A 55,242-nucleotide genomic window follows, 5' to 3' on the forward strand; every position below is an offset into this window, starting at 1 on the left:
GAATTATGTAAAAAACGGATATGATGTATACAATGTAATAAACCATTTTTAAGTTTAGTGAACCCTGAAGGATTAGGAAGTATAAAGGGCTGGCCCTCTGACACCCCTTGTATGTGTCTGTAAAACAGGAGTTCTGGCAGCACAGACAGTGAGGAGAGCACAGACTCTGAGGAGGAAGATGTTAAGAGGGATCCTTTTGAAGTCCCCGGCCTCAGCACTGATGACAGAATGGATGTGGATACAGGTAAATGATACTCATTGCTTACTTATGACATAATCTATATCGATGGGGGGGTATTGTACGTGACTTATTTTTAATTGATTTGTCTTGCCACATAACAAATGAATTAAAGAATTCTAATGGATGTGAGTTTTTCTTATTGTTAGCACTGCTTCATATAGTAGGTCTGAATAACAATATATATACGTTTCATGTGTCACTTAAACAAAAATGTAGCGTGACTCATAGCTAGGGGCCTGGGTGCCATGCATTGCTAATTTCCTTATTTTCTGGCCAAAAAATGGCACCTTTTTGGGCCAACACCAGTTTTACCCCTGCATATGAGAGTTTTGAACAATGCTGCCACCTTAAGTCCGTTCCTGTAAAAGTTGGACCATTTACCTTGTCTATCCGACTCGGACCAATTTAGAATGTGGCACTGAACCAGCATTGCAATTTTTTTAATGTATTTGGTAGTTTGTGTGCATCGATTCCAAGAGTTGAGTCTACGTTTTTCAGGACCTGTGTGGACAGCCAACTTTGAAGACATCCCCATGGACACTGGCAACTCCACTGCACCCGCCCCGAGCCCCAACAGCACCCCTGCATCCCCCCCCTCTGCCTCCGTACCAGTGGTCCCCGGTGCAGCCTGGAGCAGCCCCCCTACCCCTTCCAACTCAGAGACGAGCTGGGCAGACTTCTCCAACTTCCCCCATCTCAGGTGGGCACCTGATTACTACTCTATTTCTAACCTTTTTTTTTTCATCTATTTTTTTCTAAGGCTGTTGATAAATATCAAAGAAATAGCTGAAACTGAACATAAAAGATGAACTTAGTTTCTGCCAAGTTCAAGGCACATTTGCACAATGATCTGGTCTCAGCATATACCTTGACTCTTTTGGTTGTTATGTCATATTTGGAAGCTCAATCTGTAAATTTTTCCCCAAAAAATCTCACCAGAAGTAACCATTTAAAGGGTTATTTTTTAATTTTTCTTCCGGGGGGGGGGGCATGCCCCCAGACCCTCCTAGTGTTGCTAGGTTACCAACTCACAGCGCCACTGCTACAAAAAAAATCTAGGGGAAACACTGCTTAATACAATGGGATAAATATATAATGCATATAAATCAGGTGATTAACCAATAACATTGTTACATTGTAATTAGTAACTTAATTATGTAACTAATTGGTGTGTTTTTCTATTTAAAGTCCTAAAGACCCTCTGAGGTGCAACTCTCCTGTGGCCATGGAAACCAGCGTGGAGACAATGGACCCGCTGGGAGTCAATGCACCCATGCAACCCGAAGGTGAACCATCAACCCAACACTACCTTCAAATCACAGGGCCAGCAGCAAACAGGCCTAATTTGAATGTCAATCCACCACGTCAAGGCGTACATTACATACATTCAATACTAAACGCTATTACCTGTTTTACCAGAAATGTCCTTGCTGTTCGATTACTTTTTGAATCTTATTCAAAAAGAGTTATACAAACATTTGAAGGGTGATTGAATCCTCTTCTCTGCCATTGCTACATCTGGATCATCAGTTCATGTGAACCTGTGGATCGTCTTTTTCCCAGCAGAGTGTGATGGGTGGTCCGCGGTGGACCAGAGCCCGCTGTCGTCCCCCGCCCAAAGGCTCAGCAGCACCGAGGCCGAGGAGGAGGCGGCCAGCGAACAGCGTAGCGTAACCGAGACGGTGATCAACGGCTCCATGAAGGAAACGCTCAGCCTCACGGTGGATGCAAAGACTGAGACGGCAGTCTTCAAGAGGTTAGACCAGTGCCCTCACGTGCACTAAAAGGCATTTCAAGGTCTTGGAGTTGCATTCACACACAGGTGGATTCATGTGGATTAAAAGGCCATAAAACTTCCAGATAACCTTAAATCTGTGCGTTTTGATATAAACTAGGTTAATGAGAGTCGTCTTGGTAGTTAGTATGCATGGTCAGATGTGTATTGGTTAATAAACAAAATAGCATTTTTTTGTACTCAGTATCTTTATGTAAACGGGAGGGATTATTATCTATTAATCGAATACCTATTAATCATCAATTAATATTATTGATTTCCATACTGTAGCTTTATCTTTCGAGCAGTAAAGGTGATTGTTTTAAAGAAAATATCTAAGGCTTGATCTGTCAGATCTGGAATTGCAGATTCCTGGGATATCCCGTAAAGAAATGTGACCAGCCTTTCAGTGTTAATATGCAGATTAAGTGTGTTTTGCTAATTTATCACAGTTGCATCTTGAGGGATAAAGCTGCATTCCTTCTATGTCTTGTTCATCAATTAACCTTTTTACTTAGGTCATATTATGCGAGAGAGATGCAATTCTAAAAGCTATTCAACATGGTGTAAGACTATCTAAAATATTTTCTCATGACTCTTCTGCAATACATCGAACTTGCAGTGGCTTAAGTACATTGTGATGTTAAAATGCAGTCTGACTATCCAGCAAGAGGTAATGGTCCTAATCACCATACAATATTTCTGTGCCATCATTTCCAGTCCTGTTGGAATGCAACTAGATAGTCATGAACGTATTGTTGCGTGTTGATGGATTTTACTTGGACTCCATACACAAGCATTTCAGACACACTTGTCAGTCAGAGAGGCAGAGGCAGAGACAGTGATGCAGAGTTGAAAGGTGATGGAGGCGTCAAACCGGACCTTTGGCAGCCTTTCTGTAGATGTATGATGAGTTTGGTAGTGGAGGGGGAGACGGGCTCAACAAAATGGTATTCCAAGTCATTTGCCATATAACCTGTCGCAAGTGACTTCAACTGTAACTAAATCAAGCAATAAATCAGAAAATACAAAACCTGTGTTTCATCAAGAGGGGCTGTCCCTGCACTGAGAATTCTCCATTTTGACATTCTTCAGTTTGGTCTAAATATAGGTACAGCTATATGCAGAAGTGTTTAACAAAACTAAATTCATAAATAGTAAACTTGACAATCCAAGTAGGAAACAGTGACTTTCCTCACACAACATTCATAGAGAAAAGGATACCAATCAAGATGCCACCATTGGGGGAGCTGCACATTTGAATCAGCTTCATGTGACTTGTCTGTTTTTGTCATTTCCATTGAGTGTCTTTAACCTGAATTCCAATTCAACAAAGATCACTCTAGAAACCATAACCCTCCGCATCCCCCCCTCTCCCCTCCCCAAGTTGCCGATGCCGTGTCCAAGTTATGTGTGAGCCATTAACAACTTCTGTCGTAAGACCTGGATGCTTGACTGTTGACTGACATTTACAAGCAGAGCTTCCTCTCCTCTTTTTCTTTCTATCCCTTTCTCTCTGTCTTGCTGTGCGTTGTGGGTGTGCTCTTCCTCAGGGTGTTGAAATCGTATCGGTATGTACAGCCACTCTGACCCCAACCTGCAGCTGTGGTGTCTTGTTGTAACATCTTCATCCAACCCCCTCCCCATCGTTTTGATTTTCTGCTCTCATCTTTCCCTCCATACTGCATGTCTTTCTACCAGGTGTGTCTTTTTCACCTTGCATGGGATGTGAGAATCGTATTGTTCCCCTACAGGATCATATAAAAAATCGGAGTTAATTGGAGGAAAATCAATGAATGGGAATCCCTATTCTAAAGCGTAATACTACAGGAATATATCGATGCTTAAACAATTTTTATGGGTTAAGCTTTTGTTAACCCATAAAGTTTTTGGTTGACCTTGAACACTGAAAAGTGTTCTGATTTTGAACAAGTTTGAAAGTATTTCAAATGTTATTAAGTAATATGAACTGGTTTAATCTGGCTCAAATTGGGAATATCATTTGATAATGCTCCTGTTTCATCTTGTGCAGATGCATGTTTTGTCCATTATGGCGAATGCTCTTCATCATGACGGTCAATTGAGTGAACACTTGTTTATTTAATCACCCAGGGCTAAAGAGGCAGATATGACAGAAATGTCAAGTAAGGTCTGAATACCTATACATGAACAAAGTTTTCATTCTGGCATCACTATAGCTTTTCTTGATTTTCACAAATTAAAGGCAGTTCACGACTTGCAATTCTTCCTCGCTCTGTGCCCCTGGTGTTAAGTCCCAGGAGGTTTTGAATCTCATCTTAAAATGTAGAAATCGTCAAATTCCACCAAATAACCGAACATTAAAACCACCCCCCCCAGGGACGGCATCATCGCTGGTGAAACACGGTTAATGCAGGCGTTGTTTCTTATTGGTTGGTTTAAATTGGGGCAATGTATCATGAGATTAGCAAGTGAAACAACCACTATAGAGAGTTGATTGAGGGTATTTTGGTGCTTTAACCAGTTTAGAGGTAGTGCTGTTTATAAAAAGCAAGACTGGATGGCTGGCACTGTGAAATGTTGGACAAATCAAAAAATTACTAAAAAAGGGCAAAGCCTAGACAACTCCATGTTTTTTATTTGCTGAACATTTGGATGTTTGCGCTCTGCACCTTCCTTGTTTCGTGGTCAAGCTTCCATTGTCAACACCTCCATTGTTCACATCTTGTTTTACACTTATGCAATCCACTGTTCCATCCAGCATGCGTCTTCACTCACCATCTCCGGTTTGCGTGTTCATTGGGTCTTTTTTTTGTACAAGTCCTACGTGTGTTTGCATCTGTGTGTGCTGAAGGGTTTCATGGTCAAGGTTACCTCCAAACCACTGTACTAACATGTTGCTGATGCCCATTGCAGTGATGAAGAGAAAGCCGTTTGTTCCGAGGAGAAGTACACTGTAGCGGCGGATAGTGACCCAGAGAGGACCGGCCCCAGCCCCAACACCACGTCATCCCCCTGTCCCAAAACCAGGTGGGTCCACACGCTCTTGCCCAAAAAACAACTCAACATGGTGGATTCTGGCCAGCACGGCAACACTACAGGGACCATGTGTTGTTTCATTGACTGTTCACTGGAGGGCAGTACTGTTCACCCATTCTGAATGTGGCTCGTTTCATTCAGTCATGGCCGCCTGCCATGTTTGTCTCCTCTCTGATCGTTGCCTTTTTTTTCCCGTCTTGTCTGATCCGTCAGCGGGGACAGGAGTTGGGCCCCTGCTGAGGTTCCCAACGGCCCCTCGGAGACGGCAGCTGTAGAGGAGCCAAAGTAAGTCCAAGACTACAGACCGATTCCCTCCTTGGAGATTTAAGTATAATAATAATTATACATGGTGGTGAAAGTATTCAGTATATTCAGTATCAGCTGATGACAAAAAACATGTCTATCACATTGTACTGAGACAAAGTACTTTGGGAATTTTCTTACTTTTCAGATTTTCTTACAGCATAGGAGCAAGAGCCACCTGCACAGAAAATCTATGCTTTAGATTATATTTGAAAGGAGACCAAAACCGAAAGTTCAAAATCCCATTTAGCCTTTTCTTTAACACAAAGTATATAATATGTATATAATGAGCAGCAGATCATTGTTGTTATATTTTCCCTATATAGAATTAGTGCATAATTTGTGTATAACAAATTGTGCATTTCTGTTCCTCCACACGTGGGTCTGAAGGCCGGATGTTAGCGCGGTGTCCACGGAAGTAGATGTTAAGGGACCAGCATGAGGACGCGTGTCCCGAGAGCAGCCCTGTTCCTGCTAACCTGGCCAATCGGACGTCTGCTCCCAGATCACACAAACCAAGAGACATCACCAGGACCAGCAATACTTCCATAGGCTCAGCCAACACAACACATACACCCCCCCCATACACCCCCCCACAGACCCCCCCCACACACACACACACACACACACACACACACACACACACACACACACACACACACACACACACACACACACACACACACACACACACACACACACACACACACACACACACACACACTCTGTTATAACATGAACTGAGAAGAAGAAAAAAAAGACAAACTCGAAAGGATTTTTCTTTTCATTTGTTTATATACTATTGTTGTTATGAGGTGATGATGTGTGACTGATCTCTTGCCACTCAAAAAAGTAATACGATGTTGCTATAGTTAATGAAATGATTGTATGAATAAAAATATTTTATAAAAAAAGAAAAGAAATGGTATACAGTAATGGGAAGATAAATAACTATGGAATGGAAATCTAGATGATTTTTAATATTCTCATGTACTGTCACCAAGCCCCGCATGAGCTGATGGATGAACAGACGTTGACAGGCTGCCACGGTCAAAAGTCACCCAGTTGCTGTCAGCGAAAGAGTCCTCTGAGATTACAATTGAAACAAACTTACAAAAACAATTTACTTAAAGGTTTATTTTGCCACAGGTATTATTTGTAAATGTTTTTTTTTCTCTTGTATTCTATTGCATTAAGTCATACTTGACCAGCCATTTTGGTATAGTTTTTAACTTATTTTATTATGGAAGTTACATGATGGTAATGTTGTGATACTAATGAGGCATCCACAGGTTATCGTTTATGCATGTCACATTCACAGCAGAGTGTGGGGAACGTGGCCAGTGTCGAACTGCAGCCTTTAGAATGGGAGTGGGCCCGGTAGCTGATGTTGCTCCCACCCCCTCACCGACTTGTACAGCACTCCAAACGAGCCCCCTCCCCGTGTGTCTGAAAACTCTACAATTCCAAATTGCTCCTGTTTCCACGTAGACTTGCTACACTTGGTCGATTTACGATGCAGGGTCCAGAAGCTTGACAATTTATGGTAAATGTGAATTCAGACCTTTCCGTATTTTTATTTTTTTTTTTTTTTTACTGTTGGCATCCCTTAGATACATTCAGCAGGTGTTAATAGAAGAAATGTCCGCACTTAAGTTTTAAATGTAAAAAAAAAATTCAAGTTCCACGGAGTTTATCTATGGGATTGTGCCTTCGTATGGGCACTACGATTAAGACTAGTTTATGGGGACAAGTGATTCAAAGCAAAATACAAGTCCACAACTTGTAACTAAAATAAATATCTTGTGAAATAAATCATTCTTTTACTTCTGCTGTTGTGCTTTTTTTCCTCATCAAGTTAAATGTGTTTCTTAAATCACTAAAGCGATTATCTCCCAGGCATGCAAACTAGTCACCAGATCCAAAAAAAAAGATGTGTGCACAGGTCAATTTTTTTTAATTTATTTATTTTTTTATAATTTTTTTTTAATTTATAATATATATATATATATATATTTTTTTTTTAATATAATTTTTTAAAATATTTTTTTAATATATATATTTTTATAGAATTTTTTTTATAATTTTTTTTTATTATAGAATTTTTTTTAAAATATTTTTTATTTTTATTTTTTATTTTTAACTCCCCGGAGTATAACCCTGGAACCCCCGAGTGGGTCTGTGTTTTCCTTGGCTCACGCATCATTCTCACCTTTTTCACCCCAAACCAGTTTGCATGCCTGATCTCCTGTAAAGACCACCTAATCTAAAGGGCAGCCATTTGTGAACACCATTGCATTTTGCAATGACTGCAGATGCTTGAGTGGGGCGTAAAGCATTCTTTCACATTTGGGATCCAGTGCTTCTGATATCAAACTATTGAGCGATGATTAGCTGTACCAGTGAGCACTGACGGGAGGGCAGCATTTACTGCTGCTGTGGTTAATCCTGAGACCCAGGGAGGGTTTTTGTACTTTTTATGACGTCCTGTCCATGATGCATGCATCTTGAAGCATGGCTGTATATAGTTTCTTTACCATTTCTTATTTGTTTACTTTTCATCTAGATAATGTCAACATCGGAGCATAAATCCGCTTATTTTCTCCAACAGAAGGAATTTTGTTCTGAATAATTGTTCTATAATAAGTGCTTCCCATCAAAAGTATTTTTATAACAAAGGTATTTGTTTATTGTGAATGATAATGATAACATAAGCTCTATATATATATACACACACAAAATATAGGCATCAATGGAATGAGGCAGACAGTCTCACACCTACGCGATTACTACTACTAATGAGGCCTATACTAAGGTAGTATAGGCCTCATAAGCATACTGGTAAAATGTTTTAGTAGATGTGTAGAAAATATGGCAATATTGCATTGTCAAAACGCCTTAGCTTACATCAGATGATCAACTCGTAGGCTACACCATTTAAAGTAGAAGCTTGTTCTTAATCAGCCTATTATTTTTGACATGACAAGCTAGGGTTGGCCTATTAAACACCTGCTCGTAGACCATGAGTCATTGGTTTGCAGGGGATATGGTAGGCTATACATGGGAAGAAGCTGTTTTGTTTGTTTGTAATGAGGTATTTGACCAAACACATGACAAGCAGGCTCTTGTTCTATGTAACATGTATGACGAATACCAATATAACACTAGGCACTTAACCCATGGCTGTGTGTCAAGTGAAGGCATATACTGTATTTGCATCGATTTATAAAGTCAATGATCTACCTTGGTAAAACTAGCTTTAAGTCAGTTTAGAATAATATATTGTAAAATATGGGCTATGGAAAAGTGCAACTAAAGACTACTCAAAGGATATGTGGATTTAAAATATAAAAACCCAACAGAAAGAGTAAGGTATACTTATAACAAGCCAACCAAATAGGATAAATACATGGAAAAAAATGTTTCCCCTTTTTGAAAAGTCAAATTGACTACCGTCATCTTCATGTTTGTCCACGCATGCTTGAGTCACCTAAGGACTTATGCTATTATAAAAAGAGTAGAAATAGGGGATTCGTACTGATTACCCACAACAAAGAACTCCCAATGAAGCATACGGATCAGCCTATGTAAGCAAATATGAAAGACATCTCAAACATACAAGAGTAGCGATTGGTCCTCCGACATAATCATTCTCCCCTCCATTGTGAATATTGTTGGCATGTTGCTGCTTTTACTCGTTGGTTTTTTGAGATAACCACACACACACATGCACAGACACACACGTGTTTGTTATGTGTTTTATCTCATTGAATCTGCCTCCAAAAAATACAGGATGCAGGAAGCCGTTTCCTGTAGAAGGCAGAAGAAGAGAATCACAGCATCTAGCAGTAGAGATCATAAAAACCAAATAGGGAGAAGAGTAGAAGGGGCCATTATGGCGTTCTCTTGCCAAATAGCCCATAATTACCATGTCACGATGTAATGTGTTCAGACGGCTTGCAGGGGTCTTTATTTGATGTGACCTGAATGACGAGTGATTAGGTGTAATTTGCACATATTAATAATAACAGAACACTGGGTTAAATGTAAATGGTTAGATAATTAGCGCTAGGCCTCAAGTAACATGTTTTGCTTTATAAGGATGTATATATAATATATATATAGAACATATATATGTGTGTGTATGTATGAGTGTAAAATATATGTATATACTGTACATATATGTATATATATACACATATACACTCATACATACACATACGCACACACACACACACACACACACACACACACACACACACACACACACACACACACACACACACACACACACATACAGACGTTTAGGCCTGTTTTGACTGTACAGACTGGGAGGGGCGAACCTGGGGTGGGGCTCCAGTGTGGAGGAGGCTGACCACTGGTAGTAACCCCAAAAACAGTTCAAACATTTTCAAACAACACTGGAAGGGATCTTAAAAAGAGCTTAAAGTAGCACTTAATGAAAATATGATAGCATTCATCTCAGGTATCAAACCGACAGACACACGGTGCCAGGAAGCCAAAGCAAGGGACGCCTGGCAAGTGGTCAAAAAGAAAAAACCCTCCTGTGACAATGACTACTGCCCTGTAGTGTTAACCTCTCTGGTGATAAGAGGCTTGTTCATCCCCAGCTACAAAATGAGGTTTGTGGACAAACAGACCAACATCAGTTTGCCTACAAGCAGCTTAAAGGCGTTAACGATGCTCCAAACAGCTTAAAGGCGTGAACGATGCTCCACTGGAGAAGCCTAAGGCTTATATGCGGATGGTGTTTGTGGACTTCTGATTGGCCATACCTGATTTGATGCCATTGACAGTAAACTGACCATCCGACCCAGCAGTGAAACAGTCTTCTCAAAATGTCAACAGCGCCTCTTCTTCCTGAGGAAATCTGTACACTCCATGTCCACCAATCCATCATACTGGCATTCTATAGCTGTTTCATTTAGTCCATCATCACATTCAAATATATATATATATATATATATATATATATAGTAAACAGATGAAACTGACCTAACATAGACAGATACAGATTCAACTGATTTTCCATATTTGTTCATTGGTGGCACACACACACACACACACACACACACACACACACACACACACACACACACACACACACACACACACACACACACACACACACACACACACACACACACACACACACACACACACAAACATGCATACATACAGATATAAAAATACAAACATACATACATGATCTGATCAAGGGGAGCAGCTGTGAACCCCCTGTGTGCTTTTATAATCTCCCATTTTTTTATTACGCCTTGGCTGAATGAGGGAAAGGTAGAACACAACACAATACCACGTTGAACAATGGCTGGTCCTCAGATGCCCGGGATTACAACCCAGCAGTGTCCCTAACAGAGAAAAGCTCTGCTCTGCTCTTCTCCCATGTGGTTCATGCACATTTGTATATTAAAGTAATACTTTTCAAGTGTAAATATATATTCATATGTGTGTATCTGTGTTTGTGTGTGTTTGTGCACATGCATGGGAGTCTGAAAGAGGCCGACTAAATGCTAATGTGTGAGCGAGTGAGTGTGTGAGTGTGTGTGTGTGTGTGTGTGTGAGTGTGTGAGAGTGTTTGCGCGTGGCTCTGAGGCTGGGGGACGGCAGGGGATCACAGAGGAGTGTAATATCACCCAGAGCTGCTGAATCCACCTCGGTACATGGCAACAACACACACACACACACACACACACACACACACACCCTTAAATTGTTTACTTCACATTCGTCTAAGGATTATTGCCTTATTCACACTCTCCAATACAGTGTGGTTACCCATATTAGAAAAAAAATATTATTAATAAAACAGGAAATCCTAAATTCAATGAAATGTTAACTACAAACTAAATATTGAATGAAATGCAAAATGAATGGCAAAGTGCAGTGTAAAATAAGGGAAAATAACTGAAAGTTGTGCCTTGAAATAAGAAAGTCTGAAATCCTCAGATTCATATTACTTACTATCGACGTTGACCCCAGATGTGCAGATGACATTACTATGAGGCAAACCAGGGCCCACACAGATCCATACCGTTTGGGTGAGGGGGGAACGTGATGGAAGACATTATCGGCATGATCTCATTACCTGACCTACCTTTACACCAGACCAACGGTGAGGCTGGCTTAACTTCATTGGAGAGAGAAATCCCATCTGTCCTGAGTCTGGTGTTTAAGGATTGCGTTTTGTTGGTTGGGATGGTTGTGTAATAGTCTGTGTGTGTATAGACGTGTGTGTGTGTGAGATGCCATGGCCGTGTGTGCCATGGAACCATGGCATCTAATGGTGTTAACAACACTGGTTGAACTGCTTTACTATGGGCTTCTAGCTCGAAGGATTTAAGTATATTGTTATGGAGAATGCTGACAAGATGATGAAGTATTGAAAATGCTTTTTGGGTGTTAATGTACAGTGCATGTTTTAGTGCTGCCATTATTAGCTTGTGAAACATTTCATTGATCCGTTGTTTTGGGGGACCTCCCATGGATGTGATGAAAAACACCATGATGTGGACTTAACATCAGCCTTTTACTTGCTTCACTACCCTCTGGCTTCCTGTTCACTTTAGATTCTACTTTAAAATCATTTTCTTCACTGAGGTAGTGCCCCCCCCCCCCATACATATTAGACACACTAGGGCCCTAGATGTCTCTCTTGATGGCCCTCAGCTCGAGGCTGGCTCACTGCTCCAAGGCGGGTCGGTGGGTTTGGGGGCAGCAGCTCCTAGCCTTTGGACCGCTCCCGGAATTACCTGCAGTGGACTCTGTGGACACCTCAAAAACATCCCACTTTAATTGAGTGCTGTGTACAAGATTTGTATTGTAACCCTGTCAAACACTCTGTCTGGGACTTCTTGTATGTGGAAGGTGCTGTATATTTGACTTACTTACTTTATTAGGAACCTATGAAGGAACTTGTGTTATCTTAGCTATATATGCAATATCTGAGATAGTGAGGTCTGCAACTAAGGAAACAGCCATTTTCTCCTTTAAATTTCTCATTTAAACTGCAACAACAAAACATCAATGGTGTTTTGGTTTAATTTGACAAGATGGCAAATAGTGCTAATTGCTAAGGTCATGAAAAGCCTGTTGGCCAGGTGGGTGTGTGGAAGTGGAGCCGGTTTAAGAACATTAGAGAGATTAATACATGCAAGTGCTAATTGCAACAGGTTGGCTGAAATTATATGACAAAATGATAGTAATAATGCAAATGTGATGTTCTGCACCTGTGTATTTAGTGCTCACTGGTGTCTTTGCTATCTGGTCTGCATATGCCAACAACCAATGAACTACCAACAGCACTCATGGAGTATGCAACCCTGAAAGCAGAAATAACAACAAAAAAACAAGAATTGTATTCATAATGTTAATATTATTAGAATGAATAAAGCTTATCTATTGCAATCCAAATGTAGTATAATATAGAAATGTGTCATTTTGGGAACTTCAATGAATGCAAAATGAAATTATACGACATGTAATTTCTATCCACCCTAGCAGATGGATAACTATAAGCGGCTAGTGTGTGCAAAATGATGTTATGACGCATTCAGGGTCAATAGCCATATGCATGGATTCTGCATGATGTATTTTTTCTAACCCAATCAGACCAAAACCACTGTTGTATTGACAGCTGGGAAATGCAACTGAAGCAAAACAGAAAACAGATTTTCAACATACTAGTTCTACATTGATTTTTATTCGTAATCTTTTACTGAGAAACACATGAGCGAAAATGAAATTCATATTGATTTGTTTGAAATTTGTTTGAAATATTGGTTCATCAAATGATTTCATTGTGTGTGTTTCTTGAACACAACTTTAAGAGGGTTGAGATGAACTAATAAAAATGTTTTTTTAATCTAAATTAAAATCCAACCACTGACAGTAAATTCTAAGTTTTCGTAATTGTTCAACATCGGCTATTTCCAGCTATTTCCAGTAAAACTGGTGCCCAAAAGTTAAGGTAACATTGCAAACCCCAAATGCTTTTTGTTTTTGACATGCAAGTGTGCTTTCTTATTATTGAAACTATAATGAATAGAAAGGTATTTCATTAAAAAAATGGAAACAGAATTAGCTAAGAAAAGTAAGAATGAGCCAGTTTAACAAATTTTAAATGTAAGGCAATATATTACTTATATTCCTTGATAAAGGAAATATGCTGAATGGATAAATTAGATTCTTTGGCAAAGAAAATACGACACAATACTTAAAATATCAAATAAAGCCTCATAGCCTGTACTGCCGCATACACCCTGGTCATTACAGGGCAACGGAACAACCTTTTGTGGGACAGAATAAGAGTAAATCCTGTGAATCAACACATGAGAGTGGCATCCATTACACATCTCCCATCCGGGAACAGCTGCATCCCCATACCGGCGGCCATGAGCATGCTGAGTTCAGCATAAAGGGTTTACCGCCACCCCCATTACAACAATGACCATCCAGAAAGAGCTTCCACCAGGCAGGAAGATTGAGGCGAGGTGCACCAGTGCTCGGACTGAGAGATAAGTGAGAGGACCCCCCCCCCCCCCCCCCCGCCCCCGTCAGGCTACGGAGGACAATGAAAAGGATGAGGTGCAGGAACAGAGCAGCAGGACAAGGCCATTTGTGGAGGGATCTGCTGCTGTGTTTAGCAGCTGTGGTCTGCTGTGTTGGGGGGGCCCCGGCTATGAGACCATCCCTCCCTGACTGGCACATCAGCACCAACACCCCTCCCCATTTCCTTCAATGGTAACACCTTGAGGGTTATGCTGATCTACCACCAGTATGAAGGCACAAGAAGAAGAGATGAAGGACTCTTATCAAAGTGCGATTCATTAATTTATTGTGGGATACCTTTTGATTGTTTAGGAGAATTTAATTATGTATGCATCTACGTTTCAACATGTTTTCCACATATTTAACAGAGTTTGTGGCGGGAATGGATCAGTAGGTAATTCTACGTTTTTTTTCTAAACACAAACATATAGGTTATGTTCACATTTGAATTATGTTTTTTCAGGATATAATAATAACGGTTGTCTGTTGACCGTTAATTAGTATATGCTACATGTGAACAGAATGTGTCCAGGATTTTATAAGAATTATCATTAGCATTATTACCATGTTGTAAATCATGTTCAATCATGACTTACAAATCAAGTTTGTAAATCATTAACTTACCCTTATAGATCCTCATTGTATCAATAATATATTAATTACTTATACTAATCAGTATTGATGCAGAATCAAGGCTTTATATTGACAAATTCCCTATTTACTTAACTCATGCTTCAAAGTTGCAGTTATTCTCAGGTTCTTCCCATGAGCCTCAATGAAAACTATGTGATAATAGACGCCCAAGAGCGTGTCTTCCGTCTGTTGAAAACGAGGCTGTAATTGTTCATGCTTTATCCTGCCCTCTTCTTGACCTCTAGTGGGCCAGGGGCTGAGGGGGGGTCTGGTGACGTCAAATCCTAACCAGGTACGCCTTTTGAGCACACTTTCTTTTCTTTATTTTTTTTGTTGACAGAAATGATGATTAAGATGACAGGAAGAGCACTTTCATCTGACCCATCGGGAGGCGTTCCTTTAAAAGCATCGCTGGGCTCCTCAACTAGACACCGACGGCAAAGCAGCGACAGACCACAACATCCACTCACACAGGCTCCTAGCAGATAGCCTACAACAGAAGATCAAGGTGAGTTTGGATCGCCGTTGCTTGTGAAGTAGTAGACTATAATCCTGTTTGTGTCTTGCTTTACTCAGATTGTATGGTTTTCTTTAGATGCAGCGGTGCTTTGGGTTGTTTTGCGTGTCACTCGTCCTCTGTGCAACTCTTTCCGAGACCATCGGGCTGGTCATTGCGGTGAGTTTCTTAATTGTCTGTACATTATAGTCCCATCTAGAGGAATGCAACGGAATGCAAAAAGCATCCGTCCTCTGAAGAGAAACATCTACCTCCGCCTTTCGTAGTGTTGATACCATTAAGCAAACAATTTAAATTGAAAACCCCAGTAACTTTCTCAACGAAAAAGTTCTGTCTTCATTTCCTAACGGTGTGTTTGTGTGTATGCCTGTGTGCGTGCGTGTGTGTGTGCGTTCGGGCGTGCTTGCGTGCGTTCGTGTGTGTGTGTGTGTGTGTGTGTGTGTGTGTGTGTGTGTGTGTGTGTGTGTGTGTGTGTGTGTGTGTGTGTGTGTGTGTGTCAGGCTAAAGAGAAGCGGGGCTGGACCCTCAACAGCGCGGGCTACCTCCTGGGTCCCCGTAAGTACTGGTCTGCTCCTCTTCTCTCCCACGGTGTCTCGCTCGTTCATTTGGGGTTCATGGAAGCGATCTTTCTGTCGAAAACAAAACTGCTTGCGATTGTAGTTTTTCCGCGCCGTGAATGTTGCTGAACCGCCGTCCGGTGTCGGATAGTGCTGATACCTATCTGAGACCTTCATATACATCGTAAAAAAATGCCAAAACATACAACAACTACGAAATATGTAAATAACTGATGATAGTTTCTTCGAACCTATAGTGAGAACCTTTCAGAAGGCAGTAGCCTAGATGCTAAGATACTAAGATATTGCCTATACTAAGATACTACTAAGATATCGCCTATTCTTGAGATATATAGATAGAGATATGTTTTCTGTGGGAACCTGTTTAATATTGGGGTTCCAAACGTCACCATACGATCAACAGCCAACCATGAAGAGCTAGTGTGTGTGTATGTGTGTGTGTATGTGTGTGTGTGTGTGTGTGTGTGTGTGTGTGTGTGTGTGTGTGTGTGTGTGTGTGTGTACAGTCAGTGGCATCGTTGTGTGTGTGTGTGTGTGTGTGTGTGTGTGTGTGTGGTATTGTGTGGGAGTTTGTGTGTGTACACAGTAAGTGGTATAGTAGTGTGCGTGTGTGTATATTTGTGTGTGTGTGTGTGTGTTTATATGTGTGTGTGTGTGTGTGTGTATATGTACGTACACAGTAAGTGGTATAGTAGTGTGTGGGTGTGTGTGTATATATATGTGTGTGTGTGTGTGTATATGTACATACACAGTAAGTGGTATAGTAGTGTGTGTACGGTTTTGTGTGCAAGTGAAGCCCAGGGTAAAGGTTGCTCCTGCCTCATCCTGTGTTCCAGGTCGTATTGATCACCTAATTCAGATAAAGGATGGCAGTGCGAGAGGCAGAGACGAGCTGGGCACCCAATGTAAGATAGAAACACATACGGCCGCTGCAAGGCTCTGGCGTCAGGAATTGCTCCGTTGTGAAACATCTTGCCATTTTTTACTATCCTTTTGTTACCCTTTCTTTGGATTGTGTCAGGGACATGGTGCGGCCCAAATAGCACAATGGTGTCGTCATAGCTACCGGGAAAGACGTGTTCATTAAACTTTCAGTCAGGTGCAGCAACTGATTCTATGTATCTATATAGAATCAAACATATTCTATGTCTATAACTATTCTATGTAACCGATTCTGATTTCTTCTGAACTAAACCCATCAGATTAAGCACAACACATGTGGGCGGGCGTGGGTGACAAGATCAAGTAGAAAAAAGTAGATTGAACACTAGTCACAACACTATCAAGATCAAGTGCATTCTGGTCGAGGGGGATTGACATTAGAGGGCTGCAATTACAAAAGAGGGAAATATAATGAGCCTTCAGACACAGGTCACACCTCAAGCACTACTTTATTTGAGTGTTTTATTCCCAGAATGAGTCAAGCATAAAGCCAATCCCCAGGGTGCCTCTTCATCTCTGTGCTGCGGGCCCTATAGTGGAAGGAGCTCAGGGCTAAATTGCAGGTGCTGCCAACAAGCTACAATCAGAACCAACCAACGTGCCAGAAATGCAGTATATTTGTAAACTAAATGAATGAATTCGTGTTAACAGTATTTTATACTCACTCAAATGTAATTTATCCTCCCTATTGAGCTGGGCATGATCTTCTTCTGAAGGTAATGCTGAAGGAGTATATTAAAGAAGAAGTATAATTGTGCTCCTATTATAGGAGTACTATTATACTCCTATAAGTCATTAAATGCCTTCAGTGGCAACCTGGATGTCCTGTTTTAAAGGCACCATCTTGTAAAACAAAGAACATTCTTCTTAAGACATTGTAATTGAGTCGAATGGTCGGTATTATAGTTAAAATTTGACAAATCAGATTTTCACATTCTGTCGTAATGGAATCATATGAAAGACTCAATCTGAAATTATCGACCGCAGTCCACCAGAGATGAGGCTGTGCCTGAGGTCTGAATTAGTTAGTTACGCTTTATCAAAACAAACACATACAAATGACAAAACTCTGACTAAATACAACATGGAAAATTTGAATGGACAAAGATTTACTAAAAATATATGTCTATATATAGCTTCATTTTATTATAATCATTTTATTTTCATGCTTGTAAGCTTTCGTTTGGAGAATAGTTAAGGCTTAACTATTCATTATGCCTTTCAGTTTTTGTGTTATTATTTCAATCGATTTACATGATCTTTAATATTGATATAATTTGGTGTTCATCTGTTCACCCAATTTTTCTGTGTTTTTTGTTCAAACCTATATGTCCCGCTTCAGTTGTGTCATTTTTTTTGGATGCAACGCAGAAATCTCTTATTTTCTAAAGCAATTCCAAAAGCCAAGCCCTGCAGGTGGTCTGTAGAAGGAAACGGGAAACAAACCCTTTAAACATGCAAACAGTATCTAATAAAATACCACCAGTGTCCTTCAGGTGTTTTGACCATCAGGACTCCTCGTGGAGTGTCTGCATAGACTGGGTGTGTGTTTGTGAGAGTGTGTGAGCAAGGCAATGCATCCAATACAGAGAAGCAGAAAGAAAGTTGCGTTTTTCATATAATGTTTTATTTTTTATTTGAATTGAATGGTTTATTTTTGTAACATGAACAATCTATATTATATCTACAATTCAGTTTATTTGATAAATAAAATGTTCTGCAAGTGCAAAAGTGTACACATCAGTGAGAATGAATATCAACACTTGTTGACTACACTTCAAATTTTAAAAATTTTCAAATTTTGACATTTTCATTTAAAAGTGGTTTAATATCAACTCATATCATCTTATAATTGTACAGATGGCATTGATGGACACAGGTCACTGGGAGACAAGTCTGGTTTGGCTGGCAAGAGGGAAATGCCCCAGGATGAAGAGTTCAGAACAGGTACACACACAGACACAGACACACACACACACACACACACACACACACACACACACACACACACACACACACACACACACACACACACACACACACACACACACACACACATATGGCTGATGTCAAGATCAATTACACATGCCGTATTGGCTCAGTATTACTGGCTGTATTACTGCCTTGTAGACCAATCTTAAAGGAAAACTTCAGGATTTTTCACATATAGGAGAGAGAGTCTAGTTGTTGCAGGAAGAGAAAGGTGGAAATTTAATTGAGAGCTGGAGAGAGGAGAGTTTGTTGTGTTGGACTACAGAAAGCATTGCTAAGTGTTATCAAAATGATTTGGGAGTAGGAGAGTTGAAATTGTGATGACAACAACATAACAACAAGACTTCTCCTTGAGCGAGACTTTGTGATGTATGTCTAAACATAAAAAAGTAAATTACTTTATTGGACACAATCAAAAATAATCAAGCCAAAGGTAAAGTAGTATTTCTGTAAGGGATACGTTACATTATGTAAGAATATAATCTGAGCATATCAGTGGCAAAAACAAGCAATTTGAGAGGATTGGCAGGGATGTATTGCCCAAATGGATGAGATCCTAGCCCATTTTCGCAGATTACAGCTGCAGTGTTCTCGCACAATACTGGGCCAATTTAAAAAATTGTTGTCCGCATTAGTCCTGTAGACCTGTCGGGTCCAGTTGGCAAAATCCAGAGGTTTTCCTTTAAGGTAAACTTTGTATTTATTTTATACACACTCATGCATTCCATGCACTATTTACATTTGTACCTCTCTGATCATATGGTTTATCTCCACAGGTGCTCTGAGAATACCAGATGAAGATATTGTACACACCATCATTGACTTTTTATCATACCTCAAGCTGAAAGGTTAGGTATTTCCTTCATGGTTTCTTACCATGGTAATACTTCTTAATACACGTAATAATGTGCCTATTGTATTCTACTTCATAATCCATTGCTTGCTGACTGGAAAAATGGTTTTGAGCTTGTAGTCACTTTACAACGTTGTCTCTTCATTGTGCACATTGTGTGTGCTTGTTCTATTTGTGATAGCAGAGATCGGAGCATTTGAAAACCTTCCTTCCTCTCTGACGTCAGAAGAGCTCGCCGAACGCTGATCCTCTGCCTCACTGTGCTTCAACCACCTATTCAGCCACACATCATAACTTCAATCCTTCTCTGATCCCATGTTACCCAAACAACTCAAACAAATCAATGTTGAAGCTAACAATGTTAGCTCTTTTGGCAATTTAACAACAGATTTGAAATATCTACCCTTGAGGCTATAGATCTGTATTTATTGATGACATGTTTGGCTTTATTGTGATTGTTAAAAAGATAAATAAACTTCTCTATTATTGTCTGAAAAGAAAAGTCCCTGTAATGTCCCCTGGAGGCTGATATGGGAGACAGATGACGTCCAAAAGCTGTATGATTTGAATGTGCTTTGATTCGCAGAAAACTATTCATAACCTAATGCTGTGTTACTTGGTAATGTACCATTATCTGATGTTCAATAAAGGATAAAAAAAAAAAACATTGCCGTGTACTTAATAACAAAGACGAAAATGTGTGTTCGTACCAAGTGAATGACAGCTATAAGGATTATATGGGCCCTTCAGCACACCCAGCTATTGGTTGGATCAAAGTTGTTGTTGCTAATCATCTTTTTTTCACCCTCGTTTTCTTGTGCATTTGGGGAAACCTAGTTCTCGAGATTATCTCTTCCAGGCTCAAGTTGGCCTGATAAACAACACTAGTTTTGCAATCTTTAACATCCATAAAACCACCCCCAAAATACTTCTAGAGTGCCGAAAACATAATATAGCGCCCTATATGTGGCCTCTATTTGAGAGAAAACCAGGTCCCTAAAATTGATAAGAGCCCTATACTGTAATGTGCCTCTCTGGTACAGAACACCTTTAAGTCCCCTCTCAGATGACCCCTTTGGAGAACGACCATGTAGGGGCCCCTACACTAGAAAGTGTTATGAAGGGCCCTTAAGGGTATCCCTTCTGTAGAGCAAAGCATACATCCCCTCCATGCTGCTAGACTCTTTTTTTTTTTTAAGTCTGTATATATTGCATAGAAATTTGTTTCAGGTGTCGAGCTGTGCAAGACACAGCTCGACACCAAATAGTTTGTACTGACATTGAACAAAGACAACAGACTAGACTTTTGCTATTGTCAGGGAAGTATTATGGCCCTCATAACATGCTGGAGAGAAGCTACACTGACTGGACCAGATCAGCATTGATGCTGGCATGGCTTACAGCAAGGAAGATGAGACAATAATTAATACATAGTAGACTAAGTCTCTGACTGAAAGTGAAATGATAACTGGCATGGCCAACGTGTGTGTGTGTGTGTGTGTGTGTGTGTGTGTGTGTGTGTGTGTGTGTGTGTGTGTGTGTGTGTGTGTGTGTGTGTGTGTGTGTGTGTGTGAGTGAGAGTTTTTTCTAATATTGGTAACCATCATTGCATTGGAGATTGTGAATAAGGCAATAATCCTGAGACAGATGTCAAGTAAACAAGTTAAGGGTCTGTGTGTGTGTGTGTGTGTGTCTATGTGTGTGTGTGGGTGTGTGCATGTGTTCAAGAGTTTGTGTGTGCATGTGTAGCTTGGATGGTATCCGACAGTTTGTTCTGTGAATTATATTATGTGTATGAGACTAAATGATGGAACCTTGATGTTATCAACTGTCTATAATCTGTAATCTATGTTTACGTCTGCACCGTTACATTGACCTCCCAATATTAACAAGTGTGAGGGTAGCGCCACCATGTGAACCAACCACAGATGTTCTTCGAGATGTCTGCTGACTGCCTTTTGATGAAGCTACCATTATAATGGAAAAATTGGTAATTTACACCAAATGATGACGTACTATATTAAACTATTAATATTATATGTAAACATATTACTATTTATTTAGTGGTACTTGGTTACACTTAATCTAAAACTCATAATGAATGTGGTTATGCCTTTGTATAAATTACCCATACTATTTATGTTATTTGCCAGCAAAGGAATACGCTGAATATCATTGCAACTCTTTGTGCATGCATCGTTCTTATAGTACGGTACAGTCCTGCTCCTACGCTCAGCAGTCCTCTATGTGGGAGGCTGCAAAGTGGTATGGAGATCCACCTCCAGATGAAAGGTAGGCCACTGGGTTCAACCTCAATGTCTGCAGCCTACTGTGTGTGAATCCTTGTACAAGGTGCCTAACATCTACCTGTTCAGTAAGGACGTAATGTATTGGAAATCCCTGTAAGTTGCTTTTGACAAACAACTGCTAATTAACTAAGAGTAGCTAACAGATCAGCACCACGGCCAGCTCCCCTACCTGGGTGTTTCTTTGAGTGTGTTGTGTGTAGCATAAGTTTTGGTTTCAATTAGGAAAGTCCAGGGTCCAGGAACCCGATAGAAGCGAGTTCCATGTTTAATGTCTAATTGTTATAGCGACAGAAATAACGAGAAATTTCTTGATAGATGATCAGAAAATGCACCCATTCACAATTGTACTCATCCACAAGTACTTTAAAAGGATGTGGTAGTTTACTACAGTGTTCCAATCATGTTTTTCCATTGGTATTGTATCACAAATGCCATCTAATTTTTGTGTGTTTCATCCTCCATATTTTGGGGAAACAAATGAGCATTGCAGTAGGATCATTTTTTTTTATCAATACATCTTTTTAAAATAGGCCTACAAGTAAAAGACCATTATATTTTTCTACTGTCGTAAGAATGATGTATGATACAGGTCAGAGTAACACAGCATCCGTATGGATGGGTTTCCATGGTTATTTCCAAATTATCGTAATTATGACAGTGACTGTATCGACACAAAGTACTGCCAGATAATGTTAAGCTACACTGTGTTGTGCAACAAGGTCATAAAAAGAACCGAAAAATAACCCAACTTGGTGACTTATTAAAAAATAACATCTTTGCGTTTCTTCAAACGCAAGATTTAGATTTAGCATTTTCGCATCAACTCTTAATCAGCAGGGTATCCATGGTAACCATAGCCATAACCATAAGCGGTGAGACATGCACTAGCACGTGTTCACCTATAGAGGGAGTCCTCTAATGTAAAACAATCTACTATGGGGGTTGGGGTTTTGTTCTTTTAAAATAACTTCTAGATTTTCAATACAACCAAGTGTTTGAAGCAAATGGAAAGTGCACTATAAATAGTATAAACAGGTAGTGAATTTGAGATCACAATAGTGTGTGACATTTATTTGTTTACTTTTCCATGGCACAAACTCATTTTACAGAAAAAGACAAAGAATTGAGCCGAGGAACATTACTTTGCTCAGCAGTATGTTTAGACGGTGTTTAACAGTTGTTTTAAACATTAAAGCAAATCGTTTTATTATTCAATATGATGACTTTTATTGGGCAAAAGTGAACACCATTTCCTTGAAGGCCATCGCAACAGTAACTAGTTCAGAAAAAACAGCAAACGCGCCTAATGACCATGATTTCTCAATTCAAATTGTCTGCATTTGTTTGGTGCTTTATATGCATTCTGTATAATCGTTTTCAACTTTCAAATAAATATGTGACTATGACATGCTTACAAGCAGAACTAGTTTTAATCTAGAAACTGTTAAAATAAAGTATTGGTTGTATCTATAAAAAAACTAATACTGATGTGTACAAATAAATACAGAGTGGATACCAACTTAACATATTATATGAAAATTAATGAATATAGGTGGGGGCAGGATAGTGTACGAAGTCTCCCAGCTGAAAGGTTGTGGGTTCCTTCTTTGAGCATGAGGCTGGACCTTGCTCTTTCAATACCTGTATTCACTTTAAATAGTTTTGTGTACTACTATATGCCTAATATAACATACATAGCTGAATACCATGTTACTAATTTTTTTAAAGAAACCTATGAAAAAGTAATCTGTGCGATACTGCATAGTGGAATAGTCTAACCAGGATGACAGCTGTGATCTAAGATGAGTTAGCGAACATCCTAATTCTCCAAGCCATTGTTAAAAAGCAGTGCGATGGGAGAGAACGCTAAATGTAAAGGTTTATAGTGTCGACGATAAATAGTGTTTTGAAACCAATCCCTTACTTTCATCTAAATACCTGTGGAAACTTCTTTGAAATGTGTTGATAGTTAACAACTACTAAAAAAAATCCCCTATCCATGTTGGAATGTTGTGGACAAGGAATACGTCATAGATCCTGTGATGTAGCCTCACACACCGAGGCTGTCGACGCTGCACGTCAGACATTATTGGCTTTGTTGCAGTGGGCCGGGGGCGTGCTGCGCTGCCGGGCCACCGGGACGGGGGGGTAACTGTTTCTGCTGCCCTTTTCCTTGTCCCCCGTGGACGCCGTACTCCCCATCCTCTGCATCTTCCCGTGCTCCTCCCTCATAAACAGCTCCACCATCAGGATCTTCTCCTTGTGGATCTGCATGCTGATGTCTTTGGGGATGTCTGGAATCAGCCAGTCCACCACGTCGCTCATCAGCATCACCACGTTCTGGGGGAAGAGGGCATGGGGTGTGTGAAGGAGGGGTTGGTGGTGGTGGTGGTGGTGGTGAGACGAAGGGAATGCAAACATAAACCTGAAGAACTCTGCACTTCCAACTGCATTTGGGGGGGGGGGGTCAGTAACCAGTAACGTAAAGCCTGTTTCAGCAGGATAACTTCTGCCAAGGAGAAATGTTGTCACACACATTAATCTTCTGCTCAATCTTCATTTTATTTGAATGCCTTCATCTGGTTTGCGAAACATGGGAAGTTCTGGATGTATCAATTATCAAACAAAGATACAATCAATGTTTTGTTAATTTTGTATACTTTGTCTGCGATAGAGTGATAGGATGCTATGTCCCGTCCTCTCTCTCCTCTCTCATCCTCTTCTGCTCTCCTCTACTTTTCTATGGTCCTCTTCTTATCTCCTTTTCACTCACCTCCTCTCCTCTCCTGGACTCATGCTTTCTCCTATATATTTGTGGATAACTATGAAGGCTGTATCTATATATGGGGCTGTGTTGAGAATTTTACCTGAAATACAATGACAAAAGCCAGTCTTGCAGCCAGGACAGCCCAGAACTCCTTGGAGATCTCATAAGGAGTGGTGGACCATGGTGGTTCCCTGTAGTCTTTGTACCTGCAGAACAACAATGTGTGATCTAGTTAACCTCCAATGAGGCCAACGTTAAGTGATGCTTAGCATGACGTGACTCTATGACAAACTTCCCCTTACCTGCAAATGTCAACCGCATAACCCAAATGCAGAGGATCCATCGGTTCCTTGCCATCCTGGAAGTGGCTGACATTAAAATAGGAGAGGGTGTGGTTCACAAAGCCATACATGGAGCCGTCAGGACTGTACGTGTACTGGTAAACCAGCCGGGGGATGAAGTCCGATGTAAAGGAAATGACAAAGGCCTGGTGGGTCCAGATGAAGACAAACACACAGAGAGAATAATGAAGCCCACACAAATAGTACAAAATAAAACATACTTAATACTTTACATAAATGTATATCGAGATGGTTAATTAAAAAATTGCAGTTGATTGTTGATTTATTTTCTTCTATGAAATTAAACATTATCATTTCATGTTCCAACAATACAATAAATTGGTGAAAACTATGCCAGATCATCCAAATCATCCAAAAAGAAGAAAATAAATTTTTTTCTAATTTCTGGACTTAAGATCAAATTGCTACTGTGTTATGTGTTTCAACCTAAAGATAGTAAACACAATTAGTATGTTTGTATACAAAATGTTGGCAGACATGTATGTCGATATAATTATTAATTACTTACATTTATGATGACAGCAACCTTTGCTACTCCTTTAAGTAAGTTGTACCATATACCTACAAAAACACAATGAATAACAACAAAAAGTATTGAATCTGATACCGTAGAAGACATTTTATGGTAATGGTGGCTTTAAATACATTTCAAATTTGCCATAGCTTCATGGCAACAACAACCCAAAAGCATTCACAACACTATTGTGTTCCATTCCTTTAAAAACTCTGCTATAATGACATTGTACAACGATAACACGATTACCATTTGGGCAGTGTAAGTTAAGTTACATTAACTTGGTAAATAAGGGCCCAATTTAATGCCAATTGCAATCTGCGATTGGACATACAAGAATCCTTCAATAGAAATGGATCAGCCCATCCCACCAAGTCGGATGGGCAGCGACAGTTATCCAAATATTCATGGTTTACATGTACATACAACAATGCAGAAGATATAGGAACATGTTAACATACATACATACATACATACAGCAGACATTGGTATCCAAAGTGACAGTGACTAATTTGAAAGGAAGCCAAACTGATGCTTGCTTGCTTTGATGCGTTCCTATCGTAACAAATACCACTTTCTTTTAGTCTTCTCGTGTGGGTTAATGGACATGCTTTACCCACCAATGTCTTTGGCTCTGGCTGCCACTGGCCGCTGGAGTTCACCAACAAACTTCTTGGCATCAAGACGGATCTCGATGATATTGTTGAGCAGAGCGAAGAGCGGAGCGAGAGGAAACGACGCCACAAACAACGTCACGAAACCAAACTGAATGACTGCAGGGAGACAATGACACATAGAGAACAGAGGACATTCACATGTGTTCATATCAAAAACCAAACAGTAATATTTGATAAATAATATAAAAATATTGCTATAATATTATTACAATTATGATCATAACTGATATGATGAGCATTTCTTTTGCACCAATCAAGTATAATCAACCATCTATAAACCGCATGTGAAAGAGTCCTCCAATTGAGGCGTTAAAACGGGTTAAATGTCCAATCGGACTCCACCCTCAAATACTGGAGAAATGTGAGCTTCTGACACAATGCCAACCATGTAGCCAGCTGTCTCTGAGACTGTCCTGGCATAACCTTCCTTGCACTCCGCTCCGTAGCCTTCAAATAACCAGCGGTAGTGTATCTTATTTTAATAAATTTAAGGACAAGAATTTAAATATTCAGTTGACAAAAATCTTCCAAAGAAACACTATATAATTAGTTTCACACCATAACAATGGGTTGAAATCCCTTTTTTGTTTTTGCCACCCACAACATTTCATAGTCACTGCCAGCACCCTAGTTTCCCAGACTGTTGGTATTGTAAGTAGAAGAGGAACAGTGCTGTCACTGTGTAATTCTGAAGACCATTCTTCTATAACCCAGATTTTCTCCAATGCTGGCAACTAGGAGCAGGTCCTGGCTCCTGAGCTCGTCTTGAGACTGGGGGAGCCGTCTGGGAGTGAGGGTTCCTTCAGTCTCCAAAAATATTCAAGGGTCTCGACTCTCACCGGGTCAAATTATGTCACATGGCTTCAATCAGCCAGTGTCCAAGAACCTCAGGTTCACACGCACTCTCCTGAGAGTCGGTCTCTGAGGAACAGCTGAGCAAGTCCATCATCCAACACACGTCGGTGCTGATATATAACAGGGCCAGGACGAATCCGTGTCTGCCCCTACATTCAGCACCTCGACTGCATCAATATGACACCCTCCTGAACACTTCCTTTTAGCACCAGTGGATATCTATATATATATATATATATATATATATACCTCTCCGTGAACCATCACCGTATCGTGGTGGGGAGGTTTGTGTGTTCAGGTGAACCTGAGAGCTATGTTGTCTGGAGCTTCGTGCTCCTGTAAGGGTTTCCCTTGGCAAACTGGTCTTGGGAGAGGGAACAGACTAAGAATGGTTCAACCACTGCCTTGTGGCCCGAGAGGGGGAAGGATAAGGGAGCACACCCCAACAGAAAAGCAACCTCTAGGAAGGCCAATCCCCCGCCTAATGGTCAAACTTTGATTACAGAAACACTGAACGATACATCTAACACCTTAGAATTGTGAGAAAGAGGACCTTCCACGGGAAGAAGGAGGAAGCCTTGTGGTCAAAGCCGACAGGAAGCCTCAAGGCGGAAGCTTCTTAACCCTAAATCTATCACAAAGATCGGAACATGGAATGCTCAATGCATATCTCAGGAAAAGCGCAGACCATCGCGAATGAAAGGAAGGCATATGGCATCCATATACTTGGAATTGCCAAAGCCAGGTGGAAGGAAGCAGGACAAACACAGCTTTCATCAGGAGAATCAATCATATACTCTAGACACACGGGAGATAATGCTGTTCACTCAGATGGGGTGGCAATCATGTTATCAAATCAAAAAGCCCAGAAGACCCTGTTAGGATGGGAACCAGTGAGCCCCAGGATCATTATGGCCAAATTCAAGTCCTCACATAAGCACATCGCTGTTAACATCATCCAGTGCTACGCACCCACCAATGAAGCAGAGGAGGAGGCAAAAGAAGATTTCTACCAAAGCCTAGAGGAAACCATGAGAAAATGTAAAGAGAAGGATCTCACCATTTTAATGGGGGATTTGAATGCAAAGGTTGGCAGCGATGGCACCGGCTTTGAACAAGTGATGGGAAAGCATGGCCTTGGAGTGATGAAGGAAAATGGAGAACTCTTTGCCAACCACTGTGCTAACAGTCAGCACCTTGAGATCCCCCCCAGTACCTCAATGGGTAAGCGCTACAATGTATCACTACTCACCATCAAAGATAAACAAGCAGACTTCCAAATAGAACTTAGGAACCGCTTCATAGCACTACAAGAAATGGAAGAGGAACCCAGAACAATCTAAAAACACTGATAGAGTGTCATTGATAATAACAATAACAATAATACGTCTTAGAACAGTTGCTGATATGTTTTATTTATCTTAATTTATTATTTAAGTATTTTTGTATGGGAAACATAGCCTACATGTTTTTATTTAGTATTTTCGTATTTATTGTTTCTTATATAGGGTATTTTATTTTATTGAGTTGTAATTGTTTGACAAATTACCAACTCTTTTTTTTGTCTCTAAAACTCTAAAACTTTATTGCACAGGACAGACTCAAGTATCCCGTCGTCGTCTCCTTCGCACATTAGTATCGCGCCAGGCTGGTGACATATACAGTAATACAGTGTTTATATAGCCAATAAGTATTTATTTATTGATTCTTTATAGTTTATTTGATGCTAGTGCCTAATGGTGATTTTAATTTGACTGTTTAATGTCCTAGAAACTGATGACAATATCGAGTGTTGAATAATCTCAATGACTTATGGTGGTTGTAGGCTACTGTATGTGACAGTGAGTGTGGTGGTGGTAGGACGGGTGTGGAAGAGGCTAGGAGGGAATCACAGTATACCCACTACAAAAAACTAGACTACACCACTGGGCCTGTGAAATATCTGTCGGGCCCAAGAAGAGAAAACACCAGGAGTGGCTCTCACCCTGATCAGAATAGAGGAAAGGAGGAAACTTATGGATGTATTAAACAATATCAAAACAACAGGCGCAATGGGATCCAGTGGACCCTGTTTACACAACTGGACGACCTAGACTTCGCAGATGATATTGCATTACTGTCCCAAAACCACCAACAAATGCAAGAGAAATTGAGAGAGGTAGAACAGAAGGCAGCTGAGACAGGTCTCCACATTAGCACACAGAAGACAAAGGCCAAAACAAAGACGCTGGCCAGCTTGACGGTTAACCACCAACCACTAGAGGAAGTCAACTCCTTCATTTACCTGGGAAGTGAGGTAGCGAGTAATGGCGGATCAGAAGGGGATGTAAAGAGGAGAATAGGCAAGGCAAGATCTGCATTTGGCATGATGGGGGCCATATGGAGAGCAAGCAACATCTCACTCAAGACCAAACTACAGCTATTCAACTCAAGCATAAAAACTATACTCCTCTACGGATCTGAGACGTGGAAAACAACTACGAACCTCCTGAACAAGCTACAAGTCTTCACCAACTACTGCCTCAGACATATTCTTAACATCAGATGGCCTGATAAAATAAAGAACGAAGAGCATATATAGTGCCTGGAATCTTTGTATAACCCTCATTCTCATAAAAAGTTGTATAATGCTATCCATATTGCACATATAATATCATTTGATTCTGTGTGCATGTGCGCGAGATACTGACTCATTTCCATATACTCAGGTGTTAGGCCAGCGAATGGTTCCAGGAAGTGGTCTATCTCGTATCGCTGCAGCCTCTTCTGCCTTTCCTCTTCCTGGAAGGCCTGACGCTTTGATCGAATGTAGCGTATCAGCTTCTTTATCTTGCTGTGTAACACACAAGCACAAGCACAATCAGGCTTTTTGCACAGGAGATGGTGCAGGCATTATTTTTGTGTACTGTGTTCTGATTTTAATCAACAAAGTAGATATGATATGATCTTCGAGATATGTCCCTACGTAAGTATGCAACTTTCGTTGTAACGATCACAATTTTTTCACTTCATTTCATTATCTTCATTTGATTGATTGATTGATTTTGTGTTGTGTTATAAATGCTAATGGGACTGACTTTAATACTGATTTGCAGTTAATAATGTATAATTATTAAATAACAGCCAGCAGGAGCAAGAAAATTAGGAAAATAAAATGGAATGAGCTGGAATAAAGTGTTGCACTATCTACAGTCACCCACACACGGTTTAGATGCCCAGTCAACAGTGACTACTCACGGTACTCCAATCTCAAACAGATTGTTCTGTATCAGTTGTTTCCCTAGCATGGTGATGCTCAGCTGAATACACAGCTCCATCAGGCAGCCCCCATGGGCACACTGGAATAGGAATGGGCAACAGTCGAGCAGTTACTACAGATTAATCTCCTATTACCGTCAGCACGGTACACACATTTGATTTGTTCAGCAATCTGTTGAGTGGCAGAGTCACCCGGTTTAATATAATATATGTCTGTATTGTTATTTTCTGACAATGTCTGCAATTCCACTTTGCAGACAAAAATGTGTTGGTTTGTTCTGTTCTGTTTGGCAAGGGTTCTGGATTGTATGATTATAATGACTTGTATTTTAGTTTGATGCATTAATATATATTTATAAAATGGTTGTTATGAGCAAGTCAAATTCTTACCTCTTCCATTCTGTATGACTCAAACACATACAAGTAGCTACCCGGTCTGCCAACTAGCCTAGGGTAAAAATAACAAAACAGATGGTTATAGGGTAGCAGTATGAGTCATTATAATTTTAACTACAGATCTTGAAAAGCATGTAAAGTAAAAATTAAGATATTATAGCTACATAGCATGCATTCACATGTGAGTCATATTTGCTATGTATTCATTGCCAATGTAATGTAATTAGACTTAGTTAGTTTGACTTAGATTAGTCTATGGAAATCCTTCAAATAACATGGCAGTAGTCTCACTTTGCAAATGTTTGAACAGTCCACAATAGTTGGCCTATTTTTAGCTTATATTATATGAAACTATGGCAATATGTGGAAATGTCTTTATGTGAGAATATACAACCCTTTATACATATTTCTTTAATTGGAAACGTATCTCAAACAGTCCAATAACAAACTGCTTGCACATTTTCAAATGGGAAAGAAGTTCAGTTGTTATTGTTAACAGGGGATTAGAATATATGTCATTATAATATATAATAATTATTATAATTTTAATATAAAAGGTAATTTAAATGTCACATCACACAAGGAATCATAAATTGCTTAAAAGTCAAGAAAACAACTAAGAGTTTACAGAGAGAACATAGTATAGCTGTTGCTAGGGAACACACCTTCCCCTGAAGAAAGCAATGTAGATGATTGGAGTGAATGCATTGACGAACTTCAGGATAAACGTTTTGAAGATAAGCCGCTGCTCAAAACTCTTGTCTGTCTTTGGAACCTCTGAAAAAAATACAAGTAAGCTTAATTTATTGTTGGAGAGAAATAATATATGATTTACAGTACTGCTGTTCATGCTTATTCACCTTGCATCAGCCATCTAGCAACACACACATGCAGACACACACGAAGACACAGGCACACACACACACACACACACACACACACACACGCCCTTCCTGTCATGGTGAAAAAGCCCCTCCACACAGTCCCCCCATGGTCCTACCCACCTAGCACAGTGAGCCAGCGGGCCACAGCCCCGTACACCTCATCCAGGATGAGGATGACCACCAGGTTGAGGATGGCCGCGGTGGTCTTGACGGTCAAGCGGACGTGGCTGCGTGTGATGGGGTTGGAGCTCATGTGCAGTGCTGCCTTGGTGGAGATACGGTAGAGGATCACACCAAAGACTATGGCGAATGTCACGCCAATCTGATGGAAACAGAGAGCGGAAGCACAATGATGTGTTATTTGGTGATAATAGGCAAATGTTATGATGATATGCTGATTGTTAATATATTCCCACAGCGGTGATCACTTTGTAATTTAGTATTTTAATGAACGTATAAGGAACAATGCAGGGGTAGTTAGGATGCCTAGTAATAGTATTTAACAAATGGAATTAAACATAAATCACTAGGTTTGTGCGTGGATGCAATAGTGTATAGATGCAACACATTTTTTTTATACATACTACGTAGTTGCTACAATACTGGTTTATGCTTCATCCCTAAACCTTAATTCTATGTCGGACAAATCCTTGGCTAAACAAATACAATCCATACCGTAGAATACAGTAATCTCAAAGCAGACTTGATAACATTCTTTTGTGTGTTTTCTCACCATTAGAAGCATCATCACCAGGTTGGTCATGTAGGCGGGCATCCGGTCTCGACATGTCAGCTTCTCCTCCTCGGCCTGAAAACATGACAAAATACATTGTTAGGATTATGAAGATTCATTGTTTTATTTATAAAGCGCTAGAAGTATTGTACACACTTGCATAGAAGTAGTACTATACAAGGACTTCGGAATTACCTTTTTCTGTGATCCTTGCTCTTTCTTCTGGGACTTCTGCATGACCCGTAGTTCATACTCTGCCCTTGGGTGGTCCTGATGTAGGCATGCAGCAAAGTAAAGACATAGAGTCAATTATAACATCCTGGCCTTTTTTGGTTGACACATTTCACGACATTTGTTGTTATATTACTGCACACTGAATGTGCAGATTGTGTGACACCAATCAGAGGCCAAGCATGCAAACTGAATACAAAATTATTAGTTATAGTTATATTATAGTTTTGCCCACTCTTAATATTGTGCTTTTTAAAATATACACATGGTGTCATGAGTCAGAAATGAGAAAATGGTAAAAGGGTTAATTGCTGTAACCCAGTAATGATAAACTCCAACAGACTGCATTTCCAAATGAAACAAATCAATACTTATTGATGCCAATCAACCCTGAAGTAAGATATTGCTGGGCTTCAGTCAAATAACCTTTGTGCATAAAATTATCCGGTGCAGAAGCATGGTAGTCATGGAAACAAAACTGATTGTCAACACATTGTCCATTCTGAATGCAAAAAAATACTGTGACAGCTTTTTGGAAGAAAAAAAGCTGCCTGTCACAGGATTTTTTTGCATTCAGAATGGACAATGTAGTCATGTCTAGCTACTTATCATCCCTGTTTTTGATTGATCAAACATTATGTAAGCTTCAATGGATTACATTTTTAGTGACAGTTTTGTTTTCATAGACACATGAAGAGAAATACATTTCATGCAGCTTCAGAGTAGCTGAAGGCGATAGAAAACAAGCTTTCTCAGCATGATAGTGGATAGTGAGAACATGGGAAAATCACAAAGCTTGTTAATCAGGACTTACTTGTAGTAGTAAAAGTATACAGAGAGATTGCAAAAGTGTAGAAAAAAAAGGTATAAAAATACAGAAAGAAGAACTTGTCAAGTTAGAGGTAACTTAAATTTCAGGAAAAAACTTAAGGATATACAATAGGATATATATATATAAAATAGAAAACAACATGTAGTGATTTCGGCTTGTTGTATCTTTTGAACTCAGAGTGTTTCCGTGTCACATTTTCGTTGATTCGTTAACCCTAAAATGATACAAGCATAGGCATTTCCCTTTCCACACGTTGATAAGGGACCACTGCTATAATTTGAGCCATGCAGTTATATTCCTGTTGTGAGCCCATTTGGGGTGCACATCTTAATGGTGCAAAACAATCAAATTAAAACTAGAATCCCGAGACTCAATGTTTTCAAATAGTTCAGTGTGTTCAGTGTAACGCCAGCACCCCAGTCTTAAGTCCAAGCTTTTAAAGTTTGTCATTTGGTTTGGTGGATAGACCATATCAACCTACCAACACAATCATCACACCTTTGTGAATTTAAGGGGCTGCTTGATGCTAATTATGCAAACAACAAGGACCACTGTAGTCATGATGATTGTTCAATTTTTGATCTGGTTCAAAATACCCATTGGGTAGTTATTTTATTTCTAATTATATCCCTAAAAAACATTGTTAATCATGGTCTAAAGCAGACCCATCTTAAATCAATGTTTCAGACCTGGCTAGACCCATCTTAAATCAATTATTCAGACCCAGCTAGACTCAGCTTAAATAAATAAAAAATAAATAAATCCAGACCCAGCTAGACCTATATTACTTAGCTAGACCCAGCTTAATTCAATGCTCCAGACACAGTTTGACCCATCTTATCAATGTTATCTGACTGTAAACATTGTGACAGCTTTTTTAGTAGAATTTGTCATAACAAGAGAAGAAACATTCTGATGGCTAGTCACATATGGCTACTAAACCATCACAAGACTATGTTTTCATTTTCGATCATTATAATAATAAAATCAACAAAGATAATAATAAACATAAGAATGATTGCAATAGACTATTAGCTTCAGAATCAGACTTCAGAACAGTTCCTTGTGAGTATAGAATGCAGATAGAGAGATAAGCTTGAGCAAACAAGGATTTGAAGGAGATCACTGGAAAATAAAGACGAAGAAAATCTGAAGAATCTCTTGAGTGAATATAAAGGAATGGTACAAACCTTAAGGTCTTCCTGGAAAGAAATAAACACACCAAAATGAACACACAAAACAAATCAATGAGAACAAGTATTACAAGAGGGATGGGAAAAGAGAGACAGAATGGGAGGGATCTACTGGGAGATGGGGAGAACCTGTTGGTCATTCTTTTTTTATTTGTTTATTACCACTCAGGTAAATCTCATTAGTTTTAACTTTAAAGTTGTAATTATTTCAAATGAAATGAGCTTCAATGAAGTAACCATCCACAAAATCTTCCTTAAGCTGCTTTGGATAAAGTCACCATCCTTATCCTCTTTCCGAAGATGCATTGATGACATCACAATCCACAGACTCTTCCTGAAGCTGCTAGTCTTGACGTCACCATCCACAGCCTCTTCCTGAAGATAGTTGTGATGACGTCACCATCCACAGCCTCTTTCTGAAGCTGCTTCTGATGATGTCACCATCCTCAGCCTCTTCCTGAAGCTGATTCAGATGACATCAACATCCACAGCCTCTTCCTGAAGCTGCTTCTGATGATGTCACCATCCTCAGCCTCTTCCTGAAGCTGATTCAGATGACATCAACATCCACAGCCTCTTCCTGAAGCTGCTTCTGATGATGTCACCATCCTCAGTGGCGGCTGGGAGGAACTTGTGCTTCCCCAATCCCTGAAGCAGGTGAAGCTATGGGTGAGGTGGGATGGGGGGCTGTTGGGTATCATCTGGGGAACCACTGGTACTCTTTGGCTGGTGGACATGTGTATACACATGTAGAAGAGATGCCTGAGGTGCTCTTGGTCCAAAAAGGTGAGGCTGGTCAGTCCTCTCTTGCCTCATACATATACATGGCATATTTGTGTAGCAGTTCACAAGAAGTCCACTCATGTCCAATGCAACGCAACGTTTGGCTTGAACTCAGAAAAAGTTCCCAGAAAGTGTGGCTGGAATGCATGCAGTAAACTCTACCTAGACAGAAACCTCTGTGGAGCTGTGTGGTACAACCCAGTACTGGGTTTGGTAAAACAAATGGCAAGTCTGCAAGGTTAAGCACACCTTAAATAACCAGACCTTTAAATCATGCATTCAGTTCAAATACACAATTAACAAGCGGTGGAAGTTAATGACACTTATTTCCTGTCTATTCTATTTGCTGACTTTCTCCATCTTACTTTGTGGATGATTATCACACGCATGGGGAGTAAGCTAAGTGAGGGAAGCCCAGTCAGAGCTGTGACTCACCTCTTCCTCCTCAAAGCCAGTCAGGTCCCACTCGTAATTCAACCTCATCTGTCTCCTCTTCCAGTGCTCCATAAACATGGCAGCTAGACAACACATAATACAATAACACTATTCACTTACAAAACCTTAAACTGTACACATGAAACGGTTTAAAAAAGTTTTTGCTTACATAAAGTTCACGGCCGTGTAAGAGTTCACTTGAACATAGGGTCTGTTAAGTAGAGATCGAATTGAAGAGACAGAAGGCAGATTAGGAGTTTTAACTGAAAAAACACAACAGAAACTAGACTGAAACTGAGAAACATACTATTAAAAAAATTGATCAGGAGCTGGAATAAAATATAATATTGTAAAATATGGGTCATATGGCTCATTGAACATGTATGAATTGAATTGCTTCTGTGCTGAGATTGTGCCCGGGAGAGACGGCAGGGGTGAAGGGTGCCGTGTGTCGACCCCTCCAAAGGCATGCCGAGGCAGAGCATGCTGCTCTGATTCCTGGACGAGGGTCTACAATATCCTGTTTCAGGCTTAAGGGCTTAGCATACACAACACCTTCCCATGATAGCCTGATACTTAAAGGTGATGTATGCTTCCGCAAAGTAAAGTAGTCCAAATGTTCAGCGGCAAAATAAGGTGTTAGTCGTGGATATTAAGCCAAATATGAAAAATGGGCAGACTATGGGTGAATATATTTCTTTTTTGGAACATGAAGGATTTTCGGACTATTCCTGGGTCCTGCTTGCAGCACATAGTTAGTGTGACGTTAGCAGAAGGTTGAAGGTGTATTTCTGCAGTCTTACAAGCACAGAAAAGAGTAAAAACATCAGAACCAGAGACAACTTAATAAAGCTGTTGTGTCGCATCCATAAGATCAACCCCTGGCAGAAGTCCTCGTGGTGAGGAGGATGTGTAAGAATGCTTTTTTGTTCTGCTTATTTCCGACAGCCTGTTTTACTACACTTACAAGTAGCCAAGTCTGGCTTGTGGGTTGTATTTCCAAAGACGCTTAAAAAAATACCCTTAAAACAAAATGGCATTCAGTTTTTTGCTTTAGCAAAAACCTTCTAATCAGTTTTCTTAAAACATGCTCATGTTGAGCAGTCACAATGCACTCTGCCACCAAAGTTAACCGCCTGCCGTTATCTTCGGTCTAACAGTTATCTTCGGTCTTACATCAGTCACAGATGATCTTTCTTGCTGATTTCTACCTTCTGACTAAGGCAATATGTTTGTTTGTTTTAAGCATGTGGGAAAACAAAGTTGGTTACATAATAGTCTAAAAGTTAATTACTTGCTAAGCTACACATATATTGTTGTGTTTTTACTTAATTTAGCATGATGATACTGCCCACCAATGGACGCCACCAAAAACAACCATAGGTTGCTATATTAAGCCCTTTTTAATCGAATGGAATGTTCTATCTCTATTATGATTCTTAACATTTCACACTGCACATTGCTGCTTCATTAGCCCTGTTCAGACTCGCTGCTATAGGTAGAGTTGCAAGCAGTGAGTTCTTAGGGAGGGCTTGTGGCTATTTTCAATGCTAAAAAAACTGCTTGTAATGCCAGCATGCCTCTCACCCACCCTTCCATCTATACCAGCCAACCCCCAGAAAACTGGCAGGACAGAGGTAAGCTAAGCTATCTGGGATGGTTCCGGCAGTCATAGCTCAATGAGTTTTTTTTTGATGGACTAGCAAGGCTTGTGAAACTTAGAAAACAAGTGTTAATAGTCGGCACAACATTCAGTACATATATATGACCAATCACTGTGGCAACATTTGTAATGGATCAACCTAGAGTATATTGGCTTTACTGAATCAGAAGGGTAAAATTATTCAACACTTTATCAATACGAATGCCTGGCTGTAGACCCTTCACACAGAGGTGTCATCGAAGGACAAACACAGCTGTTGCCTATCACACCAATTATGGGTCTGCTACTTTTATTGGGTCACTGGCATTAGTCTTATCTTAACTAGTTTAGTCTACTACCCGTGCTGTACCCCTGGTACATAAGAAGAGCAGACACAGCGTTAAGTCTTGAGTGACACCTGTTCTGGTCCTCTGGGAAGATGTTCAAATGGTTCAAATAGCAAATTCAAGACTTTTTTCAGTGCCTCACTTTGAGTTTGAACACATGTTTCTATGATAAACAAAAACTTAAATATCCAGAAATGAATAAATAAAAGCGAGGGACGGATCCGAACTTCCGACATCCGTCTGGCATTAATATTAACAGAACCGGAGTAACGTTTATAACTTTCCTTCCTTGGAATATCGCCCAACCTGCAACTTACCACTGATTGGTCAGTCCACTATTTGGGTTTTAAAGTGGGTTTTAACGGGCGTGAGGTCAGACTTGATCTTCAGTGAGAATCTGAACCGTGGCTCTCATGCAGGATCATTCCGTGCACATTTCCCTAAACATGTAAACAACAGAGTTCTCACCCCAAAGGGCCATGAAGATGGAGAAGAAGACGGTGGCCGGGTTGTCGAACAGATAGCTGGCTCTGGCTGTCCCACATGCGGTGCTCAGCTTCCAGTAGCTGCAGGCTTTGTCACATAAAGGACACATGGTGATGTTGTTCTTGGGGTGGCAGATCTCCATGCTGAAAGCAGAAAAAAAAGATAGTAACAATATAGCGGTGTTATATTAATATGTATTATGAAGATATCTAAAGTTATGGGATGGTCAATAACATCAACGTATGATTATTCATTTGTTCATTTTTTGTTTTTATTCTAAGGGGGAAAAGTACATCTGCTATACATTGTACTATTTAATTCATAAAGAGGAGTAAAGTGCTGGAACTGGGATATTAACACCAAACCTTGAGTGTGTGCATCAGTGATTTTGTGTGAATGTGTGTGTGCGTACATTGTAAACGCAAGTGTTAGTGTGTGTGTGTGTGTGTGTGTGTGTGTGCGTGTGCATGTGCATGTGTGCATGCGTGGGAGTATCCTGCAGGTTGATGGAAAGCAGAGCGGATGGAGAACAGACCCGGGGCGATGACAGCTTATTCCTCAAATGTTTGTTTCTCTGTCCCTTTCCTTCTAGATTTTGTCTGCTTCCACTCTCACCTTTTTTGTCATGCAGTCTCATTTCACCATTTCTTTATCCAACCCCTGCTGTGCTTCTCTACTACCTGATTTAATTTTGAACGGCCTTCTAGATATAGCTAAATGAAAATGTGTTATCTGTGTTCCTGGATCCTTTTAAAAGATAGAAAAAGGCGGAATAGAGTAAAGTATACATATCATAACATTCCAAAGATAACAAATTCTATGAAATGGTAAAAAATATATGCAAACTTAGAAACAGACAATCTTCAATCATATGTATTATGTATACGATATTATTCCATTTGTAAAACTACCCAGCTGATAAAGGTCCCTGCTGGCAATAGCACAGTGACAAACTGGAATATCAAAAAAAGGAAGGATAGATGACAGAAGATATTTACACTTCACTCATGATGAGCAAAACAATGATTTATGAATACAGAAAAATTAAGCGTGCTGTCCCTGGGTGACCCGGCGAACAAAGTAAAAGAGGATGTTCTTCTGACCTTGGTATATTGTCATCCACGGTAGCGCATCCGTACAGGAAGACGATGACTCCAACCACGGAAGCAGGGATAAGCATCTGCGTGTACAGACCGAGCCACGCAAAATACAGACCGATCTTCTCACCAAAGTATTTTCTAGAAGAGAGAACAGGAGACCCAATGTAGTTTATTACAACATATCTTCCAGATATGACATATCTTCCAGAGATGCAGTTGGACAAACGATAGGCTTTATCGCAATATCGCTGTCCTTTGATTCAGGGTTCTCACCGTACGAGACCAATGGGTTGGTATTTGTAGAAGACACTGTAGCTTGCCCACTCCTCATACAAGAGCTGAAGGGATTGAAATCATGTTAATTTGTGTTATTTTGAACATCTCTCCCTGTCCTTAACTGTCCTCTATACAGAATAACAGTCAACTTCAAATAAACCACTATTATAATGTACATTCCCTTTTCCAGGGTCAATGCCTTTTACATCTCCCCTTTTTAACTAGATTACGTTAACCTAGATAGGTTTTTTACAGTTGTTGTTTTTTACATTGTTGTTCATTCATAATTGTTGAAATGTTGGCCTTCTCTAGACAAAGTGTAATGTTTTCTTATCACTTGCTCACTGCGTTATTCAAACTCAGAACATGTGCATGTATTATCTGTAATTATACATTTGCAATGATTTTACCTTCCTGTCGTTGGGCTCTGCATGTTCTCCACTGACGTCTCCCTGGAAACAGGAAACAAGGTCCATCTATTGGCTGAGCTTTGTTGAAGCTGCTCAGTATACTTTGTTGTAATTCCACTGTGTAGATTTAGTCTAATGATTCTCATGCATTCAAATCAATAGCAATGGCATCAGTTAAACAGATGCATGAGAACCATGAGACTCCATTCAAACACCATTTAACGACAGCAAATTGCTGATTGCAGCTTTAATATTCATTGAAGTTGCTACTGTCACACTTATCCCTTTGTTTTGATAAATGGAAATGAATATAGAGGATCTATATCTCTGGAAGCTTCTTACATCGTGAAGGGGGTATGCGGCCGTGTAGACTCCACTGCAGAGCAGACTGGTTAATCCTTAAGGACAATACAATAACACAAATGTTAAGCAGTGTAAAACAGCAATGTGTTATCTGAAAGAACAAATTTTAAGGTTGCACTAGTCAAAGTTTAGATTTCTGCACCTCTCACATTGTGTTACTGTAATTAAATAGAACAGACACCACAACCATTAGGATTTTTCTCCAACTGCTAGTGCAATACAGCTTGTAGCATAGGCAGGTTCAACTCCCACCTACTGTCCTATGCGTCATGTGATTCATTCTCTTCTTCAACACACCCTCCTGTCTCACAAACGCCCCCTCGAAACATGTAAAAGGTTGAAAGAAGACTGACCCATGCTGTACTTGGCCTTTGTGCATCTGGTTCGTTTCAACACCTCGAAGACCTGTCATTGTAAATAAATATTACCTTCAGTGTTTAATTCATGAACAGAATACGTGTTATAGGTATAGCTTTCAATTATATTTAAGATTTACCAAAGTTTCCCTTGACTTTATTTTTCTTTCATAAATCCAAGTCACTTAAATGTGTTAACCTTATTCAATAGACCACAATTGCTGTATTATAACTATTACTAGCTGCAAGTGACTAAGAGGACGTTCACATATTGCGACCTCTGTCCATGAACAAGTCTTATCTGATTGTATTTAATGGCAAGCTGCTCTCCATAGAGGTGCCACATTGGTGATTTTAAACTAGTTAACTATCACCAATTACACTAGTGTTTTCAATAATGGAATCAACTTTATCTAATAGATAGATAATATATATAATAATAAGAAGCATTACAATACAATACTGTACTTACTATTGAACTTCTCGTTCTACTGTCAAAGAATGAGTCTTTGTCTGACAGGTTGAAACTGTAAATAAAATACACACACGCGCACACACACACACGGACACACATACAAATACACCCACACCCAAACACACAGACACACACACACACACACACACACACACACACACACACACACACACACACACACACACACACACACACACACACACATAAACACACAGGGCTGACAAAGTTTAAATAAAAAGTTATTATTCTAATATTCTACTATAGGCCTTTATTACAGAGGTGTTATAGTATAGGGGAAAACAGGTGTAGCTCATTAAGTTAATTATGGGTCTGTACAATTAACGTAATGAGATACATCTGTGGTTGCCCCAACTATTCCACCTCTATGATAAAGGATTATTCCTTCTATTAGAGAGCATAGCGTGACTTTTGTCAAAATTAGAATAACAGATAATTACATAAAACACATCCTAGAACATAATCTAACTAGCCAAAAGAGTAAAAGGCATCATAGCCTACTAGGTGTGTCAAAGGACAGATATAGGAGGTGTTAATAGAATATTACTTTCCCTATTTTTGGCTTCAGGACTACAGAACAAGATGGTCCCCAAACACAGACTACAATCCCCACAAGCAGTCAGAAAGGGGCGGTATACAAAGTTGTATGCTCTATATCTGATATGGGGAATAGTAGTTCATTCTACATCTATTACAGATGTATATTATAGTATATATATCTCTATATATATATCCATACACCAATTGTGGGGCTAGATTATTTTTAAGTTTAAGTTAAGATCTGGTAACTCCATCAAATTGAGAATTACTTCATATTTTCATCAAATGATAGTTTTACTGGCAACAATAACAACTGCCCTAGTATAGTAAACATGAGCACTTACAGATGCTGTTTCTCTCGGGAGAATGTGTAGGAAAGGTGCCTGATGTTCTTGGTTTTGTGTTCCTCCACACTTGGGTGGAGAGGCTCTAACACCTTACTGATCAGAGAGTTGATCTTCTCCACCACACTACTGGACTGCTTCATAGCGTACATCTAGAAGGTTCCAAACACAAAAGACAAATTTGTTCAATCAATGACGGGTTGGAGGACTCGTCTGCTTTGTATTGTGATTATAGACTAACACCAAGTGTGCTTTGAAGTACACTCAAGAACCGTGTTCATGACAACAACAGAGGTTAAAACACATGTTAGAGCAACAACAACAACAGCAGAGGGGTTAAAACACATGTTAGAGCAACAACAGAGAGGTTAAAAGACATGTTAGAGCAACAACAGAGAGGTTAAAAGACATGTTAGAGCAACAACAGAGAGGTTAAAACACATGTAAAGGGACATAAAACACATGTTAGAGCAACATAAAAGACATGTTAGAGCAACATAAGACACATGTAAGAGGGGTTAAAAACAACATAGGTTATGTAGAACACCAAGAAAGTAGAACCTTACTTTCTTGGTTGGCATCTTTAGCTTCATGAACTCCGCCTCCCGACAGAGAACGTTCCACGGAGCGTGGATCTTTAAAAAGCCCACCCCCGGGGTCTTACCCTGGGACACACTCGTTATCAGGATTGATTGATTGATTTTATGATGAATGCACATTCAACAATAGTAGTACAAATACATTTACCCTCACACTTTTTTCACAGAGGTTTCGTCTTAGCATAAACATTGGGTCTGCTAGTTTTATGTACCAGTGCAAAGGTAGTAGACTTATCTTTACTAGTTTAGTCTACTACCCTAGCACAGGAAATGAGCAAACCTGTGTTTGTCCTACGAGGAGGCCTCTGTGAAAAGGGTCTATTGGAGTGATCTCTGATGGGAATGAGTATAGGAGAACATATAGGTCAATGCCATGAAGTGGTGTGTAGGACACATACTGCATATGGCCATAGTTCTTCTGGATGCACCAAGTCAATTTCCCCTCACCAGGACTCTTTCCAATCAGATATCAGTCCAATAGACTGATATCTATATTTATAACATACGTAGAATATTTCTTATGCAATGGTTGCTTCCTATAATATAAACACTACACAGATTGTATCCTGTCATTTAACAGTAATCTGACTTTTAAGTGTAAATCGTTAAAGAGGCCGATCTACCCATCTGTGCAATGCTATCTGTGATGACAATGTGTTAAAGGAAATATCAAAGTAATTGGGCCAAAAATATCTCAAGTTTTATTTTATGCAGATTGCTGAGGAGTATTAGAATATAGTTGAATATTCATATTTTTATGAAGTCTTGGTGTTTTCTGTACTCCCAATTCAAAAATATTGTTTTTAAGAAGTGAATTAGACTTGCAGGTGCAACATATAGTTAAATACATGGTATAAATTAATAATAATAACACACACACACACACACACACACACACACACACACACACACACACACACACACACACACACACACACACTCACACACACCCCTTTCCCTCCTATAGGCACAACACAATGTATCCATCCATTGTTGCAGCTACATCTACACCAGGCTGAAACAGCTGATATCAGCTGCACAGCCAGCTGATCCCTCCCTTCTGCAGACTGGGTAGGCCTCTGTGCTGGACAGGGCAGCATGTGAAATCCTATCGTTTGTAATTCTGGACTTCAACCAAAAACGAGCTCTAAGGCAAGCTACTCCAATGAGTTGGATTTCTTTCCGATGTGTGCCACTATTACATTTTGAAACTCAGTTATTGGACTTTGTTCAGAGTAGACCATTTGCAAATTTTGATGATAATAAAATATGACATATGTATGCAGGGTTCAAATCTGCTCCAATATTTGACATCAAACTGATTTGTATTTCCTACAGTGACGAGCCTGTCAATGAGTTTAGCGATAAACCGACTAAACAAACTCAACCTTTATAAAGTAATATGTCATCAAAAAGCAATAGCAGACACATGCTGCTTCACAAAACATTTCACCACATCCTATTTCCGAATGCTCCTTCAATTTAACCTCAAGGGAGTGCGTCATTTATTTACTTTGAATCACTGTACCTCTTCGACTGTCGCCTTCTTCAACTGCCTACAACCCAAGGGACTCATAAGGAGACCCAGGAGATTCATGAAGCGCTACGTGCACAGAACCATTCAACGTTTTCACGGCTCCACTCACGTCCTCATCCTTCTCCAGCTCCAGGCCCATGTCTAGAAGGTTCTTCTCAAACTCCTCCCTCCTGCGTCGCTTATCGTCCTCCTGCTCGTCCCAGCTCGGCGTCCCAGCTAGGCCCTTCTCCTCGTCCGCGGTCTCAGGGCGAGGAGCAGGTTGAGGAGGAGGAGGAGGAGGAGGAGGAGGAGGAGGAGATGGGTACCCGGCCCTCTCTGTCTGGCGGCTGCCCCTGGGTCGCTTGTCCTGCCCCCCGGGGCGGGCCCCGATGAGGGTTCCGCGACGCAGACTGCGGGCCAGGGGGTTGTCGGTGAGCAGCCGCGAGGTGGTCCGGGCGTGGCGAGCCCCGCTGGGCCGCTTCACGTGGTAGGTGAGAACGTAGTCGACACGGCGCTGGCCGTCCTGGAAGTAGAGGCCGTAGTGACACTGCGTGTTCTCCTCCGGGGTCAGGGTCTTCAGTAGCTGGCAGAGACACGGACCAACCACAGACATTTAGGACGGGAAACAGCAGCGGAGGCAGCCACGTGGATATGACATGTGTTTGTGTGTGTGTATGTGTTTGTGTGTGTGTGTGTGTGTGTTTGTGCCTTTGCGTGTGTGGGTGTGTGTATGCCTTTGTGTGTGTGTGTGTGTGTGCCTTTGTTTCTGTGTGTATGTGTGTGTGTGTGTGTGTGTGTGTGTGTTTGCCTGTATGTGTGTGTGCCTTTGTGTGTGTATGTGTGCCTTTGTGTGTGCCTTTGTGTGTGTATGTGTGTGTGTGTGTGTGTGTGTGTGTGTGTGTGTGTGTGTGTGTGTATGTGATGGGGATTTTCGGTTGCGTGGTTCTCTTTGTTTTTAAGTGTGCAGGATTTAGGACATGTGCTACATGAGTCACATGTATACATGCATGTGCGATGGCAGAGTGTGTGTGCAATCCACCCAGTTAAAGTCAAACAAAAAATAATCCACGGTCTGTTTAACTTCAGCAATGGAATATTATGTTATTCACATAATATGCAAGTCTTATTGCAATATTGCACCAATTCACATTATGGCAACGTTAAAGAAATGAGTATGCTGTCATGATTGAAGCAGAAAATAAACCCAAAAGGAAAACTGGCTGCTTTCCAACACTTTTCACCACATCCTCTTACTTATAGCTCATGCACTATATCCTCAAGCAGTTGGTCGGTAAACAGACCAGTGGTACAACGACAGGGACACGTCTGGCTAGTACTGACAAATGCCTTACAGGTTTTAATGATGCATAATGAATGTCCATAAAGACAAAGCAATAACACAGGCATTTTCACAGCCCGCAAGAATGTGGTAATGATAACATACAAAATGGATATCCTGTGTATGTTTGTAACAATGTAAGTTAAATGATCGGAAATGTGTACATATTAACCTGTTTGTGTATACATGTTTTGCTAAGGGTTTCCGCCTATTTTTCAACAGGACTTTGAATGAAATACCACCTTATTATCTAAAGAATGGAAAATGTTGACTCCTTTGCAACTTACATATCACAGGACAATAGTGCATTAATTGCCCCAGCAATAGGACTCAAACTCAATCTCACTTGAAGACTAGAAAGCTTATGAACAGCTCTGCTGCAGAGATGTCTGTACTAACCAGTAGATCACTAGGAGCTGAATCAGCAAAGCACATTTCACCAGCCTGCTCTTTTCTTTCGGTTTTGTACTTGCAAGATTGTTTATTCAAATGCCATAACTCATGTAGGACAAGATTCCTGGTCTGCCGTTTGACATTTCACACAGAGCTCTGACACCAGCTGAGGCCCCCCCCTAATTTGGAAGACGCCATTAGTGAGGCAAAAAAAAGGGGGTCTGTAAATAAAAACACATCTTATTTAGCAGTGGTAGTAAAGTTGGAATCTTAATGACTAAGATGTAGTCCTGAGCTATGACTAGGAGTCATGTTTCATTGCTCTACAGAATGTTTATACTGGAGATAACCAGGCCACCCTTTTGACTAGTCTATTTATACGGTAAAGCCAAATGGAGCCTACATTCCCACAGTTGGAGGTTTTGCCAAAGAATCTCTTAAAAACATAATTTTCTGATAAAACCCATGCCTATCATTTCCTATTGAATATTGTGTCCCTCTACATATGTCGCTCACTGTGTTGTATGGGGCAACACTACCATGAGTCAAATTTGTATTAATAATGCATTATTTTATCTAGTATTTGAATGTAATCATCCCTTATTGACAATATTTTGTCATCATGTTAGTAAAAGGTCAATTCTCCCAGCTTGCAAAACGAAATGGTGGTGATGGGTTTTTCATTAGTTTTTTACCAATTGTCTGTAAATAGACTGATGTGTCCTAATATAATGGAGTTATAACTAGTTATAACTAAAAACAAACAAGTAAAAACAAATACTTTGCTGCCTCCTTGATCCCAATTTAAGTGATTGCTCTCCCCTCTTTGCAAGAGGAAATGGCATATTTTAAAGGATTTCAATTTGAATTGCCATTGAGCAAATTCTTGTATTCAAAGAGTAATCATAATAAATTAGTTAGTGGTTAATAATCACATAAGCCTAGACATACCATTAAAGTAATAATACACCCTTAAACACTAAGATATAGTTATCAATGGTCTATTGGTGAAGTACAGTGCAGACAGGACCTATTTTTCATGTTAAATATTGTACTTTATCGTTATATGCAATTTGTTACTCGTTATCAGCTCCAGTGTGTTACTTTCCTACATTACCCAGAATGTCCTTCACCTCCCCTTCTCAACATCAGGAGGCAACACTCTATTACATTTATAAATTGAATACATGAATCAAATGTACTACACAACATGCATAACAGGCTTTATTATGAATTGTAAAGGAGCAGAACAGAGTCAATGGGCTGGGTTAACAGTGCCCAGCACGGCGTTTCCCTCTCGAACCAGGCCATACCTCAGCAGTTGTACGGAGATCATAGCCACGCCCCAAGTGTGCAAAGCCGAAGTTCATTCTGGATTTACGAGGCTACTGGCCTGGCCAAAACGCCTGTGTGTGTGTTCCCTCTCTTTCCACTTACGGTGCAATTTCCCGGCATGTTATACGCAGTGAGACACAACCCCTGATTTAAACTGATCTAATGCCCCGCTCAGGATTCCATTCGGCACACCTCAAATCACTGCAAGGTGTGCCGAATACTTAAGGGTAATGCTACAGCGATTTGAAGACATCCACTCCTTTTAAACTACTGCAGCAGTGTCTCCATTTGACATCTACAGACATCGAGGTTAGACATCACCTATAGACGTTTTGTGTGTTAAAAGTGTCAAAGGCTATGTTAATCTATTATTTAAACACAACATTATTGGTGGGGTATTGTTTATTTTGAAGGGGGAGGGGCGATGGGGTATCTCTCCTTCTAAAGTGTAATTTAGTGAATGTTAACATGCAAGCTCACTGCTCATCCTGCTCCTATAGTCTTCTGCTTTGTATTTTCCCATCCACTCCTAATACTGCTGTCTTTTAATGGAGTATCATTTGCCAGCTCAAAACCAACTTCTCACTCTCAATACAGGGCTCTCCCACAGGGGTCTTTAAGTTAACCTGTTTTGACACTCACTTTAAACTTGCCGTGGAATATGACGTCTTGAAGAAAATGTGGAGGCTGTGGTTGGGGGGCTGGGGGACAGCCAGAAGTCTCTTCTCCCTCCTCTGCCATGTTCCCATTACAGCTAACAGAGTAATAGAGGAATAAACACGCACGCAGGGGGCAACGGGAACTGCTGTCACACTGAATGCTTCACTTCTTTTCCGGGGGGGTTATAGTTCTTTCTTTATCACCCTGTATCTCCTTCACATGGTATGTCAATGGCAGAAGAATTAGCTGTCTCCTGTGCCTTCTTGCGTTTGTGGCTCCTACATCCGTTTGGGCTTTACCCGGTCTTATGGTTCCGTCTGTGCTCTAGAAGTGGGTGTGCTACAGAGCCCAGTCTCGTTACTTGAGAAGCGGTCTTTGGAGCCAAAATCTAAACTTAGACAACGATAAAGCCATGATATACATGAGGTGCACTCTCCCCCATCTCTCTCTCTCTTATGCACTCTTTCTCTCCCTCTCTCTCCCTTTCTCTCTCTCTCTCTATCTTGCATGCTCTCTCTCTTTCTCCATCTCATGCTCTCTCTCTCTATCTCTCGCTCGCTCTCTCTCTAACTGCAAAAATCAACTGGATACAAATGTCTTCATTTCCATGTCTTTCAGTCTCCTCATTACTATCTCCACTTCCTTTTTTCATTCTTCTCACTGCCTCTGTCTGTGCCAGAGACAGCTAATCACTGCAAGGTCAAAGTTAAGATTCATTACATGTCTGATAAAGTAAACATGGCTCAGGGAACACAAACATTTGCCAAGAGCCCTCTCACACAGACCAGGATGATTTAACACTGGTCGCTGGGCGGTTGTGTGTTGCCAGGTTGTTGTCGATATTGTCACAAACAATGATGACAGTATGAATTGCATTTCTATAATTCATCTACTGTGTGTGTGAGATGTGTGCAATGTTGTTGAAATAATCTGTTCTGGATATATATATATATAAAATGCAATTAAAATAAGTAATACAGTCAATAAAATGCTCAGATTTGATTCAACACCTTGGGTGTTGGGTTTATTGGGTGTATAAACTAAGAAGAAAAGCAAATTATATAACTATATAATGTTTATCAGTACAATTATACAATAACAGTCCTACATCTTTTATCTTATTACGTAAAAGATAGACAAATACATAGATCCAATTGAGAGGACCCAAGTGAAGGCTCTGTGGTATTTGTTATTTTTTAATCAACCAATGTAAGACTTTAATTTTGAAGTTAATTTTGGCCACTATCTCTCCTCTTTCATGTCATTCCAGGAAACTGCCTCAGATAATTGTTTACTTTGTGGGCCTGGAGACCCAGAAACTGTCTACGCAGTCTCTCATTCCATCTTGACACTTGAATTGCCAGAGTCTTGCATAACACACATCTCTTACATCCGGGATGGAGGGGTATTTTTAGACTAAGAGTTAAAAAAAGCAAAAATAAAAGGGAAAAAAAGGGGGACATTAGTGCACAGGCTCACCATACTCCCAAGAAAAGCCCCACATGTGTTTTAGTAAATGCTGGGAGCAGAGTGCAGGGAGGGAAGGTCACTTCTCACAGGATATCAGGATGTGGCCTGCTCTAAACAATGGCGCTTCTGCATGTGTGGAGGGCTTGCATCGTGGGCTATGCTTGGTTTACCAATAAATTGGCATTTTGTTTTTCTTATTTTTCTCTACTTTTTAAAATGTTAACTTGCTTATTTTGCATAACAGGATTTACACAACCATTTGTGAAACCTGTCTATTCGCTATCAGGAACATAATTTATAGGTTTCGAAGTTTCAAGAGATTTGTCCCCCAAAACACATCACCAACACATCATTACGTCTGAACAACAGTTCATATCATTGGCCCTTGTTTTGCAAGGGGAGTCCATTTAACATTGATATAATTAGTGTTAGGTTTAGATTTGACTCACAATATTCTCCTGCTGGTAGCCATGGTCATCGAACACATTATCCAGCAGCTCTGAAGGCATCTCAGTCCAGTCCATGGCCCTCTGCTAGTGCAGTGCAGGGGGTTCCGATAGAGGACAGAGCTGAACAGTAGCCACCTGTAAATTACAAGCAAAAAAAGTAGTTTGAATGCTACATTATTTACTCTTCCAAAGAAACAAAGATAGGAGAAACATTTTCCATTTAACGTTTTGTTATGGGTACACATAACGAATATCATAATCGTAACTGTCATGACAAATCATGACAAATCATGACAAATAAGGATTTCAGAATGAGACATGAGAGAGGTGGTAGAGAAGTGTATTCTAACTCCGTAAACCGTAGGCATGGTGCGAGTGCAGACGATAGTGTTTCATTGACCACTTGGCAGAACTACAAACACAAGCAGCAACATGAAGCCTTTAGACATGCGAGGTGTCTGCGTGACCGGGGTGACCTCAACACTGCTGGGGGGGAACTACAACAGAAGGGTATTTTAGGGGATTGATCAATCGAGGTGTCAATCAAGGCTGGGTATCTGGAGCTCTGCAACAAAGGGGTGGAAGTGTTTCATATACATATCTATATCGATAGATATCTATATATATAGATATAGATATCTATATCTATATCTATATATATATCTATATATATATATATCTATATCTATATATCTATATAGATATAGATATATAGGCAAACAAGATGACCAGTGAGGCCATAGGACGATAATGTTGACATTGTTATGGGATCTGTCCATGGGAAAGAGACAAAGAGTTGAAGTAGTGAGGGGCCCCTGCTGCTCAGGGGCCTTGGGGCCCTCTCGGCTATGTGTCGGTAGTTATGCTGTGGTCACAGTTTGTGCGTGTTGCTTTTGCATATGTAGTTATAAATAAGTAGAATGTAGGTGATTATTATGGATTTTTGCATTGGTTTTGATGCATAAATCTACTGTGGCATATACTATGGTATTGTAAGATGGTAGATGTAAGAGGTTATTCTTCCACAATAACTTAGAAACACATAAGCATAAGTCAATGCACAGATGCAAATAAAGATGCAAAGAAAACCAAGTGATCAAAATAAGTGTTTTTTACCAGCTTCTCTGCACACTTCAACGTTCTAACTGAGGTAACAATGTGCCTCATATGAAAACATAGATGTGATGGAGGGGTAAGGCTTTTATTCTAATCCCCCCTTTTGATAGTGATTCACATCACTTTAGAATCTTTTTTCACAATCATATTTCTGGTCGAAACCTATACTTTTTTGTTCAGCACACCTGAACAAAACAATATTTCACACATTTATTTCCCATTTGAGTCGATTCGTCTAGTTCAGATGCATTCCTCTCAACTCGTCTTACCTTCCCTTTTTCCCTCACACCTTCTTTCCTGGGTCCTTTCCTCTTCCCTCGCGCTCTTGTTCCTCACCGTCTCTGGGTATTCTCTTGCTGGGATGGGTCGACAGCGTTGCTCAGCGTTGCTCTCTAGAGACTCTCTGGTGTATAGGATGAATGTAAGATATATATGATGAGTTCACAAGGATAAAAGGTCAGAGGTGCATTGAATGTTATTTCTTATGTATTACAGGTTATTACGGCGCAGGATTGAGGCTTCTGCTTGTGTTCGGACTCTTCTAATGTTTGTGAATGGCCTTTGCATGAAAAGCCCTTTCACTCAGTTGGGTGATTAATTATATTTTATACAGATAGACAGAATGATTCTATATCCCATCTCTTCATTTCATTTCTTAAATAAGTTGCCTAAAGTTAAGAGGATCTTGAGAATAGATAGAAGATAAAACTCAATGACCAGAAGGGAGAACCAGACTTTAATATTAATATTATGATTATTTTATATATACAATATATCTTACAGCAACTTCCTTGCAGATGAAAATTATTTAGAAATTCTAAGAATACATGCAAGACAAACATTTTAATGGAAAGGTCAAGGGAAGAGGTTGAAACTTTGATCTGCATTAACAAATATCTCACTATATATATCACATGACCTATGTAATAAAGCACCAATGTGCGTAATATATTGGGCCAGTTAAGTGCATTACGTATTTTTCTTCATTAATCAAATATTGGTAAAATTATTGTTAATAATAGATTATAATTGTTGAGCAAGTCCAGGTAGGATATACCCCTCACTCTGCTACAAGTCACTAAAAGATCTGGCTGGCTAATGCTTATCTGTCTCTTTCTCTTTCTCTCTCTCTCTTCACTGCCCTTTCCTCTCTCGACCACAATGGCCCATTCCTCAGAAAAATACTTGTCACGCACATGAGCAGCTGGCCTGTGTCAAGATCTGTGAAACAACCCAAATATAACTTCCTCTAAGCCACTCTTCTGAACCCTTGTTTACTTTGCAGCCTTGTTCGCTTGGGTCCTGCATTATGCTTCGATTTCCTCTTGCTGTCAGAATCTCCAGTCATCTCCTTGAATCTCTCTCTGTCTTTCCCTGGACCACATGGAGTGTCTTTTGGTTGACTCCAGAAGAAGATTAAAATGTTGTGGTGCTATTTGTGGCTAGCCTACAACTTGTGTGTGAATACATATTGTATAGCCTTGATTTGCTTTAGTTTCTTTCCCCACTTCTTATTTACAAACTTGATTTAGTACCCTTTGTATGATCACTGTCACTGTCAATATTACTGGTTTTAGTTTACCCCTCAAGTTCATTACAAAAGCTGAAAGAGATGTAAAATGACAGAGAAGGAGCACATTTAACTGCTTTAAGAACACTGGTTTCCAGAGCCGTCTTCTTTTTAGAGTACCAAACTTTAAAGGTTATGTAGTGAATACAGACAACCCTGACCTCCTCCCCTCTGCTGCTGATAATACATCTTTCTGGGAATTGGTTGGGTTTTGATGATTGTTGACCAGCTAGTATGAAGATAAAAGATATGTATTGAATGTAGTTTGAATCACCTTATCACTAAAGCTACAACATTTTAGTAACATAAAGACTTAATAATTAGACATTTATTTAAACAATATTTGACCTTCCAATACTGCAACATTAAGGTTTTTAACTGAACTGTACCAGATTTACACCCCTAAATCTTATATTTTGCCCAATACTTTTACGTTACTTTAACCTCCAGGGCGCCTATTATGACACATTACAATGTGACAATGCACCTCTTTACCACAAAGTCCTCAGTGACTCTGGACACAGTTTGCATCCAGAGCATGGGTGGATTTGCTATTCCTGCTAACTGCTCATCACCTTGGATGGAGTATTATGGGATAGCATCCGGTCAGCTCTGATCCCTTCTACCACTGATCTCCAGAGGAAGAAGAAGAAGAGGATAAGGAGACGTAACAACAACATTGATAAGGAGAAGAAATGTTGACTTTTTTTTGTAAAATGGGAAACGCATTTCCCTCCCTCAAGTCCCTCCCTTTCCCTCTCCACTATTAGGATATCGGAAGCATCTTCCAGGTACTGTCCATCGTGAGACGAGAACGACTGGGAATAAGGTTAATCTCTTCCAGGAGGTCCTAGTGTTGAGAGGTTTGCTGTTGGCTTGTGAGATAAACATTTTTTATTCCCCCCAATATTGTATTGTTAGCCTCATGAGAACATCCTGATCACGCAGGTTCACAAGTCTCGTCTGGACCTCATGTAACTTTCAAAATGGAAGGATGTTTGAGGTCATGACGAACTCGGAGCGCCGCAGTCAGCAGAATTCCAAAGGAATGGCGCCATTGTTTTAGTGTTTTTTGTGTTTTATGAAATAGTAACGATAAGTAACAATTTGAAAAGACGAACAGGAAACAGGGAGGAGGGAGAAGAAATATGGGGAAATCAATTGCTGGTAAATATAAGGCCAGACTGATATTCATTGTGAAAGTTGAATGTCTGGATTGTCTCCACCCTTTGCTGATTACTGATGAAGACGCATGAGTACATGGTTCACCTTTAGTACATGTGGGATTTGTTCCAAAATACTCTTCAGTGTGGGATTGCAACTTGCTACCGGTCGAAATAACCATCATTCAATGTGCTACGTGTGTGCTGTTCAGTGTCAAAAGTCACATGGCATCCCCATTAACTGTCAGAGTGATGTAAACAACAATGGCGACCGTCTAAGAGACATCTCTGGATAGATAAGAGGGCATGGCTCAATATCAAAACATGAAACTTCACGTGTTCACAAAATATGAAAAGCTATAAGTAATTTTCACTCAGCATCTATATTTTTGTAATCACATTTAATCCAAAAATGCAACTTTAAGTAGGAAATATGAGAATTCAAACTATTCACTGGTGACACAGGTTACATTGTTGTGGGACAGGTTGTATTGTGGTGAGATGGGATTATTTTAGGGTTCAATTAATTTCATTTTAATTCCTCCCCTCATTCACAAAAACATGAGTGGAACTGGTTTCTACATTACCGTTGTAAATCATTTGTGGAATGATGGCTATATTTACTATTGACACCAGAACAAATATGTATAATCATACCAAGATAACTTAAGGCATGCTAAGGCATACGGTGACTACACTTTCAGGAGCTCAGTGTAAAACTTTAATATGTTTAAATGACATGTGAAATATGTTGGCTAAATATGTTGTTCTCATGCATAAGAAAATCCCTCGAAACATTACAATTTGTCTATTCACTGAGGATATAATAATATTATCGTTATAATAACAAGTTATTCATTCAGGAAGATATAATTACATGCCTGTAAGAATAACACGTGATTCATTCAAGGAGGAATGGCGCCATTTGAAAAACACGCTCGAACTGAACTATAAAAATAAAGTTTTGTTTTCATTGGCTTTGCCTCAATAAATCACTTGCTGACTACATTTAAACCAATCCCCTCCAACTATAATGAACAGAACATAGTGCAACATTAACAAGTGGCAGATGAACAGGGATACAGTTGCGTTACCTCTCAGTGTCCTTGTGGTTCCGTCTCCAGACCGGCGCAGCTTATTGTTGGGGATACAAAATAAAAGTATCCTTGGTAGTCAGGAGAGGAACACTGGACTGTGAGGGACTCCGAGATGTTCTGCTTCAAGAGTTCAGCAGTTTTCCATAGGGCTTTCATTTGAGTTGGGGGTGGAGGGTAATTTCTCATGGAGTATCTCTCTCCTCCCAGTTACAGTGATGTAGGCTGGGAGACTGGTAAATGACATTTGATAGAGCAGATGCATCGTTGCTGCTTCTCTAGTTGGTCGAAATGTTAAACAATTGAATAAGGATGTAAATAAGGATGTAAAGGATGTAATAAGGATAAAGACGTTTTCAAAAAAAGAAAAAAAAATATGATGAAATCGGCGAGGGGAATACACACTTTTCTATAAGGATATAACTTCAAAAAGTGTTCAATGTTCAATTGTTCATGCAAATGTTGCATGAACACAATTAAAAATGTAAACATTCATTCATAGAATGTGGTGA

At 40.0% G+C, this 55,242-nt stretch overlaps 3 protein-coding genes across 8 annotated transcripts in view; 2 read left to right on the forward strand and 1 right to left on the reverse strand.

The window, feature by feature from the left end:
- Nucleotides 1-5,861, forward strand: part of ppp6r3 (protein phosphatase 6, regulatory subunit 3) — a 19,917-nt gene extending 14,056 nt beyond the window's left edge. For 3 of the 5 annotated variants that reach the window (XM_084477118.1, XM_084477121.1, XM_084477122.1), the window contains exons 19-25: nucleotides 129-244; nucleotides 740-941; nucleotides 1,430-1,527; nucleotides 1,805-1,997; nucleotides 4,911-5,024; nucleotides 5,247-5,318; nucleotides 5,727-5,861. In XM_084477118.1, the coding sequence (XP_084333244.1) occupies nucleotides 129-244; nucleotides 740-941; nucleotides 1,430-1,527; nucleotides 1,805-1,997; nucleotides 4,911-5,024; nucleotides 5,247-5,318; nucleotides 5,727-5,778 (847 nt within the window). In that variant the 3' untranslated portion in view covers nucleotides 5,779-5,861. The remainder of the gene's footprint in view (nucleotides 1-128; nucleotides 245-739; nucleotides 942-1,429; nucleotides 1,528-1,804; nucleotides 1,998-4,910; nucleotides 5,025-5,246; nucleotides 5,319-5,726) is intronic. The other 2 variants (XM_084477119.1, XM_084477120.1) reach the window with 2 other exon arrangements.
- A 9,292-nt stretch (nucleotides 5,862-15,153) lies between these two features.
- Nucleotides 15,154-19,686, forward strand: gal (galanin/GMAP prepropeptide; the record flags this gene model as incomplete). Its single annotated transcript, XM_084477030.1, has 6 exons — nucleotides 15,154-15,234; nucleotides 15,576-15,630; nucleotides 16,490-16,558; nucleotides 18,456-18,542; nucleotides 19,364-19,435; nucleotides 19,622-19,686. 6 exons carry the CDS (start codon nucleotides 15,154-15,156, stop codon nucleotides 19,684-19,686), a joined length of 429 nt encoding a protein of 142 aa, XP_084333156.1.
- Nucleotides 19,687-22,788: 3,102 nt separating this feature from the next.
- ano1b (anoctamin 1, calcium activated chloride channel b) lies at nucleotides 22,789-54,843 on the reverse strand. Of its 2 annotated transcripts, XM_084477059.1 has the most exons (26): nucleotides 54,731-54,843; nucleotides 51,173-51,306; nucleotides 49,788-49,922; nucleotides 44,272-44,724; nucleotides 42,593-42,691; nucleotides 42,027-42,178; nucleotides 41,122-41,176; nucleotides 40,647-40,698; nucleotides 40,273-40,328; nucleotides 39,931-39,972; nucleotides 39,518-39,582; nucleotides 39,248-39,382; nucleotides 38,127-38,287; nucleotides 35,670-35,752; nucleotides 32,391-32,465; nucleotides 32,196-32,270; nucleotides 31,583-31,784; nucleotides 31,244-31,355; nucleotides 30,573-30,630; nucleotides 30,162-30,262; nucleotides 29,615-29,757; nucleotides 26,013-26,165; nucleotides 25,387-25,439; nucleotides 24,819-25,003; nucleotides 24,617-24,722; nucleotides 22,789-24,089 (listed from the first exon to the last, which is right to left on the reverse strand). In XM_084477059.1, exons 3-26 carry the CDS (start codon nucleotides 49,860-49,862, stop codon nucleotides 23,829-23,831), a joined length of 2,952 nt encoding a protein of 983 aa, XP_084333185.1. In that variant the 5' UTR covers nucleotides 49,863-49,922; nucleotides 51,173-51,306; nucleotides 54,731-54,843; the 3' UTR covers nucleotides 22,789-23,828. The 2 variants fall into 2 exon arrangements, with proteins under 2 accessions (XP_084333185.1, XP_084333184.1); XM_084477058.1 differs by lacking the exons at nucleotides 49,788-49,922; nucleotides 51,173-51,306; nucleotides 54,731-54,843 and adding an exon at nucleotides 47,851-48,184.
- Between the last annotated feature and the right edge of the window lie 399 nt (nucleotides 54,844-55,242).

The sequence above is a fragment of the Micromesistius poutassou genome (assembly GCF_964030765.1).
Source record: "Micromesistius poutassou genome assembly, chromosome: 13".
In the NCBI taxonomy this organism is placed as follows: domain Eukaryota; kingdom Metazoa; phylum Chordata; class Actinopteri; order Gadiformes; family Gadidae; genus Micromesistius; species Micromesistius poutassou.

Coding starts and splice junctions, on each gene's coding strand:
- ano1b (XM_084477058.1), bottom strand. CDS start 47,949: ATGGCAGAGGAGGGAGAAGAGACTTCTGGCTGTCCCCCAGCCCCCCAA. Junction 42,692..44,271: donor AGCTGGAGAAGGATGAGGAC/GTGAGTGGAGCC, acceptor AGTGTGTCCCAG/GGTAAGACCCCGGGGGTGGG. Junction 30,263..30,572: donor AGTCATACAGAATGGAAGAG/GTAAGAATTTGA, acceptor TTCCTATTCCAG/TGTGCCCATGGGGGCTGCCT.